The sequence below is a fragment of the Salvia miltiorrhiza genome, unplaced genomic scaffold (genome assembly GCF_028751815.1).
Source record: "Salvia miltiorrhiza cultivar Shanhuang (shh) unplaced genomic scaffold, IMPLAD_Smil_shh fragScaff_scaffold_21, whole genome shotgun sequence".
Taxonomy (NCBI): Eukaryota; Viridiplantae; Streptophyta; class Magnoliopsida; order Lamiales; family Lamiaceae; genus Salvia; species Salvia miltiorrhiza.
In genome coordinates, this window is record NW_026651446.1 from 39,639 (window position 1) to 100,586 (window position 60,948).

The window sequence follows — 60,948 nt, forward strand, 5'->3', positions numbered from 1 at the left end:
ATGAATGAGGAGATGGAGGAGGAGAAGATGAGACAGTGGAGTTGGGAGCTGCATTATCTGAAGCAGAAGAGGATAATGATGGTTGGACTTGAGAAGCAGGAGAATGGACTGGAGACAGATGAGGTGAGTGTGGAGTGTGCGCTGGTGAGAGATCAGGAGATGGGAAAGAAACACTATGAAAGAGAGGAGTGGAGAGAGTAGGAGAGAGAGTGGCTGGAGTAGAGAAAAGAGCTTTATAAGGAAATTCCTTCTCATTGAACCTAACAGTGTCTGCTACATAAATTCTACCCGAAGGGCTTAAACATTTGTACCCTTTATGATTTAGACTATACCCAAGGAAAACGCACTTATCAGATTTAAATTGAAGTTTGTGGTCATTGTAGGGTGTGAGATAAGGATAACAAGCACATCCAAACACTCTTAACTGAGAGTAATTTGGAGACTTGTTAAAAAGAATTTGATATGGAGTTTTCATATGAAGATTTTGAGCAGGAGTTCTATTAATGATGTAGGAGGCTGCTTCAAACGCATGCCACCAATAAGATAGGGGAAGAGAGGTCTGGGCAAGTAATGTGAGACCAACACTGACTATGTGTTGATGCTTCCTCTCTGCCCTTCCATTTTGGGCATGGATATGAGGGCAAGGATGTTGAAAGTGGATACCCTTGGACTTAAAGAAAGGAACTAGGCTCCTGTACTCCCCACCCCAGTCAGATTGGAATGATTGAATGGTGAAGGAGAATTGGGTTTGGATAAGTTGACAGAATTCTTGCACTATTTGAGTAGTATTGGATTTGAGTGTGAGAGGATAGATCCATGTAAATCGACTAAAATCATCCACAAAGTGGATGTAGTACTTATAGCCTTGGATAGAGGGAGTATGAGCTGGACCCCAGAGGTCGGAGTGAACAAGTTGAAAGGGCTTAGTGGTTTTCAAGGGTTGAGAGGTATGAGGAATTTGATGTAGTTTACCTAGGCTGCAGGCATCACAGAAAGAAAGTGTCTTACCTTTGTGGATATGTTGAGTTGTTTTAGTACATGAGAAAGAGTAGAGACATTTGGATGGCCTAATCTTTGGTGCCAATCATTTATTTCAGTAGTAATATGAGACAGATTACAATGAGCAGAAGCAGTACAACTAACTGATGAAGATATATCAGTAGAAGACACAACAGAAATTGAAGGTAAAACAGTAGATGATACAGCAGAAGATACAAGCAAACATGCTTTATCTGATGATGTAAACCCTGAACTAGATTTGGAATCTGAGGAAGAGAGACTGAGTTTGGAGAGGTCAAGCTTGTATAGTCCATTGTGAAGTTGTCCCTTCAGTAGAATTTGATTGGAGTTCTTGTCCTTCACAAGGCAACAGTTAGAGTGAAATTCAAAAACCACATTGTTATCCTTTGTAAACTGAGATATGCTAATGAGGTTTTTTGTGATTTGTGGAACATAGAGAATATGGTTTAGAAGTAGAGATGATGATGAAGAGGAAGGAATAGATTGAAAACCTATGGAGCTAATGGAAACTGACTTACCATTTCCAACGAGTAAAGCTTCAGATCCAGTGTAAGGAGTAGCCATTTGAAGTGTGTTGAGATTGTTGGTGATATGATTTGTTGCTCCACTGTCAATATACAAACACCTTCATCTTCATCATACTCATAATCAGGGGAACTCTGCACATCAATAACATAGGCTTGAGGATTAGTAGCTTGTGACTCAACACCTGTGAAGTTAACATCAAAACGTTTAAAACACTTAAGAGCCACATGACCCGGTTTCTGACACAGCTGGTAGATAACAGATGATTTTGTGGATGGTTTGAATGAGGTATCTCAACCAGTGAAACTACCACGACCTCTAAAAACTTTTCATCCTCGTTGGATGAAGTGAGCTACTGGATCTGTAATGGAGTATGTTGATTGTTGTAGCCGTATCTCATGAGATTGCAGAGCATACTGCATCTCTTGCAAGTTAGGAGGATCATATCTGTGAAGAAGATTGACTACTACTGATTCGTAGTCTGCTCCACATCCAGCCAAGATGAATTCTCCTAGATCCTCATCTGAGATGACATGACATATTGCACACAACTGATCAGCAAATCCCCTCATTTTGAGGAAATATTCATCCACGGTTAGATTTCCTTTCTTTGTGGAATGAAGCATCTTCTTTAGCTGTAGAACACGAGCTCTTGACTGAGAGTGAAATAGTTGATCCAACACACGCCAGATCTCACTTGAAGTAGTGCATCTCACTACATGGCCTAACATAGACTCACTGATGGAAGACAACATCCAGCTCATGAGAAATTGATCGCGGCTCATCCATTGAAGATAAGCAGGATTAGGTAGTGGATTTTGATTTGAAGACGGAAGATGTGGAGATGGCGGTGCAGCTGCTGGAGAGAAGAAATCTTCAAAACCTGTGAGCACGCACGGTAGTAAAGACTTGTAATCGCCAGTAGGAATAGTTGTTACGATCCAATCTGAGGATCATAGGATGGAGATTCGGAAGAAAATTCGCAGAATTTGCGGAAGCCAATGACATTTTGACCAGGATCAAATCGAGAGAATCAATAAAAGTAGAGGAAAGATGAAGAATGAAGAAGCGTATAGATCACGAAAATCGCAGATCTAGCTTCGATTGGAAACTGATACCATATTGAGAGTTAGGCTAAGCTATGAAAAGCTTTGAGAGAAAATGTTTTCTGTATTGATTTCAAACTGAATGAATACAAAGTTACAAGGTTTCTTTTACTTATATTTGCCTATAGCTATAGATACAAATCTGACGTTTAGCTAGGAATAACTACCTAACTAATCTTGCAGCTTAACCATCTAACAGAATTGGTTAAAGTTTTGTTAAGTTAATCAAGCTTAAATAATCTGATATAGTGCAATAAATTTAGCAGCGAATGCATTAACTTTAATGGTTCTCTTATTCTTACGAAATTGTAGTTCCCACTAGTACCACATCCTATATATATATATATATATATATATATAGGGGTGGGCTACCGTAAGAGCACATCTTGAACTAAGAAATAAGAGAAATTTTTAATGTATGAATTTTATGTAGAACACGTATGAATTCGCTGTATAAAGGTATGAATTGTGAAAAATAAATTTTTGCTACCTTTGATGTTCGAACTCAGGACCATAAATCCATTCAATAGGATTACGAATCAACCGTAGATCTTAATGATCTAAGGGTTGAAAATGATTCTTATTTTATATCTTAAGAAATGCTCTTATTTTAGCTATTCCCTATATATTTATATATATAAGAATGCTATCTTTCGCAAGAAATAAAAAAACTGCATAAATCAGTCTATAGTGTTGCATAAGCTTCTATAATGACTGCATAACAAAATTCAATTAATCGATAAAATTTTCGCTTCCTCCAAGATTCGAACCCATGTAAAAATTCGCCTCCTCTAAATAAATATCAGTCATAGGATTTGAAAATCCAACGTTACATATTTATTCTCATTTATCATCACATTTGCCCATTCTTATTCGAGTCATTCCTTCCCCCCTCTAACAAAAATCAATGTAGGCAATGATTACCGTGCGCAGGGGCGGAGATAGGGGTGGAGCATGAGGGTCACTGGGCCCCCTTGGGATTTTAAAAAATAGTAGGGGCATTTTTGTAATTTTAGATTAAAAATAAAAAAAGATTGATTTTATCTTCATCATTATCGTGAGCTATTATATACTGTAATTGATATGTAAGCTTTAGAGTTAAGAAATTTTGAGGAAGTGAACACATAATTAATTTATGCACATTATGTTTGGATTGGATTCTAAAGATTTATTTTTTGAATTTAATATTGAAAGTTACTCTTCCTTACAATGTTTTATGGGACTTTGGCAAATAAAATCACGAACTATTTCAAATTTGTAATTTTAACGTGACTTTTCAGTGTGGTGAATTAAATCGCTATTTTTTTCAATTTTTTTTGCAATTTCATCTCCCAATTAATTTGTTTTCGATCGCCAGAGTGTTGAATTGGAGCTTACATAGGTTAGCAAAGGCAATGTCATTTTTGTGAGGGCTAAACGACGTCGTTTCATACAATTTCAATTAAGAATTTCTCCAAATTAGAAAGGGATTGTACCCTGTATTTGCAACTTAATTTTCAATATTTAGAAATTTTATTGTAAACTACGTATGTTGTAACATGAATATTATGCGGAGAACTAATTCACATAAAGTCCAAGTCAATAATCCGACGATCGGAAAAAACTGGGTGGACGAAATTGCAAAAATTGAAAAAATGGTGATTTAATTCGTCACATTTCAAAAATTATGTTAAAATTGTTAATTCGAAATAATTCATGATTTTATTTGCCAAAACCCAAGTTTTATCAATCTTGATTTTTTGAAGTTGTTTTGTATGAACTTTAAAATCTTTTTGAAATATATTTTTTGTAATTTCAATGGTATTGTAATTGTGTTAATGATTATTATTTATTTTTAATTTAATTATTTTATTTTTTATTTTTTAATATAATTATTAATTTTATTTTTTAAAAAAATTAAACCCCCTGAGTCGAAAGTCTGGCTCCGCCTCTGACCATGCTGGGAGAAAATATTTTTAAAAATAAATTTTATTTTAAAATAATTATTATAATTTATATGTATTGAAATTTTTATACTCTCTCCGTCCACGAAAACATATTCTAATTTGTCATTTTTGTTCGTTCACTTGTCCTCACCCTTTATTAAATAGAGATTATACTCCCTCCGTCCCATTTATAATGGCACACTTTCCTTTTGGGGCTGTCCCATTATTCATGGCACGTTTCTTTTTTTGGAAAAAATAAGGGGTGGATTAAGCATTAAAATACTCCCTAATTACCCTTAAATAAATCATAACTCTATTCTCTCTCTCCTTTTCTCTCTCTCTCTCCTCCCCCTACCAGTCGCCGCCTGCCTCCCTTCTCTCTTCAAACACCACCGCCCGTCGCCTCCACCGCCACCACCGCCCTCGCGCCCCCCCACCACCCGGTCACACCCGCATCACCGAATGAGAGTGGCGCCGTCGACAAGAAGAAGAGACGCGCCGTTCATCTTCTCCTTCATCCCGCGTCGTCCTTCCACGTCGTCCACGTCCGCCGTCCATCTTCTCCTTCCTCCAGCGCGCCGCCCTCCTCTAGGGCTCCGATTTGTGGAGTTATGGATACGAGAAGAAGCCATGGATTTGGGAATATAGGGCTCCGATTTGGGGATTTAATTTTGAAACTTGTTCGGAATTAATTTCGATCTAGTTTCTGAAAAATTTGTTTGGTTTCTTCGATTTGGTTTCTAAAAAATTTGTTTGGTTTCTTCGATTTGATTTCTGCAATTTCTTCAATTTTGGGAAGAATTTTTAATTTTTGTTTGGTTTCTGCCATGGAGAGAGGGAATGGTGAGAGAGGACGGGGGGAACGGAAAGGAGCCGATGAGGCGGCACTCGCCGGCGCCGGCGCCGGCGCCGCCGTGTAGCTGGTGAGGCAGAGAGAGAGGGAGTGTGTGTGACTGTGTGTATGTTTTAATTAAAATAACACTACACATCTAATTCCCTTAATTCTACTCTTCTTAATCTCCGTTCCAAACAGTAACGTCCCATTATAAATGGGACGGAGGGAGTACTAAAAAGAAAAAAGAAAAATCCTAAACCCTTGAGAGCACAGAGGAGCAAACTAAAGGTTGGGCCTCGTTAAAACCTCTTCAAGAAAACCCAACGAGCAAAAACCAAACATGCAAGGAAATAAAAGCAGCACTCCAACTTCCACGCAAGTCCACAGCTGGACTTCAGGGCAGCCAAAAGAACCCGTCTCTCCACGGCCCAAAATCTAGCGCACCAGAATTCTGTAAAAGACCGGAGATCGCTCCTCACCCAAGCTCCAGCCATTGAAACGAAGGCTGTGAGAATAGCCCAACGAACCTCTGCTCGAACGCAAAGTGCTCGAGAAAGGAGTACCTCCAAAATCCTCAAAGATGATGCGATCTGGACAATAAATCAACACCTGGTATGCGCAGCTAGTGCCGCATACCAGCCACTACGCCAATCTGAAACCCAAATTCTGGGCTAACTATGCTCCGTCCAGGTCTGACGGAGGTTGTTCATTTGCCTTGTCGTTGTGCGGTGGATTCTCCATGCAAATAAATTTATACTTTTTCTATGCCCACAGCTAGGTTCCGCTAGCGGTAAGTATAGGGTCGATCCCACGAGGAGTTGGTGTATTCTTCTCTCTTGTCACGGTCACGAACACACACTCGGGGTTATGCCATGATCTGAGCACGGGAAACAATGAACCTGAAATAAAACAAAAGAAATATCAAAAATAAAAGGAACTTGGTTTGGGCATAGTCTCGTCAAGTCTGGGCACAGTCATCGCTCATAGGTTCAAGGATTGTCATTATGCCTTCACGTCATTGGTTATGAACAGATGTCAATAGGTTGGGCCCCCTTGTCACTTGTCACGTGCGTAGCCTACCCCGCCCTCATCCGCGCCCTTCATGTGGTTGCCCACAGGAAGTTTGTCAGACCCAAATGGTCATCAGGCATGTCCGAAGACATACTACCACTCGCCCACAATTGCCGCTTTCGTGGAGCCGGATTTCTCCTAACTTGTGCCCACATACTACTTGTAACTTGGCCATGCCCAGAACAGTACTGGCCGGATAAAGTGCCGAGTTTGTCCAAGTTGTGTTGGAATCAGGCCAATTGCTTTGGGAACGTGATTGAACAAATCTTGTGCCCACATTAGACCTTACGATTTCACTTGCTCATACTTAACTCGATTTTTAGCCCAAACCAAGTAAAACAATTACCTAGACATAATTAAATAAAATAACACAAAATAAATAAACGAAATAAACATACTTGAATTGAAATAGATGTTCAAAAATAATAGCAATCTTTGGGCAACACTAACTTTGCCCAAAGCAAATAAAAACAATACATAAAATAAAAAGGTGCCCAAAGGGCTTGTTTCTTCCTTAGGTAGACTCTCATTGAAAATAGAAATACAAAACAAACTAATCTAAGGTGTGGAATTCGTCCAATTTCCCTTTTGGCCGCAGGAGGACTTGCTTTTTTATATAGAGATTTCAGTGGGCCTTTGGGCCAGGTCCATGTAGATTAGGGCTTCTGGGCGCAGCAGCTAGGGTTTCTGGGCACGACAGCTAGGGTTTCTGGGCGCAGCCATGTTGCTGAGATTTCTTTCCATATTTTCTTTGCCCGCATCAGATATGTATTCCCTAACTTTGGCAAGTAAAATAGCGCAGATCCTCCTATGTATGGTAAGTGGATATCTGCCTTCTTCTTTTCTTATGTTGATTGGTGCGCGTTGTGCCCTTGTACGCCAGGTTGTGCCTCAAAGTCAGCATCACAATTCTGCTTAGTTTTCGTTCAACCTCTGACTTGCGGCTGTGCCCTTGAACACAAACTTTTTCCGATGTGCCCTGGAATGCCAAATTTTGCTCCTGTCTCGCTGCTGTGCCTTTGAATACAACTGGATCCCGCATGGTACTTGGTCTGGGCATAAGAGTACAACTGCTGTGCCCATGAATGATCTCAAATCTGTGCCTCTTTTGCGGAATGCAGTCTGTTATGCCTAAGATCCTATCCACATGTCCTTATGCCCAAAATGTGTCCTCCCAAACACAAAAGACACAAAAATGCACGAAAACAAGACTCGATCTAGACCTAAAAGACACACGAAAATAGCACGAAAAATGGGCTCATCAAGGTCCCAGGCCGTAAGTACCAGCTTCGGAGTGGTGGGACTCCGCCCCGCACGCCATAAGTTACCCCAACACTAAGGTGGCCAACAAATAGACAGACCCCAACTGAAATCCACTGCCAAGTGTTTGAAAAAAAGTCCCAAAGGGGCGGACGAACATAAACATAACTATGCTCAAGCCATGCATACATCGTGCATGAGAGCAACGCCTCAAACCAATTTGAAATACCATCAAAGGCACCGTCCATCAATGACCAATGCCGATGCCTCACAGAACTCAACGCCGACAGTCCCGCACATAGCGGCGCTGTCGCGGAGCAACCAACAAAAGGTGATCCTCTCTTCCCAAGTCCCGAGCGCGCCCAAGAACTGAAAAAGAGATGAGGGACCACCCCGAAAACCACAGCAAAACCGTTAACAACCATCTCAGCAGCCTCGCCCAAGAAGCGGAAACGAGACCCACCGTTGGAGACCAAACGTTTCAGTAAGAAAACCACCAGAATCAGATGTGTGAGAGAAAGCCCAAGAGACCAAGAAAAGTTCATGTTATTCGAATATGACTATGTGTGGCCATGTCCATGCGAACCGCGGTTTTAATAGCTTCTACCTCATGCGGCCACTAGCCATCGGACCTGTCCGGGCTCGCCATGAGATCCGGTGACTTATTACCTTCCCGATATATGTGTGAAACACGAAGATTAAAATTACCAAGCAGCCCAAGGACGTGTTTCCAGGAAGTAAAAAATCTCCAAGGCACCGAGAGAGAACGACTCTCCAAGATGCGAACTACATATGTGAGTCCGCCATAAATTAAGCCAACCCCTCGAATGCGAGATTTGAATTGCCAAAATAACAGCCAACAGTTCGGCTTCAAATCCATAACTGATGCCTGCCTTATAGTGGAAGCACCCTCTTACGCATGCCCAATGATATCTAAAGACGCCCCCTGCTGCAATGTTGCCCGGAGCACCCATCGCGGACCCATCAGTATTGACTTTCATCCAAGGAAAGGTTGGCGGCCACCAGTGTGCAGATATGTACGAAGAGGTGGAGACGCTCTAGTCTTGACCCCAATATTGCGCAGAACCATGTAATTGGACCAAGTATTATTCATACGTCCCAGATTACTAAAATTATCCATTTCTTTGAAGGCGACCTTGACAAAATGCAGCAAACGTGTCCGATTGAAGGCTTTGTCATTAAAGGTACAATCGTTTCTTAAGGACCATATAGCCCATAGAAGCGTTATTATGCTCGTCTTCCAATATGAGTAGATCTGAGAGCTGAAGTTTACTTTCCAAGCGGTAGCCATAAAATTATGGATGCCATATATGTGATCAAAGGGTCCGAAGTTAAACCAATCCAAAAATTCAAGCCAAACTGGGCGAATTTGCTGACATTTCCAGAAGAGATGATCCAACGTCTCTCCATCTTGATGACACAGAGCACAACGATTCGGCGAGATGAGACCATGCCTAATGAGTCTATCATAGGTGAGTAGTCTATTGTGAAGAATCCGCCAACTCACAAGAGAGCGACGAACAGGGACATAATTCTCCCACAACCAAGAACCCCAACTGTCACGCGGAAAATGATGACAGCTATTGACGAAAGCAAGAGCAGACGTAACCTTCCCATGGACAGAGTGTTTCTAGAACCAAGTGTCGGTATTCGACCCAATAGGCAGTAAGAGGATATCGCATATAATTTCTGAAAATTCATTAACGAAATCTTGAGTAAAATGCCAAACTCCCACATAAAAATAATCCGACACCGAGTACGTGAGAGAGTCATGCAGAAAGTAATGGAACACCACACTTGTCCGCGATCTTGTATCCCAACTAATCATCCGTCCAAAAATTAGTGTGTGAGCCATCTCCAATGTAACTGTAAGAGTCCTTCACAAGCTTCAGAATTTCCTGCTGGATACCCGACCAAATAGTAGAAGAAGCATTAATTCGGCCGTGGCAGAAATTATTCAAATATTTTTCTTTGAGCAAAGTAAAACTAAACTCCGTCCCTTAAATAAGATTCCATGCAAGCTTCATAAGGAAGCATTTATTCAATAAAGTGAAGGAACGTAATCCAAGGCCGCCTTCCTCCTTTAGTGAACAAACTATATCCCAACTAACATTGCAGTTGCCATGTTTTCGAATATCACCAGGCCATAGAAAATTCCGGCAACATCTGTTGATAACACTCATGTTTCCATGGTTTTTAGTGTTCATATGATGTCAATTTTATAGAGATTTGAGTGTTGGATGATTGTTTTGTGCTTAATTTGCTTTATCTTGTGAAACATGATTCTTACTCGAACTTTGAAGGAAATTGTAGGTTTATTGAGTTCGAAGATCGTCTCGATACGAGTTCGTGAGTGTAAACGGATCATAAATCAGACTTCGAAAGATAAAGTTATGACCAACACAAGAAAGTCGCGCGCAGTAGAGAAGACAGCGGCGACCGCCGCCTGTAGAAGGATTTTTGTGAAGGAGCCGGCGACCGGGCGGCGACCGCCGGGCCGCCCGCCGAGTTTTCAGCGCCAGCGGCGACCGCGCGGTGAGCGCCGTCCGATCGCGGCGCCACCGTAATTTTACGTTTTTTATGCATTTTTCAAGTTCTTTTCGAGCTCAAACTCTGTATTTTACCCCGGTACTATAAATAGGTCTTCTTTTGACCTATTTTGGGTTCCCAACTTTATTTTTCAGTTCCCAGACTTAATTTTTCAATTTTATAGCTTTAGAATTTTATTGCTTTCTAGTTTTCAAGGCTTGGATCAGGATTGAAGATTCAAGCCGCTACAATTGTTCTTATTCGATTTTTATATAATTCAGTTTTTCTAATTGCGTTCTTATTAATTATGTTTATGTTTTATTTCATTATGTCTGGCTAGTTTCGTTTGGCTGATTCTAGGGTTTGTAAATAGTTGATTGAATTTATGTGATTTATTTGTTAATACCTTTGTGCCTTCCAGTGTATGATTCATAATTCCTGGTGCTTGTTTTCTTGTGAATTATCTGATCAATAGTTTGCATGTTTAGCTATTCGGTTTGAGACCTAGCGGAGATAACTGTTTAGCGGATTCAGGAATGTATGATATGATCTTAACCTTGAGACCTAGCGGAGATAGGTGGATCATAGGGAGCTATTGAGAGTTAGTAGATTTTCTTGAGACCTAACGGAGATAGAGAATTTACTAATCTACGATCGTTGTTGCTCTAGCGAGAGTGATTGATTAATTAAGTGATCTCTCATCATAACTGGATTAAACTGGTACATAGGATTAATAGATTTATTGCGTAGATTTAATTAATGAATTTACTACCTTAGGATCAGTTGTCTTTAATATTTGCTTTTTCTACGTGCTTTTATTTGTTGCTATTTGAGTTTAGTGTTAATCAATCCTTCTTATTTTCATTTGCCTGTCTACTAGTATTTTAGTTTGTTTAGGAGATAGCTAGAGTGATTTCAATTTTTCAGTCCCTGTGGATACGATACTCGATTACTTGTTGCTTACTACAATTACCTGTGTTAGTTGCAGTCGTTATTGTTGCTAAGAAATTAGTGATCATTTGTCAAGGTTATCAATAAGGGATCTCGGCCAACGGTACACAAGCATCGAGAGAGTGACCGAGCTTTGGATCACCGAGCGGATAAGGCATAATCTCCCTGCTATAGATAGATGCAAGCCCTTCCACCTGCTAAATTTCGAGATTATACGATCATGTATTGGCATAAGATAAGATGCACGGATACGGCCAAAAAAATGGGGACCCCCAAGTAATTAAATGGCATACGACCTACAGTGAAGCCCAACTGACGATTAATGCGACACCGGAGAACGTGACCCACTTTATCAGTGTAAAAGATGTGCGATTTGGCCGAAAACACACATTGACCATAGATCGAGCCATAGAAGTCCAAGATCTTCTTCAAAGTGATCGCATTCTCTTTCGTAGCCCTGTAGAAGACCAAAATATCATCGCCATATAGCAAGTGGGTAGGAAAAGCCTTGTTTCTTATGAGCTTCATGGGTGTTAGGTGACCCGAGGCAACAAAATTTTTAAAGAGAGTGCTCAAGACGTCCTCCGCAATTCCAAAAAGTATGGGTGAGAGCGGGTCCCCTTGTCTAACACCCTTGGAATAGCCAAAGTATCCACAGACTTGCCCGTTATAAAGAATGGACAGCTTAGCAGATCCTAGGATAACCTCGATCCATCTTATGAACTTCTCATCATACCCACCCACTATGAGTACATCTAGCAGAAAATCCCATCTCAGGGTACATGTCTATTTTGCACGCCATATTTGACCAGTCCCCGAGCGATTCATACAATTTGCTCCCTCTGATCCAGCATAATACAATCATATATGGATAACCCTGCCACTTATGAAACCGAATTGATTCAGCGAGACACATTTACCAGCCACCACATTCAATCGTTTAGCAAGGATTTTCGAAATAATCTTAAAGAAGAAATTCGAGAGAACAATAGGTCTGAGATCTGTAATTGACGTAATGTTCTCTTTCTTGGGAATAAGAATAAGTGTATTGAAGTTACACCCACTAGGCAGATAAGAACAAAGAAAGAAAGTGTGTGTCGCATGCCAAATATCTTGCTTAATAATGGTCCAACAAAATTGAAAAAAAAATTCGGTGAACCTGTCCGAGCCCGCGGCATTGTTCGCATCCATATCAAAAACTGTAGAGGTAATTACATTATCGTCCGTAATTTTGATAAGCATATCATTGAGGCTGGCTGGAACCATATGGTCGATCACCCTAGTTTATATATACTAATAAATTATACTCTCTTCGTCCCATTATTCATGTCTCGTATTCCATTTTGAGTCATCCCATATAACTTGTCTCCTTTCGCTTTTTAGCTATAATTAGGGATGAATTAGTAGCTTAACTATTTATACTATAAAAGACAAAAAATTATCCCTAAATTCACCTCTCTCCCCAATTATTTTCACCTCTTTGAACCGACGTCCCCCTCCACCCATCTTCTTTCTGCCGCCTCGCCTCCACCATTGTTCCTCTCCACCACCAACGACCTCCCCCTCTTCTTGTCGCCTCCCCCTCCTCCACTATCTCTCTTGTCGCCGTCTCCCCCTCCACACCCATCTTCTTTTTGCCGCCTCGCCTCCAACGCCATTCTTCTCCACCACCAATGACCTTCCCCTCTTCTCGCCGCCTCTCCCTTCTCCACTATCTCTCTTGTCGTCGCCTCCCCCTCCACCCATCTTCTTTGTGCTGCCTCGCCTCCACCACCGTTCCTCTCCACCACCAACGACCTCCCCCTCTTCTCGCCGCCTCCCCCTCCTCTATAGTAGGCGGATTCGCGGCGGTGGCTGGCTAGAAAAGGGAAGGGTTAGCAAGGTCGCCCCTTTCCCCCCAATCCCTAGATCCCTCAAATCGCGGCCCCTGGCGTCGATTCCGGCGAAGACAACTCATTTTCAACCATTTGAAACCCGTACACTATAATGTTCTTCTATCTTAAGCTTCGACCATATTTAAAAAAAAAAAATTATCGTTATTGGTATCGCACTACTTAGATCTACAAAATTTGTGGTTTGGTGTTTGTGAGCGGATTTAGTTGAAGGATTAAGGAGTTGGCAGGCCGTTACAATCAGAACTCATTTGAGGTTAGGTGGCAGTGTGCGGTGGTTTACAAGTGGAGCCCATTCGAGGTGAGGTGGCAGGGTGTGGCGGTTTACAGGCGGAGCAGTGGGGATTTACAGGCGGTGGTTCGATGGTAGGAGTTTAATGGGAGGGAGAGATAGAACCAGCATCCATTAATTAAATTAACACTAACTTAACTTAAGCACATGGGATGCACAATTTAACTCTTAATTTTAATCTCCTAAATACACGTGCCCAAAAGAAATGAGACATGAATATTGTGACGGAGGGAGTAGTATATACAATAATAGTTTTCTAATTACTAAATTATAGTGCTACGATTATGTTATAGTAGTAATAAATATGATGAGATTAATATTGATATACAATTTATAGTGATTTGGTTAATCTCAGATGTTTATAATTTTGATGAACGTTATAATTGATTAGATTCTTGAAAATTTATTTATTATTTGATTATTTTTTTGCAACATGGGATATTTTAAACATATGATTATTTATTGTTTTGACTATTTTTTACAATTTGGTAGTATTTAAAACATATGACCTATACACATTTTTTTTCTTTCTAATATTAAAAGAGAGATTAAATCAACACTTACAGTAAATTTTTGATATAGTGAATAAAAGCATCTGATAATTGGACCTCTTATTTATATATAAGTTAAATTACTGAGCTAATTTACTTATTCCTAATAATTATTAATAATATTTTGTTCTATTGTCTCACTAGAATTGTAAGTTAAATTAAAATGAGATTATGGTAGCTAGCCATTGTGATTTTATCAAACAATGGTTGTAATTTATATAGAGTAATGAATTATAATAATATACAATATATACTTCAGTAAATTATACTAGTATTATCATTTATAATCAATTTAAGGAGATTATTATTAATATACAATGTATTATATGATGATTAGATTCTAATAAATACTCTCTCCGTCCTGCGAGGTTTAATCAATGTATTTCTTTTTGGATTGTCCCACGAAGCTTGATCACTTTCCTTATTTGGCAAAAGATTTTTCCTTTATTCACATTTTCACTTTTTCATCTACCACACTTAATACACTAAATATTACTCCCTCTGTCCCATTAAAAACGGTCACTTTATTTTAGGCACGGAGATTAAGAAGGGGATTATTATGTTCTAATTAAATGTGTTCCACCATAATTAATGAATTAATTAAAACAACCTATCTTGTTCTTCTTTTTATCTCTGCTCTTTACCGTCTTTCCCCCCTTTCTTCGGCGAACGACGTCGGTTCTCGCTGCGTCCGGCGCCGCGAGGCCGGCATCTCTTCTTCTTCCCTGTTTCCTTTTTTTCTTCTCTTTACCCTAAATCAAGACTAGATCTATCTAGGGTTTCTAATTTTCCCCTAAATCTCTCAACATTACCCTATCAATCCTTTTATCTCTCCCTCTGACTCTCTATCCTTTGCTCGATCTATTCCCTCTCTCTACTCTATTCGCGGCGGTCCTTGCGAGCCACAGCGGCGCATGCAGCGCCGGCAGTCGCTGCCGCCTTTGCCCATCCCTCTGTCCTTTTACTAATTTATGGTGGTTATTTATTTAATTCCTTAAAGAATTAAATAATAATATGATTACTCTATTTTTTTATAATAGCAGTATTTTTATTATCTCAAAACCAATTTCTGGTGAGTGGGAAATGATAAACTAAAATTGTGCACTACACGTGAGACCTTTGAGCTATCATAACTGCCAAAACCTTTGGTCTCTCAGCTGCTGTAACCACCAAAGGTTAATGGCTAGTCATGATGAGCCATGATGGCATCATGAAAGCTTAGCCCTTTCGCCTCCCATGGTGTGGCTATACATAGCCTCATTTGTTGATGGAGTAGAACGCACCAAGTTCTTCTCTTTTCTCCATCTCACATCATCATCCTAGCTGCATTCGTAGGAGCATAAGGCTCAATTCTTGTCTCATCTAGTTCGCTGAAGCCTTCTTAGTTCGCGGTGCTGCTACTTTGAAGGACGAAGTCGTTTCATCTTTGGGGACAACACGTCTTACGGTGAGAACTATCGGGGCGTATCTCAGCTTGTGGAGAGAGGACTCCTCGACTCGGCTTTGAGTTTGTTGTAGTTTTTATTTTAGTGCATTTCTAGTTTTTTGTTGTAATCTTTCTTTTTGTTTTAAGTTGTATTGTGCTTCACGGGTGTACTATCCAACAATAGCAAGACGAGATAGTACTTATTGTTGTTCTAATTGGAAATGTCGACTACTCCTGCCAACACCTCCGACTCTACTGCTACTGTCGCCGCATCTGCTACTATCTCCGTCACTACTGCCGCTGCTGTCAACTCAACTGTTGTTGCATCCACCAATGCTACTGCTTCCGCTACTTCTGGCGGGTCTGTTGGACCGACTCTGTCGGGGTTCACGTTTGGTTCTTTCCAAACTGGTGGTTTTGGGAGTGGAACTGTTTCAGCGCCGCTACAGTCTTCATGGATGTTTCCGCCAACCGAAAAGCCACCTAAGTTTGGTGGGTCACACTTCAAGATGTGGCAACAAAAGATGATATTCTACATCATGATGTTGGGCTTTGTCAATTTCTTGAGGGAAGACGAGCCTCATGTGGCGGCGGAGAACGAGACCAACTTTGTGGTGCGCGCCGGATATGACAGTTGGTGCAATGGCGAATACATTTGTAAGAATTTCCTTTTGGGGGGCTTAGAGGATAACTTATATAATGTATATGCCAATGTAAAGACCTCCAAACAAATTTGGGAGGCACTAGAAAAGAAGTACTGTAGTGATGATGCGGGGACAAAGAAATTTGTAATAGCGAAGTATTTAGACTTCAAGATGGTTGACAGTCGATCGATCATTAACCAAGTGCAAGAGTTTCAACTTATTCTACACGAGCTGGCGTCCGAATGGATGAACTTGCCCAAAGCTTTCACCTCCGGGTCAGTCATCGAGAAGCTCCCGCCAAGTTGGGTTGACTTCAAGAGTTATCTCAAGCACAAGCGAGAGGAAATGAGTCTCGAAGATCTCATTGTCAAGCCGCGCGTTCAATCCGACGTGAGGGAACGTGATAACAAGTCCAACAATCCATTTCACGCCAAAGCCAACTTGTTGGAGAAAGGCGGTCCCTCCAGCAACAAGCGTGCTCGCCCAAACGCCAAAGACAAGGGCAAAGCAAATATGAATGACCCATAATTCAACAGGGATTGCTACAATTGTGGCAACGCGGGCCACATGGCGAAGGACTGCCGCAAGTCAAAGAAGAAGAAGAAGGCAAATGAGGCCAACATTGTTGATAAAGACTTTAACAAGTGGGACGAGGATGATCTAGCAGCTGTGGTCACGGACGAGGTCAACGTGGTTGAGAACCATGGTGGTTGGTTCATAGACACTGGTGCGACAGTGCATGTGTGCTCCGACAAGAAAAGGTTCTCTATCTATACACTGATTGAGGGGAGGAAGCTCAACATGGGGAAGAAAGCCTCGTCAGAAGTTGTCGGTGTTGGTGTGGTGGTGCTTAAGCTGACATCTGGTCAAGAGCTAACTTTGAAGGATGTGCTGCATGTCCCAGACATCTGCAAGAATTTGGTTTCAGGCTCCCTACTAGTTAGCAAAAGTTTAGACTAGTTTTTGAGTCTGGCAAGATGATATTGTCTAAGTTTGGGAAGTTCCTCGGGAAGGGTTTTCTTACCGATGGACTTTTCAAACTTAATGTAATCAACGTGCGTCGTGCCCCTAAAAATGCTATGAATGAAAACCCTACTACTTCCTCTTACTTGATTGAGTGCTCCGATTTATGGCATTCTAGATTAGGACATGTGAATCTAAATGCTATAAAATGATTTGCTAAAAGTAAAAGACTTTAACACTTCAAACAAATGTGAAGTTTATGTTGAAGCAAAAATGGCAAAACAACCATTCCACACTATTAAAAGGATCACAGAACTTTTAGATTTGATTTATACTGATGTATGTGATTTGAAATTTGCTCAAACAAGAGGTGGTAAGAAGTATTTCATTAGTTTTATTGACAATTGCACAAGATATTGCTATGTTTATTTTTTAAGAAGTAAAGATGAGGCCATTGAAGCGTTCAAGAACTTCAAAGCTGAAGCAGAGAATCAATTAGGTTGTAAAATTAAGCAAGTTCGTAGTGATAATGGGGGAGAATATGTAGCCCCATTTGAGGAGTTATGTAGCGCAAGTGGTATAATTCATCAAACTATGGCTCCATATTCGCCTCAGTCTAATGGCGTTGGTGAACGAAAGAATCAAATGCTTACGAAAATGATGAATGCACTATTGATAAGTTTTGGGTTGCCCCAGAACATGTGGAGGGAGGTTGTCTTAACAGCCAACTACATTTTGAACAAGATTACCCCGAGGGGTAGGGACGCAACTCCTTACGAACTATGGAAGGGCAGGAAGCCTTCATACAAATACCTTAAAGTGTGGGGGTGTTTGGCGAATGTGGAAGTCCCTTCTCTCAAGCAAGTCACAATTGGACCCAAAAATAGTTGATTGTGCCTTTATTGGGTATGCTTTGATGTCACACCCCAATTCTTGAAGGAATAAATATAATCGAGGTGTGAATAATTCATAGAAATAAACAAGGAACAACCTTGTTAAAACCCGAATAATAAGATAATGAGTCGGGCTATGCCCCTTTGGATCATAAGTTTTGTTTCATATTTCTGACAACCGACGTTCATTAACATAAAACTAGAAATTTTAAATTGACATGAAGTCATCTTAAGTTGAGAAAACAAAAGGTGTATAAGAGTGATTACTACAGCGGAAGTCTATATAGAATTTGAACCCTAGCCTCAGCTCAGTCCTGTCAGCACCGTCCAGCCAACCTGAAAACATTTGAAATTATTTTTGGGCTAAGTACTAATGTACTCAGTGGGCATGCATTTTCATAAACATTTCATATTTTTGTAAAGACAGTTTATCCAATCATACTTGACATGACTTAGAAGATTTTAAATTGAAATAACTTCTAAGCATGTTAAAATAATTTCTTTCATTTGTACGCACATGTCACACTCCCTTTCTGTTACTCGCTGTGATCCCGGACCTTTTAGCCACCGAAGGATCCATTTCTCCCATTGCACTTGCCCTGAGGACGTAACTCAGACAAGTTGAATTGACCTCGGGACGCTACCCAGGCAGGACCTTACATTACATGCTTCGGAACACATCCAGCAAGCACCCTTATAACGCCTCTTAGTTAGTGCCCGATGGAGATCAACCCACCGAGTCAGCTAACGAGTGTACACAATTCTCAAATAACGTGTTAGGCCATAAGAGAACCTCAATTGATTCGTTGTGGCGAGCCTTAAACAGAGCAGAGTGCACATAAACATTTTATTGGATAAACAGTTTGCATTTCATGAAACATTTAGAGCTTATAACTCAATTATACTTCATACATTTGGAAAGTAAGCCCACCTGGTTAGGCAAAGCCTGAAGGTCATAATCACATAAATTCATCTCGGAGAAGCAACGCTAATCCCCTTGGTTCACAAAACCTACAAAAAATTCTACTCTTAATAGGTCTCGTGAAACTAATCTTACTTCTTAGTGAGTGTACTAAACATTCTATGATCCATCACGCCGGGTTTCCAAAAATTTAATGAATAAATAATTGAAAACTAAATTTTTTTGAGTTAAGGACACCAACAATATCCTTACTCGTTTTTCTTTATTAATTGGATAACCAATTAAATCATAAATACTTTTATTGCATACTGCAAGTGCAATACATGTCATGTTTTAAACATATAATAAGTAATCACTTAAAATATGCACATAATAATAATATAATATTATTATGTAAATTATTCTTTAAAATAATTAATCAAACTAAATAGGTCTAATTAATTAAAAATAAACTGCACATCCCATTTTAATAAAGGCAACCCAAACAATTAAATAATAGGGCCCAATTTAATAGAAATCGGCCCATTTTCTTTTTTTGAAAAAAAAAGACTTGCAGCCCACTTTGGGCCCAACCCTAATTTCTTCTTCATTTAAACACTCACACACACACAACACACACAAAACAAACACACGCACACAGCACACAGCAGCTGCGCTGCAAGGCACCCCCCTCCCCTTCTTCCCTTATCCGGCAGCGGTAGGCGTCGCCGGCCACGCAGCCGCCCCCGACAATCCTCTCCCTCTCCTCTGCTCTCCTATCTTCCTCAATCAAGCGCACATCACCTCTCTCTCTCTCTCTCTTCACGTCGGAAGTCCGCCGCCGCGGAGACTCGCTGGGAAAGCAGCGGCGACAAGCCGCGCCACCCTCGGCACTCCCTTCACTCTCTCGAATTCCGCCCCCATCGCTCACCCTCTATCTCACCGAACCCAGAACTCCCTCCGACGACTGCACCAGACCAGCCGCCGCCGCCTGAACTCCCTCCCTCCTCACTCAAATCGGCCGACAGCAGCAGAAGAAGCGGACTGCCGCCCCACCCTTCACCTCCCTCGTCTCTCTCTCAACCCTCCTTTGTTCACAGATCCAGCGGCCGCAGCAGCAGGAGCTAACCACCGCCGCCCTTTCTCACCCTCTCACTCTCTGCGCACTTTGGTCAACAGTGGCGCGGAACCATCGCCGGCCGCCGCCTGCCCTCCCCCCTGATTTCGACTCACACACAGCAAGCACACATACTCAACAACATAAACCTCTTCACCCTTCTATTTCGATTCTCTTCATTGTAAATAAAAACATTAAAGTTTTGGAATGAAAAAGTTTGCATCTTTACAGCTTTTGAAGTTCAAAACTCCTGCAATTGTTGGTTTACTATGGATTGAAAGTATGAATGCAATTTACAGCATTTTAACATTTTTGAAAGAGATAAGTAGCTACTGATTCTTGAAACAACAAGACAGAGTCTCAGTGAGTAAGGTGATTAAAGGTATAACCTCGAAGTATGGAGTGCCTGTATGGTTTCGATTGAAGCTTGTTGATGAGAAAAGCTTGTTGATGAGAAGAGCTTGCTGTTTAGAGTTGTGGATGAGAAGAGCTCGAGAAGAGCTTGCTGTTTTGAAGGTGAAAATCAAGTGGGGGTGGTTTCTTTTCAAGGAAGAAATAAACAGTGCAAGCTACGTGGCTTAGCCCTCTCCACAATCCCCTAATCACCATTAATAAAATATCTACATGTTTAATGAAGAAATTCAGCTCAATGAATTGATTGGGTTTAAAAGGCTCCATCTTCACTACTCAATAATAAAAAAAAAAAAACTTAAGGCCCAAATATAAAATCAAAGCCCAGCACACATAAATAATTAAAGTCTAACATAGACTTTAATTTAAATCTTGTAAAAATTCATACAATTTTATGCAAAATATTTTAGATATTCACATACTCATATTTAAATTAATATGCAATGCACAAAAATTTAAATAACTAAAAAATTTACAAGAGCTTTTGTAAATCAGTTTTGTTGGAATTAAAGATATATTCATTTTCTTTTATTCGGCGTGAATCATCTTGACTTCTAAGTTCTAAATTTATTCTAAACTTAGTAGGAAAAGAACGGGGTATTACATTTGAATAGCAACGCACACCGATTATTGATCATCAAGTCTGATTTTCTTGATATGCATGTGGGCACAACGATTGAGTCAAGGAATGTTGTTTATTTCCAAAACATATATCCTCAACGATTGAGTCAAGGAATGCTGCTTATTTCAAAAACATATATCCTTGTAAGAACAAGGATAAGAGTGAAGCTAGTTCCAGTACCAGTGCTATTAATGAGACCACTAATTCTAATCCTTCGTAGAGAAAACCAAAGTCGCGCAAGCGTCCTAATTCTAAACCCGAGGACTCAGAACCAAGACGTGGTAAGAGAGCCAGGACGACAAAAACATTTGGCCTGGATTACATTGTTTACATGTTAGACGAGGAACCAACAACGATAAAGGTAGCATTCTCTCATCCAGATGCTCCATTTTGGAGAGAGGCTGTTCAAAATGAGATTGATTCCATTATAGCAAATCACACTTGGGTGTTAGTGGATTTGCTTAAAGGTTGCAAGCCTTTAGGGTGCAAGTGGATCCTTAAAAGGAAATACAAAGCAGATGGGTCAATTGATAAGTACAAAGCCCGGTTGGTAGTCAAAGGGTTTAAACAAAGGGAAGGGTACGATTACTTCGATAGCCTTTCACCAGTTACACGAATCATGTTTATTCGCGTGCTTCTCGCAATTGCTGTCTTGCACAATCTAGAAATTCACCAAATGGACGTTAAGACTGCGTTTTTGAACGGAGATTTAGAAGATGAAATCTACATGGAGCACCCGAAGGGTTTGTTGTACTTGGTCAAGAGAAGAAGGTGTGCAAACTTGTGAAGTCTCTGTATGGATTGAAACAAGCATCATTGTTATAGCACTTGAAATTTGATAATGTGATGTTATCAATTGGGTTTACGATCAACGAGTGTGATAAGTGTGTCTATGTCAAGAGCGCTAATAATGGTAATGTCATTGTGTGTCTTTATGTAGATGACATGTTAATTATGGGAAGAAACATCCAAATAACCAATGATACCAAGAGCATGTTGAAAAAGAATTGTGACATGAAAGATATGGGGATAGCTGATGTGATTCTTGGAATGAAAATTGTAAGGACTTCCGAGGGAATTATTTTGTCACAAGCTCACTATGTTGAGAAAGTGCTCAAGAGGTTTAATGCTCATGATAGTCGTCCAGCAAAGACCCCTATAGAACTTGATGTTCACTTGAAAAAGAACACAGGCGAGCCTGTTGCACAAGAAGAATATGCTAAAGCGATTGGATGTTTGATGTATATCACAAACTGTACTCTCCCCAACTTAGCATGTCTGGTGAACAGGTTAAGCCGTTATACGAGCAACCCGGGCAAGGATCATTGGAAGGCTCTAATAAGGGTTCTGAGGTATTTAAAGTATACTTTGAACTTTGGGATACACTTCTCGAGATACCCTCGGTACTTGAAGGGTACTGTGATGCGAATTGGATATCCGACACTAAGGATTCACTTTTGATTAGTGGGTATATGTTTACTATTGGGGGTGGAGTTGTATCGTGGCAATCCACAAAGCATACGTGTATTGCTCGTTCCACCATGGAATCAGCATTTATGGCTTTGGATAAAGCTGGTGAAGAAGCCGAATGGCTAAAGAATTTCTTAGAAGCTATTCCATGTTGGAAGAAGCCGGTGCCACCGGTGATGATACACTGTGATGGCCAAGCTACTATCGGGAGAGCTAAGAGTGGTCTATATAATGGTAAGTCTAGGCATATCCGCCGAAGACATAATACCGTGAGACTTTTGATCACAAGTGGAATTATTTCTTGAATACGTGAAGTCAATAGATAATTTAGTCGATCCATTGACAAAAGGTTTACATCGTGATCAAATGTATAAGTTGCTAACGGGAATGGGTTTAAAATCCACATCCTAGGACATTTATAGTGGAAACTCAACCATGTTGATTGGAGATCCCAAAAACTTGGTTCAATGGGAGAACTAAGCTATAAAAGTCCATGAGTGCATCTCATTTACATATATTTCCATGGAAGAGCAATAGTGAGCGTGCGTTTAAGGGTACCAAGTGGTGAGGATAAGTCTTCAACTTTTAATGGTTCCTAAGTAGCTCGAGGAGGTCGAGCATGGTAGGATGCTCGGGAAAGAACCACCTACGTAAGTGAGAAGTGGGGATGCTTCGTTTTAATCACTTATGAATCCAAAGAGGTTGTCCATGACCTACAACGGACACAAACGTGAGAACGGATGAGATCGGGTCATCATCGCGTTGATTTCATTGTCTAGGTATATACGTTGGAGGAATAGTTCAAAGGCACCGCGTCCTTCTAATCCGCCAGTATATCCGATGGAATCCTAATGCTTTGATGTCTCTTGAAGATTGAGCTATGAGTCTGCATCTATGCATATGGCATTTCCACTCATGTGGTGGATTATTGGAAATTAGTTGTGTGTATATTTATACTTAACTTATTTGTGGTGGTTGTTTATCTAATTCCTTAAAGAATTAAATATAATATGATTAGTCTATATCTTTTAATAGATAATAATAGTATTTTCATTGTCTCAAAACCAATTTCTGATGAGTGGAAAATTATAAACTAAAATTGTGTACTACATGTGAGACCTTTGAGCTGTTGTATTTGCCAAAACCTCTGGCCTTTCGGTTGTTGTAACCACCAAAGGTTAATGGCTAACCATGATGAGACATGATGGCATCATGAAAGCTTAGCCCTTTCGCCTCCCATGGTGTGGCAATATATAGTCTCATTTGTTGATGGAGTAGAACACACCAATACAAGTTCTTCTCTTCTCTCCATCTCACATCATCATCCTAGCTGCATTCGTAGGAGCATAAAGCCCAATTCTCGTCTCATTTAGTTCGTTGGAGCCTTTTTAGTTCACAATGCTGCTACTTTGAAGGACGAAACCATTTCATCTTTGGGACGACACGCCTTACCGTGAGCACTACCGGGGCATATCTCGTCTTGCGGAGAGAGGACTCATCGACTCGACTTTGAGTTTGTTCTAGTTTCTGTCTTAGTGCATTTTCAATTTTTTCATTGTTATCTTTCTTTTTGTTTTAAGTTATATTGTGCCTCAGGGGTGTACTATCCAACCATTACAATTTTGTCTTTTTACCAACCATCGTCGTTGATCTATTAAATAATGCAACTTAACTTAGGTTATAATAAAGGGCAAATTGCATGAAAATACCCCACTTTATACCAAAATCTGGTTTTTTGACAATCTTTCAATTGTAGCCAACACTTGAACTACCTTCCAATTTGTTGCAATTGACTTTCGAAGTAATTTTCCGGCCAAATAAAATCTGAGTTGGCAGCTGGAATGCCAACGTGGCATCATAAATGCCAAATCACACCCCCATCCCCCTCCCACGTCACCCTCTCTCTCTCTCTCTTCCCCCCTCCTCCTCCCACGTCATCTTCTCTCTCTCTCTTCCCCATCCCCCTTCCCAGTTCCCTCTCTCCCTGTCGGCTCTCACCCTCTCTCTCACTTCCTCCACCGCTGCCACAACCGCCGCTACAACCGCCGTCGGACGCTTTCCCTTCCCCCCATCTCCCACCGCCGCCGCCTCCCCCCCCCTCTCTCTCCCCTCCACTCGATTCCCGGTGTCGATTTTCTGGAGATGGCGGACGAGCGAGCTCCACCATTGTGGCGGCAGATCTGGGGTGGATCATCGACGGATCTGGCTGTGCTGTCGTCGGGGATTGAAGAGAGATTTAAGGGATATGTCTAGATTTAGGGCTTAGGGTTTCTGACGGCGTCGTGCTGTGGTGTTGCTGAGTGTTGTGTCTTGTTGTGTTGGCTTGTGTTGTGGTGTTGGTGAGGAAGTGTCAGCCGATGAAGAGAGGTGAGAGTCGGGAGTCAAGGCGGCGACGACGGTGGCTATGAGCTACTGCTTGTTGTCTGGCGTTTAGAGAGAAGAGAGGCGATGCGAGTGCATCCTTTTCAGAGTCGAACAAGAGAGAGAGAGCTCGGGCTGTCACTGGAATTGTAGAGGGAGGCGGCGCCGCCCCGTGCTGCGTCTGTGTGTGTGTTCTGTTTTGGGGGAAGCGGCGTCGGACTCGAGATTCTGGGCGGTTGTGGCGGCGGTGGAGGAAGTGAGAGAGAGGGTGAGAGCCGATGGGGGAGAGAGAGAAGGGGAGGGGGGAAGAGAGAGAGAGAGAGAGAGAGAGAGAGAGACAGAGAGAGAGGTTGACGTGGGAGGGGGAGGGGGGTGTGATTTGGCATTTCTGATGCCACGTTGGCATTCCGGCTGCCAACTCAGATTTAATTTGGCCGGAAAATTACTCCGGAAGTCAATTGCAACAAATTGAAAGGTAGTTCAAGTATTGGCTACAATTGAAAAGATTGTCAAAAAACCAAATTTTTGTATAAAGTGGGGTATTTTCATGCAATTTGCCCTATAATAAACATATGAGGGGTCAGTTTACGTGTGAACCCAATATATGTTATCGAATGACCCAGTAAAGTTTGAATATTGTAGAATGTACGTATAAGTTTTTGTCCAACAACTAAATGAATAAAGTTTATTACGAGAATGTATTCAATACATAATCATAATGAACTGTATAAGCTACTATTTTCCACAAACTAAAAGAATGAAGTTGACTTGGGGGCGATGGTTAGGCCGGAGCTCCTGAAATGCTTCCTCCCTGCGCTCTCTTTCTTTTTATTTTGTTCGTTTGGCTCTCTCTTAGACGAGTACTCTTTTTCCTTGTGATGGTTTTTCCCATTGGATTTTCCATAACAAGGTTTTAATGAGGCTCGACCCTGAGTTTGCTTATGTGTGCTTTCAAGGGTTCTTTTAGGTTCTTTTTCCTTTTTTTTCGTCGTCAATAAAATCGTATATTAATAAAAGAATGAAGTTGACTACGAGAATCACATTCAATACATATCAATTTAATAATAACGGAACTATATTTATAAGTTATTGTCCAAAACTAAAAGAATAAAATTGACAACGACAATCTTAGTCGATGCATATCAATTGAATAATACGAATTCGTTTTTACTATTCATTTTTGTTTTTTTGGAAAAAGAAATGTTGAAGCAGTAACCAATAGAATTTTGGTGGTACGTCCCAAGTGTCAATTTATGATTTTGTGTGATGATATTCCTGTACATAGATCCACCCAACTGCAGTCCTGAAAATCCATATTTCTATATTGTTCAATTCTGCTTCCAATTTTTCTCTCCATAACATATTTTTTTCTAGTCTATCATGGAGACAATACTTTTGGCTTCTTTTTTATCAAGTAACAAATAATTTTAAAGATCGTATGACGGTAGAAAAACATAGACGAAGTATAATAATTGTAGTGTAACTTGTCAACAAGGTAAATAATATATTAGTATCTGTTTGTTAAATTACAATACAGTATCAAAATGCAGAGGCCTAGACCAGCTGCAGTTCAAAAAGGGAAAATAAAATAGTCTACATCATGAGAAAATAAACCTTCAAGCAAGCAAAGGATTTAGGAAGCATAGAGTGTGTCCATTGTTTCCAGAAATGAGACGATTGCCACATTAAGTTACACGGCATTGGGCTCGTGAAGCTCTCAGCAGCTGCTTGGGCAAGGTTAAGCTAGGCGCTCTCAAAGCCAAATATTCGAAAAACACCTGTACATTACAACATCAATGTGATGTTTCATAGAAAGGGGACTTCATTCACATTTACCTTTCCTTGTAAAGAAAAGTACCTTCATCGGTCTGGTATTTGTTCTTGTCGTCTCCAGCATATGCAAGTAAGTTGTACTTGGGATTCCACTCCACGCTGTTCATGGCTGCTCGACAAGGAATTTGGTGGACTGGTCGGCCTGTGTGAACATTGGACTGTGGAAACTTTAGCATAATAATACGAAATTCCAGGCTATTGCATCATGATTTCAATTGTGGGGTTTTTGCCTAAGGTTTTATGTTACATTTTTGCATAACATTTGATGTTATATAATAACCAAATTCCATGACATATAATCTAATGCCACTCTATTTGATGACATCATATATTTTCCTATATATATATATATATATTGAAATGGTTTTTGATTAGAAAAAGTATGTTGTGACATGGAAAACAAAAGTCCCATATGGAAGCTGGAGAAAACAAGTCCTGGGGATACTCACAATATCGATGAACAAGTCCTCGCTTGCAGAAGCAATATATTCTCCAGTGTGATTGAAACTAATAGTCCGAACAGGCCACCTAGCAAGTTTAAAGAAAAGGTTTAAATATTCAGTACTTGATGAGATTCGCATGGTATTAGGATCCTAATATCCAATAACAAAATAATGTTTCGTCTCTCTTAGAGGAGAAGCCATGCGGAAGGGGTGCAGAAGACAGAAGGAGAAAACAATTTACTCGAGTTTTGTGAATGTACGGACACAAAGCATCTCCTTTATATCCCACAGGCTGACTAAAGAGTCGGCACTTCCCACAGCAAAATACCTATACAAGGAGAAAAAGGAGTTTCAGCAACATCACGAAAATACTTAGCAATCATTTTACTTAGAGATCAACCCCCTTGTATTAGATAAGGTCTTCACAGTTGCGCGCCCTGGATAAGTATAATGACCAGTCTATTTTAGAGAAAAGGTAGGAAGATGTTGATCTGATACGCACCTTCCCGCTGGGTCAATCGCAATACAATAGCATCCTGCTGTATGAGCCATGAGGGTACCAACTGCTTTGAGCGATGGATACGCAAGCACTTCAACAGTACCTACGATGGACCAGAATCAGAGGGGGGGGGGGGATACATGGTCAAGCATAAAACGGAAAACTCAAGGCAAGCCAACAACAACATGATTTTTTCCTGTTCTCACCGTTCCCAGTAGTTAAAAAGAACATATCACCCGTCATGTTCCATGCTATCTCATTCACCTGATACGAAACGAAAAGGGAATGTTAGTATTGAAAATCTTTCCCCTCTCATTTCAGTGTCTTGCACCATTTTGATATTAAATGGGTGGAGCATGGAAGTAAGTGTAGCAACATATGCTGCTTTAAATTGGTAAACCAATAGCAGGGAATTTAGATGAGTAAAACTTTTGTCCGACCGCTGGAAGACTCAAGTGAAAGAGACATGATCCTTGTAAGAGAAAGAGATTGATATTGTATAACTTGTAAAATGGGAAATTGGGAAGAATTGGAACACGAATTTCTACAACCAAGAATCAACAACAATTGAAGATAGGGGAACACCCGGAGGAAAAGGTCAAACTTTATCTAGTTGCTATGAAAGATAATAACTGACTATATTAAGACTAAGGATGATAGAGTAAAGGTGGAGATGACGCAAAATAAATGACTATTATTGAAAGAAAAAGAACTCCGTAGAGGCCTACAGCAATGCGCTGTAAAAAACTCAATTGATAAAAAAAAAAAGAAAAAAAAAAAAAACGTGACGTACTACCCCTACTCAAAGACCAACTATAAATAAACCAAGAAGAAACCCTAATCTAATACGTCCAAGCACGCAGAACGTATAGGCTTTTTGTTCCAAACTAAAAATAACTGACCGAACAAGAAACACTAAAAATAAATAGTTAAAGACTCAAGAAAAATCGTCCACAGCACGTGGTCCTCTCGCATACGTGTGCCATGGCCGCACAATATTAATAGCCTCCCCCAGCGGAACAGCCTTTTCCTCAAGGCTGAAACGAGGAAACTGCCCTTTGATATCCGCCACGTCCATTTAAGTTGCGTCTTCTACCGCGAGACACTTCCCATTTAACCAACACCTTATCCACCAACTGACTGTCATGAATTATAGAACGCTGCTGCAAAATGGACTCGGGCATAAAAGGAGGATCAACATATAAAAGATCCCGCGGCAAGCTAGGAATGGATTGAGCCGTACCGATGGCCGTCTTTAATAGGGAAACATGAAACACTAGGTGAACCCGGGATTATGGCGGCAACTTCAAACGGTAGGCAACCAGTCCAACCAAACCTCAACTTCAAAGGGTTCGAAAAATCTGGGTGCCAACTTCCTGTTAGCTTCGCGGAGTATAAGGTTGACTGCCGATAAGGATGAAACTTCAAATATACCATGTCACCCACAGCAAAATCCACTGCACGGCGGTGTTTTTTGGCCTCGCAAATCATACGTTGCTGAGCACGTTGCAAATGATACAATCAATATGAAAGAACTTCTTCATGGTCGAGCAGAGTTTCAGCCAAGGCTTGGAAGCAAACCTATCCTGATAGAAAACGTCATATAGTGGGCGGTGGTCTCCTATAAACCACCTCAAATGTAGTTCCTGCTGCGGACTGTAATATTGTAATATAGCGAAATTTGGCCCACGATAACCACTTACTCCAATTCTTGGGATGTTCACAAGAAAAACAGCGCAAGTAAGTCTCTAAGCATCGATTAAGGACCTTTGTCTGACCATCCGTCTCGGGATGGTAGGCCGAGCTCATTCGCAAAGTGGTACCTGTCATTTTGAGGAGCTCACGCCAAAACGAGCTGATGAATATGGGATCTCTACCCGACAAGGTTCAATCCCAGAATACCAAGAAGCCAGACAACCTCCTTTGGGAAAAGATCAGCAACAATCTTAGTCGTAAAAGGATGACGCATAGGAAGGAAATGTCCATATTTGGAAAATCAATTAACCACTACAACTATACAACCAATGCCTCCCGAACGACGTAACCCAGTAATAAAGTCGAAGGTAATGTCTTCCTGTGTTACTCGGACACGGCACTTTGGGCAAAGGTGTCCGTGTCGACACGACACGACACTTAGTAGGACACTGGATCCTTGTCCGACTCGTAACTTGCATTTCGGACACGGGAGTTTTGGCATTAGGTTTCTTGCAGTTTTTTAACAACCACAATTTGCATTTATAGCCGCAACTTTTGACTATTTGACTTCACTAACTTAATTAAAGTAATAGCTGCTATGTAGTAACAGCCACATACTAACAGCCGCAATATTCCCGTAATAACTTGATGGTTTTTGGACTTTTAAATTATGAATGCACTTTATAATTTATAATATATATATTTCTATTTGCCGTATCCCCGTACCCGTGTCCAAAGTTAGGACGGTGTCCCCGTATCTAAAATTTTCAAAAATTAAGTATCGGACTCTCGGATCCGCACCCGAGTCCGATACCCGTACCCGTGTCTGTCTTCCCGTACCACAGTGGAGTTGGTAACGGGTTGAGGAGGCCAGCAGGGGACTTAGTCTCATACTTACTGCATTTGCAGACCTCGCAAACAGCAACAAACTGTGTAAAACGGCACATCATTCCGGGCAGTAAACATTGGTTGCTAACCGTCGGTACGTCCATAGGCCCCTAAATGACTTCTTGAAGGGGTGGTGGAGTGGAACTCAATCAGTAACTTGGGAATCCAAACGGATCCCGGGGATAGTGGCAGTCGTCCCTTATAAAACAGCACTCCCCGAACAAACATATAATGCTTTGGGGGCCTAGTCGCCAATTTTCCAGCTATGTGACTATCTTAGACATAGATGAATCAACCTTAAGCTGTGCTTCCAATCCTGACCAATCAATCCAACGTGGTAAGGATATGGCCGCCAACTCGCCCTGCTCGTCTGGGCAAGATAAAGCATCCACAGCACGGTTTAGATAGCCTTCCTTGTACGCAATCAAAATATCATAGCTTCAGAGTTTTGCAGCCGAGTTATGTTGCATAGGCATGGTCAGTCCGATTGCGTTGATCGGTGCATACCATAAAAGGGCGTCCTAATAAATAGGGTCACCAATGTTGAACGGCGAATACAAGAGCCATCAATTCCTTTTCATAAGCAGGTTTGGAGTAAGAGCCTTCCCGACAAACTTTTGCTATAATAGGGCGATGGGTTGTTTATTGTGCATTAAAGCAGCATCGAGGCCTCTACCGAAGGCATCACACTCCACCACAAAGTCTTGTGAGAAATCCGGCATTCGCAAAAGGGGTGTTGTTGTGAGGGCAGACTTGAGTGTCTATCAGCTTCCGCTGGCCACTGAAATCAACTATGGCTATCTTTTTTTAGTGTCGTGAGTGGAGCTGCTATCATGCCGTAATCCCGAATAGAACGAATGTAAAGGTGGTGGAGATGACGCAATATAAATTACTAATATTGATAGAAAAAGAACTCCTCCATAGAGGCCTACAGCAACGTGCTGTAACAAACTCAATTGATTAAAAAAAAAAAAAACATGACCTACTCCTAGTCAAAGACCAACTATAAATAAACCAAGAAGAAACCCTATTCTAATAAGCCCATGCATGCAGAATGTACTGGCTTTTTGTTCCAAACTAAAAATAACTGACCTAACAAGAAACACTAAAAATAAATAATTAAAGACTCAAGAAAAATCGACCAAAACTGATGGTCCTCTCGCATACGTGCGGCACGGCCACACGCTATCAAAGGAGGTGCTTGGTATGATGGAATGGAGGAGGAAATGGAATGGTCATTCCTAGCTCCATTCCATTCATTTGCTTGGTAAAAAACTTTCTTATGAACCACCATTCCATTTGTAATCAGCCATTGCCACTAGATTAGAAATAGTCATTCCTTCCTCAACCCATGGCGTTAACCATTCCTACCATATTAAACCTTGAGTTTTTCTTTGTTGGTGTAGTTACGAAATTCAAGATTTAGCAATCATAGGAATGGAATCAATCGAAGAATCATGATTCCATTCCTTTTGTATACCTTGTGCCTAACAAGCATAAGAATCATCCAAGGTTTTTCATTTCTTTCCTACCTCCATTCCACTCCCCCCTCCCTCATTCCATTTCATCTTACCAAGCACCTCCTAAATGTTTTAAAAATTGAACATTTCTGAAAACAGATTAAAGGATAACATATCAGAATGAGCCAGTTGAAGACTTTACTTCATAGTTGAACTTGCGCTTATGTATGGGCTTAAACTTGCGTACATCCAGTATTGTTAGCTCGTCATCCTGAAGCACATAGAAAAAACAAGTGAGACCACAGAATACTGACAGTAACAAATGTTATTATTCAATGACATCAAAGACTTGACTTAGAAATAGTTTTTACCCTATTACCAACAGCGATGTGAGTTCCATCAGGTTTATAAGTGATATTAATGTTTTCCCCACTAAGTTCTGCTTGCTGCGAGCATTTTCCACCTGGAAGTCACAGGAAAACACCATTGAAGAATCTTTTAACACCAACCAAGCAATTTATGGAGGAGAGGCAAATGAGATGGCGGGCCATGCAACTTGCACAATATCCAACTCCAAGAAGTTCCTTGTAGGCAGGCACATTTTCATTATGTAAGAAAATATTAAAAAAAATTATCAGTCTTCATCAACGGATTGTTAATAGTTAAAATCTTAAATCAAAACGGGAGGAAAGCAGGGACTAGCAAATAGAAATGGAATTTTTTACTGAACTTGAATTTTAAGGGTCTCCTGATAAACACAGAAATTAATGGTTTAACTTAAAAACCAAAATAAAATGACAGGCCATCAATATAGACACATAACTGAAGTTTCTAACTCTCATAATTGTTTAAGTTAGGGCACCATAACTTACTACGAGCATCCCACAAACGAACAGTCTTGTCACCCGATGCTGTTGCAATCAAATCTGCATGTTTCGGATCCCAGCATAGCTGATCTACACTATCAGAATGCCCCTTTAGCTCAATATCTTTAACCTTACCCTGCATACTCAGATAACATATCGATCAAAATCCAAAAAAACAGAGCTTGCATAATCACAATCATCACAGAAGGAAGCCCTAAAACTTGTGAGATAAGAAATGACAAAACTGAAAATTAGGAGATGCGTCTATTGCACTCACTTTCAGAAACCGAAGGCCTATCAACCTCGAATCAAGATTATGAACACAAAGGTACTTCTTGAGCAAATGCAACACACATTTCACACTAACTGATCAAAACACAGGGTGGAAGCTCCTATACTAAGTTTCATCCCAGTTGCATTAGAACTCGTTTCTACATCAGCCAGTTTACCATCTATTCTGCTTTTATCAATATGCTCCGCAAGAAAAAAGATGAATAAACTAAACATGCCAGCTCTAAATACCTTCTCTAAATGTTCCTCAGAATCCTTAAAAGTTCTTCAAATCCTTTCAAGCTTGAGGAACCACAAGTCAGAGACAAAAACCCCCAAAAGACATTACCCTTTGTACTTGATCAAAATGTCCCAAATTAGATAAAAACAGTTTAGACAAAAGCAAGATAGTTCATTGTAGTCCAAACTCTCGTTTCGTAACACTCTCACCCAAAAATTGAGGGAAAATAAAGAGCCGGAAGATGTGAATGAAGTCTTCAATGTTCTTGTACCACAGACACCAGCTTGGGACCAATCAAGCATGTGAAAAATGCATTTGTAGTGCATCACGAGTGAGCAGCTTATCAGAAACCATGAAAAGGATAAAAACTTTCTAGGTGCAGGAACCATCCAAACGGATCAGATATTTGCTCTTAACTCCACTATAAAATTACTGCATCTTCACTTTCTGAAGCTTTTCTTTCCATAGCTTTTTACTTTATATAATTTATATAGGCTCCATCTGCATTAATGGATTTGGAGCAATATATTGTGAAAACAATATATACACAAGTTCACTATATAATGGATTTTGAATCCTTGACTTCCGTTTAAGCTATAAGTGACTTCCATTTTGGTGAATTAGGTATTCACAAACAGTCAGTTGAACAAATCCTTCCCCTAAATTCTCTGCTCAATTCCAGTCCTCCAATTGATACTTAGTCCCTAAGCTTCTTGATATAAAAATTAATATAGTAAAACCTAAATAGGATGGCCCTAAAGATCTCTTGTATACCACAATGGATACAAAATGCAAAGGAATTATACGGCACGTGCAAGAAATTCAGCAAATTTGAACAAGTTTCATCTCAATTTTGATGCAAACTAATTACTCCCTCCGTCCCCAAAATAAGTTCCTCTTTGGGGACGGCACGAGTTTTAAGAAAAAATGATAAAGTGTATTGATAGTGGAGAAAAATATGTTATAATTAGTATTAAGAGTTGTGAAAATGTGAAAAAGTGTTATAATTAGTATTGGGAGTGGTGAAAAAGTGAAAAGTAAGAATAAATAAAGTATTATTAGTGGTGGGGTCAATGTCCAAAAATGGAAAGAAAGAAAGAGGAACTTATTTGGGGGACGTCCCAAAAAGGAAAAAGAGGAACTTATTTCAGGGACAGAGGGAGTACTTATTTACTTTATACCAGAACAGTTCCCAATATGCAGCAAGATTTGTTGTGAGCTTAAACAATAATATAACGGCAACAAGCAACAGAAATTAGAGCTTAATGCAAACCAAATTCGAAGCAAGACTGGATCTTTACATGGCCATGAGGTTCAATGTGCCAAACTCGGGCTGTCTGATCAACAGAACCGGAGGCCAGTTTCGTGCCTGCACAATTCCATGCCACCGAATGCACCTATAATCAATCAGATAAATGCAGAAATAGATTTAATTGAAATCCCTAAATTAAGAAATTAAGAGTGTTTTGCTATGGTTTACAACGGGCTGCACCTTTTTCTTATGGCCTTGGTACTCTCTACTATGGAGTGTGTTGAAGGGTATGGTATCTTCCATTAGCCCTCCTTCCAGCTCTGCAATTGTGTGCCGCCAAATTCTACAACTCTTGATTCTAACTGTATCGAAGAAAATGAAAAAATAAATATAAAAAACATGTTATTATGCTCAACGCAACTAAACCACGAACAGCATTTATTTGCAGTGAATATACACAAGGTGCAGCATTTGATTAGTAATATCTGAAAATTGAACAGTAAAATAAGCAAAGAAATTGGAGTGAAGGATTACCGAAGGATTTTGAGTTTTGGAGAAGACGTTGAACAAACAGAAAATTTGGCGAGTGCAGCAACTGCGGCAATCACTGGGTAGTGTGGGAAGAAAACAGTACATACGTACTGTGCGCCGGAAACAACGAGGGTTCAGGTTCAGCCTTTTCCATTTTTATGCAGTTACTTATTTTTGATATTTTGGTTTTTATTCCTTATTAGTTTTGAGAGTAGTATTTTTTTTATAAAAAAAATGTTACTATTTCAAATTACTTTTATATTTATAGTTCAATTATTGTGAATATTAAAAAAAGAGGTAATATATGGAACTAGCAATTTTCCTATAATAAATTTAAAAATTAGTCTATAGGATAAAACTTTAAAAATTGGCCACTTTTTTCATAAAAAGTCGAAAATATCCCTATTTCACAATTTGAAAAAACACGCCTCTTAAAGCTTCAGAGTTTCGAAGCTTTCTTCTTCAAATCTTCAAGCTACCATCTTCATCGTCGTTTCATCGTCTACGGTGGTGCCCCGCTTCAAGTCGTCATCTCTGGTGTTGTGCCTGTAGGCAATTAAATTTATAGCCTATTAAATCCTGCCATGTGGAAATTATAAATTAAATATGAAATTATATATTTTATTTTATATTTTGGAATTAAATTAAATATTATTCCAAGATTAAATAAATATATAATTAATATTTGATTATATGGATTAATTGACCAATCAGAAATTGACATGTGGAAAATCTACATAAAATATTAAATATTTTATGTAGATAAATACAAATATTGAGCAGCCAATCAAATCGCGCCACCTCAGCCCTAAAAGCCCAAAATGACAGGCCAAAGCCCACAGCCCACTCCATTCTTCACCTATAAATATGGGTCATTTGTGGAGTCAAAGACACAGAAATCATTTGAGAGCTCAAGCATTGAAAGAGTAATTCTCTACGACGAAGTCATCTCCAACGATCAAGGCGTTCTTCAAAGAAGATCAAAGAGTTCTTCATCAAATTCATCCAAGTCAACGTTTGATTCAGAAATAAGGTGGAAGCCCTCTGGATTGGCGTTATCAAATCAAATTCAAGTCAACATTCAAGTTCAAGGAGATCAAGAAATTATATTTCCCTCCAAGGATTTGAAGAAGTTTGAAGAGGATAATCAGAGGATCAAATAGAGAATCGCAACCCGCAACAAATTCATCTCAATCCACATATTTTGGATTTGTACACATTTTTGTATTTCATTTATTGAATACAATAAAATTTGTGTTTACAAATTTTGGCACGCCCAGTGGGACTTCTCTACCTCTCATCTCTCCTCTTCACCAACAACAACTCAAGCAAATTCAAATGGAGAACAAAGCTTCAAGTGCTGCTCTAAACATCACTTTGGAGAACATTGGTGTTATCACTCGAGGCAAAGCTAAGCTATTGGAGGAGATTTCCAAGTCTGCTTCAGCAAGGGAGGAGTATTCAGCCGCTAGCTACTCTCTTGAAGCTCCCGTCATGGTGACAAATGCTTCTACTCTGGAAGAACAAATTGCTGGCCTAGCTAAGCTTGTTGAAAACATGAACAAGCATATATTGGAGCAAGACGCCAAGATCTCAAAGCTCATTTTAGAGAAAGGAGAAGGAAGTCGAGTGAATGATGAGAAAGATGAAGAAAGCGATGATTCAGAGTCATCTGAGAAACACCACGAAGAAAAGACGTCTTCAAAGAACATCCAAGTCTCTTCCGATGGTTTCATTCAAATCGACCAACTCAAAGAATTCATCGAAGGAACTATGAAGGCTAGTGGTAGCTCCAAGTCATCTATGATCTACTCCAAACCTTATACTAAAAGAATTGATCAATTAAAGATGCCTCTTGGCTATCAACCTCCCAAGTTTCAACAATTCGATGGAAAGGGCAATCCTAGACAACATGTGGCTCATTTTGTGGAAACGTGCAATAATGCTGGCACCTATGGAGATCATTTGGTCAAGCAATTTGTTCGCTCACTCAAGGGAAATGCTTTTGATTGGTATACAGACTTAGAGTCAAGCTCGATTGATAGTTGGGAACAACTGGAGCACGAATTCCTCAACCGCTTTTACAGCACTAGAAGAACTGTCAGCATGGTGGAACTTACCAGTTCTCGTCAATTCAAAGAAGAGCCGGTGATTGACTACATCAATAGGTGGAGAAACCTTTGCCTCAACTGCAAGGATCGATTATCAGAATCGTCTGCCATTGAAATGTGCATTCAAGGGATGCATTGGGGGTTACAATACATCTTGCGAGGAATTCAGCCCAGAACATTCGAAGAGTTAGCCACTAGAGCTCATGACATGGAATTGAGTATGGCGGCAAGCGGAATCGAAGGACCGCCGCTCCAAGAATCTCGTAAATTCAAGGAGAAGCAGGAATTCAAGAAGGGAGCTAAGTCTTTTGATAAGACCCAGAAGAAAGAGTCTATGGCAGTAAAAGCAACCTCCGTCAAATTCTTGAGAAAGGATGACAGCAAGGGCGACAAGCAGAAAACTCCTCAAGACGCGGGGTACAGAAAGCTTACTTTGAAAGAAATGCAGCAAAAGCAATATCCTTTCTTAGACTCTGACGTCTCCGGGATATTTGATGATCTACTTAGAGAAGGACTTATCGAATTGCCAGAGATGAAAAGGCCAAATGAAGCTGGACAAACTGATGATCCAAAGTACTGCAAATATCATCGACTGGTCGGACATCCCTATACATGATTGCTTCATCTTCAAGGATAAAGTTATGCAATTAGAACAACAGGGGAAGATATCACTTGAAGAGGATAAGTCCACCGCCAATCTTGTCACTATTGAGTCCAACAATATGGTGGAGGGTGTTGAAATCTTGCATGACTCAGTTCGCCAAGAAGAAGATAGAGTTGAATCAAATGTTGTTGAAGAGAATGTCTTCGCGATAACATTCTCCGATGAAGATTTGGAACTTGGTGCCGAACCTCACAATAGGCCATTATTTGTAAGTTGTTACACTCATGAGCAAAAGGTGAACAGGATACTCATCGATGGAGGGTCTGCGGTCAATATCTTGCCCTTAAGAACACTTAATGAGTTGGGAATTCAAGTGGGTGAGCTTTCAAGTAGTCGGTTGATGATCCAAGGATTCAACCACGAAGGACAAAGAGCCCTTGGCAGCATAAGGTTAGACTTATTGATTGAAGATATGAACTCAACCGCACTGTTCCAAGTAATTGATGCCAAGACGTCTTACAACATGCTCCTTGGTCGACCATGGTTGCACGAAAATGGTGTAATCCCTTCAACACTGCATCAATGTTTCAAGTATTGTCGAGACGGCGTGGTAAAGAAAATAATTGGAGATCATAAGCCCTTTACAGAAGCTGAATCATACTTGGCCGATGCAAAGTACTATATGAAAAAAGCAAAAGTTGTGAATGATGTCCAAATTGAAAGTTTGAAAAGGCCAGAAGATAGTCATGAGAACAAGCCAGAACTATCCATCACTAAATCTTTAGAAGGACTTACCATGCCTTTGACCAAGATTGATATTGGAAAGCCAATGCCTCCACCGCTTGAAGGATTTGTTCGACCAAAGCAAAGCGCTGCAATTGAGCATGGAGAACTATCTGATTGTGAAATCACAAAGTGTTTCGGTCCAAAAGCATATGGACTCCTTGTTAAAGCTGGATATGACCCACAGAAATGTTCCAAGTCAGAATCTCCTACAAAAACCACAAGTAAGAAAGAGCACGATGGTAACACTAGCGAAAGGATGTTGAAAAAGAATGTTCCAATTGGCCAAAACACGAAGATGGGATTGGGATTCACTCATCAAAACCCCATTCGCATTGCCATCAAAAGAGCAACTACAAACCATATTGTCGAGGGGGAAGTGCCAATTCAGCGAGTATCTGCCTTCAAGAGGCTTCACTATGAAGAGGTCCCGCGAACATCGGTTTTCAAGAGGCTAGGCAAGAAGATGAAGCATGGTGCACCAAAAGGAAATGATGAGTTGCAAATGACCCGAAAGTTACGAAGTCTTGTGCCTTCTCGTATGAAAAGATGCACCACATTGTCGGTTTCTTGTGGAAGGGAATTGAAAGCCAAGATAAAAACTGTTGTCTTTACAAAGACAATCAAAGATGACGAAGATAGAGAGAGTGTGGACTCTTCCAAAACAAGGACTCTTGAGGATGATAGAGAGAGTGTGGACTCTTCCAAAACAAGGACTCTTGAGGATGATAGAGAGAGTGTGGACTCTTCCAAAACAAGGACTCTTGAGGATGATAGGGAAAGTGTGGCATCATCCTATTACATTACCAACATTGCTTCTCTCATGGTTCAAGACCAATCAATCAGGGATGGCGTAATTAGATCAAGTGACGTGAAGGGCATAATTCATGTGAAACGAAGGAATGAAACGATGAAGACATGCATAGCCTTTGAAGACCCCGAGCAAAGAAGTGAAGTCGTCTCATCAAATCATATCACCCTAAGTGAAGAGGTGAACATGGAAGAAGAAGACGCTGAGATGGCTCCTCAGCAGTTTGAAGAAGGCGTTAAGTCCACCATTGATGAGCTAAAAGAGATTAACTTGGGTACCATTGATGAGCCACGACCCACTTTCATTAGTGCATTATTGACAAAAGATGAGGAATGTGCATATGTTGAATTGCTTAAAGAATATAAAGACATATTTGCATGGTCATACAAAGAAATGCCAGGGTTAAGTCCAAAGGTAGCTGTACATCATTTGGCTGTCAAAAGGGATTCACGTCCCGTCAAGCAAACTCAACGACGATTTCGACCCGAGTTGGTGCCGATGATTGAAGCCGAAGTGAACAAGCTCATTACTGCCGGATTTATCAGAGAAGTCAAGTACCCAACATGGATCTCTAGTATTGTACCAGTACGAAAGAAGAATGGACAGATTAGAGTGTGTGTCGACTTTAGAGATCTAAATGAAGCATGCCCTAAAGATGATTTTCCTCTACCAATTGCTGAGTTAATGATTGATGCAACCACGGGACATGAGGCACTATCTTTTATGGATGGATCATCAGGCTATAACCAAATTCGCATGTCGTCAAAAGATGAAGAGTTAACGGCATTTCGTACTCCTAAAGGAATTTATTGCTACAAAGTAATGCCATTCGGATTGAAAAATGCTGGTGCTACATATCAAAGAGCCATGCAGAAAATCTTTGATGATATTCTTCATAAGAATATTGAGTGTTATGTGGATGACGTGGTGGTGAAGTCTAGAAGACGAAGCGACCATTTACAAGATTTGAGGATGATCTTCGAGAGATTGAGAAAGTACCAGTTGAAAATGAATCCATTAAAGTGCGCTTTTGGAGTAAAGTCTGGCAAATTTCTTGGGTTCATCGTCCGCCACCAAGGCATAGAGATTGAGCAGGCGAAGATAGATGCAATATTGAAGATGCCAGAACCACGAAACATCCATGATTTGAAAAGTCTTCAAGGAAAGTTAGCATATTTGCGAAGGTTCATCTCGAATCTAGCCGGGCGATGCCAACCATTTAGCCGAATCATGAAGAAGGGCATACCTTTTGAATGGGATGAGTCATGTAGCAATGCTTTTAAAAGCATCAAAGCCTATTTGATGAAACCCCCGGTTTTGGCTGCACCTGTAGCAGGCCGTCCTTTGATTCTGTATATTGCTGCTCAAGAACGTTCGATGGGAGCATTACTTGCACAAGATAACGAAAATGGGAAAGAGAATGCTCTATACTATTTGAGCAGGACAATGACGCCAAATGAGTTGAAGTATTCTCCAATTGAAAAGTTGTGTCTGGCTTTGATATTTTCCATCCAAAAACTCAAACATTATTTTCAAGCTCATTCGGTGCGTCTTATCTCTAAGGCAAATCCATTGAAGTATGTCATGTCAAGACCGGTTTTATCCGACAGACTTGCACGATGGTACCTCCAGTTGCAACAATTTGAAATCACATATGTTCCTCAAAAGGCCGTGAAAGGACAAGTGTTGGCAGACTTCTTAGCAGATCATCCTATCCCCGCCGAATGGGAATTAACTGACGATCTCCCAGATGAAGACGCACTTGCAATTGAAATCTCCCCACCTTGGACAATGTATTTTGATGGAGCATCTCATCAGGATGGAGCCGGTGCAGGAGTTGTGTTCGTGTCACCAGAAAGACAAGTGTTGCCATATTCTTTCACCTTGACCGAAAATTGTTCAAACAATGTAGCAGAGTATCAAGCGCTCATTCTTGGTTTGGAAATGGCAATGGATGCAAAGCAGCTACACTTGAAGGTTTATGGAGACTCCAAATTGGTAGTGAATCAAATCATCGGATTATATGAAGTCAAGAAACCGGATCTGCTCCCATATGTCAAATATGCCCAAAAACTCATTGGACAATTGGGGGACGTCGAACTTAAGCATGTCCCGAGAAGTGAGAATAAACAAGCTGACGCATTGGCGAAACTTGCCTCTACAATAGCCATGGTTGGAGGAGAAGTTGCTATACCAGTTTGCGAAAGTTGGGTCATACCACCTGTCTTCGAAGATGAGGATTGTGAAGAGAATGAAACCAACGCTGTTGAAGTCTTCGAGATAGAAGAAGAAGAAGATTGGCGCCAATTGTTGGTAGATTACCTGAAATACGACAAGTTGCCAAGTGATCCACGTAGAAAAGTTGATATTCGGCGACGCGCCACTCGTTTCATATTCTTTAAAGGAACACTTTATAGGAGGTCTTTTGATGGAGTCTTCCTAAGGTGCTTAAGCAATGAAGAAGCTATCAAAGCTATGGAAGAAGCGCATTCTGGTGTCTGTGGCGCTCACCAATCGGGACCTAAGCTACACTTTCGAATCAAAAGAATGGGTTACTATTGGCCAACTATGGTAAAGGATTGCTTGGATTTTGCACAGAGATGTCAAGCTTGTCAATTCCATGCAAACCTTATTCATCAGCCGCCTGAGCCACTACATCCCACAGTCGCGTCTTGGCCATTTGATGCTTGGGGCATGGATGTTGTTGGCCCGTTGACGAAATCATCAGGGGGACACTTATACATTTTAGCTGCGACTGATTACTTCTCTAAGTGGGCAGAAGCACTACCCTTAAAAGAAGTAAAGAAAGAAACTGTTGCTGATTTCATCAAGACCCACATCATCTACCGCTATGGAGTTCCCCGATATATCATTACCGATAATGGAACACCTTTCAGCAATGCGTTGATAAATAAACTTTGTGAGAAATTTGGGTTCAAGCAGCGAAAGTCATCCATGTATAATGCGCCTGCTAATGGATTGGCGGAAGCTTTCAACAAAACCTTGTGCAATTTGTTGAAGAAGGTGGTTGCGAAGACAAAGCGTGATTGGCACGAAAGGATTGGAGAAGCATTATGGGCGTACAGAACAACTCATAGGACTCCAACACAAGCTACTCCTTATTCATTAGTCTATGGTGTAGAAGCTGTTATTCCCCTCGAGCAGCAGATCCCCTCGCTAAGGATTGCCATACAAGAAGGCTTGACCGAAGAAGAAAATGCTCGTCTGCGCTTGGAAGAGTTAGAAGCATTGGATGAGAAGAGACTGGAAGCTCAACAAAGATTGGAGTGCTATCAAGCTCGATTGTCAAAGGCTTTCAACAAGAAGGTACGACCGCGCTCTTTCCAAGTTGGAGATTTGGTGCTTGCAGTGAGAAGACCGATTATCACCACTCATCGTGTTGGAAACAAGTTTGTATCAAGATGGGATGGCCCATATGTCGTCAAAGAAGTCTACACCAATGGGGCATATAAGCTGCTTTCGGAAGACAATGTGAGAGTTGGACCCATAAATGGGAAGTTCTTGAAGCGCTACTATCCCTAAAAAAAAAAAAAAAGAAAAAAAAAAAGAAAAAAAAAATGAAGACAGCTCCGTGACGCACGAGCCTAAACTGCATGTTACTCCTGGCCCATATGAGTATAAACTATGCACGGCACCCACCAAAGAAAGTGTATGTGGTTAAACTGCTAAACTTCTCCCACCAAAAGGTAAACTATGTGGCTAAACTATTATATGCCCCACTTTGTCTATATAGTGGTAAAATAAATAGTCACTCCTGGCCCGCAAGAGTATAAACTGTGTACGGCCCCCCCTCCAATCAAAATTCAAGTTGATCTTTGAACTACGTTTTGACTTGATCCCTTTCAAAAGGGTACGTAGGCAGCTTAGATATTTCTAAGTTCAGTCATGATTTGGAGTTGTCTTTTCAAGTGGATTGTTATCATTCAAGCTTAGATTCAATGATTATGATTAATTATTTGGATCAATGAAATGATACAAGAAGAAATATGCATAAACTTTGAGAAGATCATGAAGAAAGCAAATGTGGCAAATACTTTATTGCATAAGTGTTTACTACGACAAAACAACCAAATGAAAGTGCAAAAAATAAAGAGAAGTAGCAATAAACCAAACAAAGCTAAGCAAAGAGGTCTTGATCTTCCAATGATTTTTGAGCAACCATCAAGAGACGCTCTGAATCCTTCTCTTTCTTCACTATCTCATCATCAATAAGAGGAGAATTCTTGTACTTTTCGATTGCTCCATTGAGTCCCGTGATCTCATCTCGAGTTGTTTGAAGCACTTCACTATGATCCCTCAAAGATTTGATCAACGCATCTTTCCGCTCCTCTAACTCGGCAAGCTCCTTCTTAATATCTTTGACTTGAGCAATCTTTTCCTTTTCTTTAACTCGAGCATCATGAAGGCGAGCCTTGTTGTTGCGAAATTGTTGCCCCGAACTTGCCCCAAACTCATGAGATGCCGACCTTGCCTTGTCATATGTAGCAGCTCGGATAAAAAGTGTGTCGATACTAGCTTCAAGATGAGAAAGATCAAAGTCTTGTGACAACCCCTTCATACGAGAAATGCCAACTCGTACTTCCTCCTCGATAGATGATAGATGTTGTGCTGGCGTCCTTACTATCTTGTCACGGAGAACACCCCAAATATTTTTGAGGCATAATCTGATTTGAGTATCAAAAATACTTGTGCTGTTGAATTCAGAGATAGCTCCAACCTTAGCTCCAACCTTGGCTCCAACTTTAGTCGTGGGTGCAGCACTTGCTTTCTCATTGAGAACAGGAATTGCATTCAAATGATCACCCTCAATAGACTCAAAGTTATCCTGCGAACTTTCCTCGGCATCAACATCAAAAGCCTCTTCACGTGCCTGAAAAAATATATGTTTATGTCAATCCAAAGAGGGAACAACAAAAAATGAACGTCAACATGTGAGCAAGGAAATGATGGATAAATACCTCATCTACAACAAAAGAAGGGTTGTGATGATCGCCTTGGACTTGCTCTTCGACCTCAAGAACCTCCTCGTGCGTCTAAAAGTGGAATGTGTAAAAAAAAAAAAGAGGATTGCTAACATATGAATAAATAGATGGTCAAGAAATACCTTTGTCACAGTCTCGCTCGAATCATGATGTTCACTTTGAGAATGTTCATCAACAAATTCCACGGGCTCGACACGTTTCCTTTTCCAATGACGCTCACCGCTGCTACTATTGACGCCACCCAAGGGAGCCGCATCCACTTTACGTTTTTCCTTGGGAGGAACAAGTTGGTCGGCCTTATTTCGATCCTTCGAAACACCATTTGTTTTTGGCGGAGCTTGTACCACGTTTTCTTCAAATGAGCGTTTATACACTTGACTCCACCAATCTTTGTAATCCGCACTCAAAAGCTTTTTTACGGTCGAAGGTACGCAAGGGAGAAGAGCTTTGGACGCAGACTTACGCAGCACAGTTGCATCCCAATACTTAAGACCCTCTTCCAAAGAAGCTTTTCGGAAATTGTGAGAAAGAACACCCGGCCTCACTTGGTAGAACCCAAATTGGCGACTAAAGCGATGTGGACTATAAGGTTCAACAACAAAACCATCTTCTAATCTCCGAGTTAAATAGTTGGAACGGACAGCCATGAAGTAGCAAAAGTCGGACTCCTTTGCATTCTCATCATCGATGAAAGAGATGTCTTTGTCCCAAGTATACATCGTGCAACTCCATGCAATTTGATCGCCTTTACGAATTTGCTTGCGAGCTTTCACATCGTCATAAAATCTCGCACCTCCTTCTCCCGAGTATTGAACCATCTTGGGAGTGCAAGAGTCTCGTTCAAGTGGAAAATGGGTCTTGAAGTAATAAGCCATCCATGCGTAGACAAAGTGGGCGGGAAAAGCTGCTCGAAGTCGAAAAGGCTCCACGGAATCCGAAATTTTGTTTAAACCTCGAAAGATACTAGCCAAGACTGGAACAGTGAGAACCACCTTTTGTTGAGACGCCATGATGCACGCCATTTTAAATGTGCTCGGCCTAATCAATGTGGCGTCACCTTCAGGAAGAACGAAAGAGCACAACCAACAAGCAAGATACTCCGCCAAGTAAGTCTCGTCCCAATAACTCTCGTCAATCTTAAGCTTCACAAATAAACCCTTCTCGACAGACGACCACGGTTCATGAGCTCGAAGCTCGCCGGTAGGATTGTGTGTAGCTTTAGACCGCACCGACTTCTTCTCCTTGCGTGGTGGAGGTGGTTGATACCTTGACTTCTTCTTGGACCAAAACTTGATCCACTCCTCAATTGTGACCGAGCATCTTGGAGCCTTCCCATTGTCATTACCGATAGCATGATAGGCGTGGAGAAGATACTTGCAGCTCACGGGAACAAATCGATTCCCATCCTGAGTAACGCCAAGAAGCTCCTTCGTGCAAGGCACCACCTCGTCATAAAGTCTGCCAATGGCGGGAAGGCCGGACAAGAATTGTAGATCCCACAAAGAGATGGACAGCTCGCCGCTCAAAGTTAACAATGTGTTGGTTGTCGGACACCAAGCTTCACAAAATGCCTTCATCACTTCGGTGTTGCGATCATAGGTGAAGAGAGAAGCGTACACAGGGTCATAAATCCCGGCAGTTCGAAGCTCGCTTGCAAATCGGCTAAGGACATCTTCACTCCACTCCCAATATCCTTTGATGTAGCGAAACTCCCCAAAAAATTGCATGTCATTCCTCCACTTAGCGTTCCCTTCGGCAATCCGTCGACCTAAAGTCAATAAGGGAGTCACCTCGTAAGTTGGTTGATGATGAGCCGCCTCCAAAGTCCAAGCCGTGGTTGTTTTGGTTAGCCTAGCCTCCCGAGTCCACATAGCTTTGTGTAAAGGATTTGTAAATCTGGGCCATCTTCTAGCATAATGACCAATCAATGGTTTGTGTACTTTGAGTCGCGTTCCTTTGTCAGTTAATTGCTCTTTGTTGTCCAAAACAATCAAATAATCTTGATTGGAGACACAAACATCCGTGAAGAAAACCATGATGAAGCTCCAAAAACTCCAAGCAAAGCTCCGCAAAGCCTCCAAAAGCTCCAAAGCTCCAAAGCTCCAAGTAAAGCTCCGCAAAGCCTCCAAAAACTCCAAAACTCCAAAGCTCCAAAGCTCCAAGAAAAGCTCCTTGATTGATGGGTGCGAAAGCCTCCAAAAGCTCCAAGCAAAGCTCCGCAAAGCCTCCAAAAACTCCAAAGCTCCAAAGCTCCAAGTAAAGCTCCGCAAAGCCTCCAAAAACTCCAAAACTCCAAAGCTCCAAAGCTCCAAGAAAAGCTCCTTGATTGATGGGTGCGAAAGCCTCCAAAAGCTCCAAGCAAAGCTCCGCAAAGCCTCCAAAAACTCCAAAGCTCCAAAGCTCCAAGTAAAGCTCCACAAAGCCTCCAAAAACTCCAAAGCTCCAAAGCTCCAAGCAAAGCTCCGCAAAGCCTCCAAAAGCTCCAAAGCTCCAAAGCTCCAAGTAAAGCTCCACAAAGCCTCCAAAAACTCCAAAACTCCAAAGCTCCAAAGCTCCAAGAAAAGCTCCTTGATTGATGGGTGCGAAAGCCTCCAAAAGCTCCAAAAGCTCCAAGCAAAGCCTCCAAAAACTCCAAAGCTCCAAAGCTCCAAGCAAAGCTCCGCAAAGCCTCCAAAAACTCCAAAAACTCCAAAAACTCCAAGAAAAGCTCCTTGATCGATGGGTGCAAAGCTCCAAAACTCCAAGCAAAGCTCCGTGATTGATGGGTACAAACTCTCCAAATCCTACAAAGAAGAAACACATCAAAATCTATCATTTGTCCAAATTAGGGCAATAATGATTGAGGAAAGCTCCGTTGCAAAAGAGTTGACAAATTTCATTAATTCATTGCTACTGTTTTAAAATTGAGATGTTCTAAACTAGTGATGAAAACAAGAGACTCTTCAAATCAAAGAGAAAATCGTGGCTCGTCAAATAATAATAATAATAATAATAATAATAAGATTATTATTATTAATGACAAATATTTGATTAATTGGTCGAAATATGATTGGGATGTGATATTTCAATATTAATCCCTAATTTGATCAACTAATCACTGTCAAAAGAAAGCCAATCAAATATATATATATATATATATATATATATATATATATATATATATATATATATATATATAAAAGGAGGAAGCTTTGATCAATTCTTGGGGCAACAAATTAAGCTTTTACAACTGTCTTGATCAAGCAAAAATACAGCAAGATGTTTTACACAAAGAGGGAAATTAATAAAGAAATTACAAAGCTTATGTATTCGGGACAACACAAAAGTAAAGATTGATCACAAGCTCCTATCCCTACAAAACAAAAAAAATTCAGCTTGGTTAAAAGCTTGATAACAAAACGCAGCAAAAAAAAAATTAAGAAACAAGCTTGAAGATGAGAAATTTTGTCTCTCAAAGAATCTGTCGAACACTTGGAGGGCAGAATGCAGAATCATATTTCTCACAGCAATAGAAAGAAGAGCTTACCAAGAATTCAACACCAAAGAAAGAAAACATGAAGAATAATGATGATGCAAATTTCGTTTCAGCTGATGGAAAAATCTGAACTATAGAAGCCCTTTTATAGTGAAAGATTAATTAGTTTCCTATCATAAGCGAAAGTCTTTGCTCAAATAGAGTTCTTGAAGAAGAAGGAATCTGCATCTACTTGTTCAAAGCAATCCGCTAGTTTCGGATCAGATTATTCAACAAAAAATTTGCTTTCTATGTGTTGAAATCAAGAGTCCGAAGCAGAGACGAATTCTACTGCGAAAGGAGTTCTCTTGCTGCCATGGTATCTGGAACCTTCGAAGAGGAGAGGTAAAACTTCCGTAGCTTGTGAAGTCCGAATTAGGTACACGCATGAGAGCATCCACATGCTCACCCATAGTGGTCATACATGGTCCCACCTATTGCACCCATCCACAAGGTTTGCATCATATGGGTAATAGATTTATTTTATTTTGAATTAGTTTATTCTAGTTTCCAGTTACAATAATTAAGAAATAAAATTCATGAATAAAATTCAATCCTAATGTTAGAATAAAAGAAATACAGAAATTAAATCTAATTACTTAATTAAAACAAATAAATAAAAATCCAAAATCTACGGAGTTGTGTCGTTGCTTGATCTCCGCACTTGCACATGTGAAACGCCAATCGTCGGATTCATTGAAGGGTCCCGGTCATAACTGCTATCGCGAGGTCACGTAACTTGGGAATGTCCATTGCATTCACCATATTCGCCATGTACCCGAGAGCTTTTTGGTTATCCTCCGACGTTTCTTCGGCCTTTTTCTTGCCTTTGCGCTTGTCTCGCTTGGCCGCCTTTTGGCCTTGGGGCCGGGTGGAGATAGAGGCGTCACTAGAAGTCGTTGTGGGAAGACCGTCGGACCCCTTTGATCGTTTGTCCGAATGGACATCGGAGTGAACATCCCCGCCGAGACTTGAAAATTTCTTCGACTCGCGCAAGATCTTCCATGCATGCGAATACCGGAACGGAACACGGTACTCGGCTAGCCACATTGCCTCTGCTTGCTCCAGGATTTGAATATCACTCATGCCTGATTTCCATTGATCATGGCATTTTTTGTGCATGGCCTCAAACCTCTTCGTATCCTTCGACACCCGTTGAAAGTGAGATTTGATTTGCGTGACGTCGCGTGAAATAGATCCTTCGGGCCTTTTAGTGTTGTACTCGGCGCAGATGGAGCCCCAAAACTTCGCCCCTTTTTGATCGGCACCAACCACAGAGTCGTGGGTGTGCTCGCAATACAAACGGCAAATTAGCACCGTTTCTGCCGGATAATAGTTGCTACGTTTGGATGCCGCCGGCATAGAAGCAATCTCCTCCACGTCGGGCTCGGCAACGGCGGCAAACCGGGGGTTCAAATTGGTGCCCGCCGCTTCAAAGGCATTGGATTCTTGCGTGAACGGCGAGAATCCTTGCCTGGAAGCATTTGATTCGCCGGGGGATGGATTTTGAGGATGTTCACGCCAATAGTTGCTCCAATCGCCTTCCATTGTTATTTGTTGAAATAATTTAGAAGATGAGGGGAATGGATGAATGAGGAGAATGGATGAATGATAGATGATGAAGAAGAGAATGAGGTTGTATATGTATATATAGAGGGAGTATAGAAATTAAAAAAAAAAAAAAAAAAAGAAAATCAGCAACGGAAAAAAAAAACGGTCCAAAAAACGGCTAGTTTTTAATTTTTTTTTTTTTTTTTTTTCGGCCGAAAAGGGGCGCGTGTTTTACACGCCCCCTCCATCGCACCCGAAATCGGCGAGTGCGTAGCTTCGCCTCCCTCCTTCGCCCCCTCCTTCGCACCCGGGTGCGGCATCGCTGGTGGGTGCGATAGGCCGGGTTCGATCCGGCCATCGCACCCACCATTGTGGATGCTCTGAAGGTGAAGAAAGAATTGACATTCAAATGGGCCACACTCTGCTCAAATGTAATTTATTAGTTTACGCCAAAATGGGCTTTATTCATAAAATAATTTTACATGAATAGGCCCTATATATTATTTGGCTATTTGGCCTTCGTGGTTTTTGTATAAATCAAGCTGGCTAAAGTTGGCTATAGTTTGACAGTTGGCCTAAAGCAAAGTTTAAAAAAAAAAAAAAAAAAAAAAATTGACATTCGAAAATGATTAGTAGAAATAAGGGAATTCCTTTAATCATTTTGGAGCATAATTCGATGATATGAAGTGGGACTATCTAAATCAAATAGTCATATTGTGGATTAAATTTGAATTTACAAATTCAAATTCAAAAACTCCTAAATACGAGTATAAACTATTTACAAATTCAAATTCAAGAACTCCTAAATATGAGTATAAACTATTTACAAAGTCAAATTCAAATTCAAGAACTCCTAAATACGAGTATAAACTATTTACAAATTCAAATTCAAGAACTCCTTAATATGAGTTTAAACTATTAAATCAGTTCGAGACTCGTCCATTTCCAAAGACAAGATGTCTATGAACAAGTCTCGATGGGGCAATTTGTAGGCAATTAAATTTATAGCCTATTAAATCCTGCCATGTGGAAATTATAAATTAAATATGAAATTATATATTTTATTTTATATTTTGAAATTAAATTAAATATTATTCCAAGATTAAATAAATATATAATTAATATTTGATTATATGGATTAATTGACCAATCAGAAATTGACATGTGGAAAATCTACATAAAATATTAAATATTTTATGTAGATAAATACAAATATTGAGCAGCCAATCAAATCGCGCCACCTCAGCCCTAAAAGCCCAAAATGACAGGCCAAAGCCCACAGCCCACTCCATTCTTCACCTATAAATATGGGTCATTTGTGGAGTCAAAGACACAGAAATCATTTGAGAGCTCAAGCATTGAAAGAGTAATTCTCTACGACGAAGTCATCTCCAACGATCAAGGCGTTCTTCAAAGAAGATCAAAGAGTTCTTCATCAAATTCATCCAAGTCAACGTTTGATTCAGAAATAAGGTGGAAGCCCTCTGGATTGGCGTTATCAAATCAAATTCAAGTCAACATTCAAGTTCAAGGAGATCAAGAAATTATATTTCCCTCCAAGGATTTGAAGAAGTTTGAAGAGGATAATCAGAGGATCAAATAGAGAATCGCAACCCGCAACAAATTCATCTCAATCCACATATTTTGGATTTGTACACATTTTTGTATTTCATTTATTGAATACAATAAAATTTGTGTTTACAGTGCCGCTTCAATTCGTCAACGGTGAGCTTCTGCGAGTCGTCTTCTCCGATTTTAAAGTTTCAAACTTTACTTTTTTCGACAATCTTCAATTGTTCTTTGGTTGTATTTGCTAGCTTTTCGCGGTTCGCCGCCGGTGATAGGTGTGGTTCTGAGCTTTTCTGTCGTCAATTATATCGCCGACGAGTTTCTAGAGTAGAGGTTAGAGCTTTGGTGTTTGTAGTTATTATGAATGTTCTCCAATTTTCAACTAATTCGATGAATTTTAAACTAATTATATGAATTCACAACGGTTTTATTGTTTAGCTTCGTTTATATGGATTCTCGACTACGGCTGGTTGTGAATTATAGGTTTAGATCTTTAATTAACAATTATAATAACTAGTGTACCTCCCGCGCTATGCGCGGCGAATATAATTTTAGACTCGCGCAATGTTGAGTTGGTTATTAGATTCAACTGCAAATTTATGAAAAAGTGAAGAAAATCGAGTTAAGCGCTAAGAACAAAGAAATTGAGTGTGCAAAAAATATAGAAAAGAAGATAGCATTTGTTTATTTGATTTCCTCTTATGGAATGACTTGTTTACATTTAATTTTAGGGGGTCTATTTATGGTCTATTATTGAGATACAATACTAAGGCCCATTTAGTCTCGTTTCGATACCCTAATAATAATATTTGATAAGTGCAAATCGTTGGTTGCCCACGTGTTTAAAATCAGCATTTCTGTAGTCAAAATATAAATATTTCGTTTCCCACTTTTATTCTGATTCCCCTTTAGCCTCAGATTTGGAGCTTTATCTTCATGTTTCGTATTTTCGCTGAAGTTGGATCTTAATATATTTAAGTGCTCAATTTCATCACGATCACGTAAGTTGTGCATATATATGCTTTATAATATTAATATAAACTAATAAAATTAAAATTTTATATCACGTTTATTATTTGCAAAGTGATATAATATTTTAATATTAAATTTTATATCAATTTTATTATTTGCAAAGTGATCTAATATTTTAATATAACCTAAGTAATTCATATAAAAAATATAACATGAGCAGAAAAAAATAACTAAAAAATAATTTACTACATTAAAATTTCAAATTGTCATAACCTTAAATTCACATCCATTTTCTATATATTATATATGAAATTAAACATATTCTTATGTTTGAGATGCATACTGCATATATTATTATTAAATTAGATTTTATTAAAAAAGAAAAAACCTAAAAACCCCTTGAGAGTACAGAAAAGCTGACTAAAGGGGCGGACCTCATTAAAACCTTGCTAAGGAAAACCCAGTGGGAAAAACCAAAAGCAAGGAAAAAGAGTATCCGTCTAAAAAGAAAAGACAAACAAAGAAAACCACCGGCAGACATTGAGGGGACGCATCTTCAAGAACTCCGGCCTGACCATCGTCCCTAAGAGCGACCGGAACCCAATGTCGCCAAACACAAAACCAGAAAAGAGAAACCGGGTTGCGCAACCCACCATCAAATCTACAATGACAGATCAAAAGATGGCTAAAAAAACCAAGGCCGAAGGCATGAACCAACGCCAAGCAACCAACGGGGATCAACTTACCCGACCCCAGGCCCGAGCGCACCCGGAACCTGAAAAAAAGGCCGAGTGTTGCCCCAACACAACCACCTATCTCCTCCCCTGCATCCGGCACAACCTCACAGCCGTCGAGCGCCAAGCCAGAATCAACGGCAGTCCTAAACTGATTCCCCCTCCACGCACACCAAGTGCTTGAAAAAAGCCCAGCACGAAAATCACACAAAATAGTAAAAATTGTATTTTGTGTAAATAATAAAAAGGGTATAAATTTAAAAATTTACGAATTTCACGTCTTTAAAAAATTTCATTTTGCCAATAAATTTCCTATCGATATTTTTTAATTAAAATAAACAAAAATACACAATTGAAAATTAAAATATTAGAATTAGGAAAAGAGAAAAATATAAAAAGTCTGAAATACAAATTTTAGTTTTTTTAAAAAATATCATTACTTAAAAATATAAATAATTTAATATATTAAACTTTAAATTATTTAATATAACAAAATTAGTGCAATGGAAGATGTCAATTATTTAATGTTTATAATTATTTAATTATTTATAAGGCAATCATTTAATATTGTTATTTATTTCATTTTGATTAGAGATGGAGAACAATTCTTGGCGGTTTATTAATTTATGGGGCAATCATTCAATATTGTTAATTAATTCTTCGCAATTTATTAATTCTTAGAGATGGATAATAGTTCTTGGCAATTTATTAATTCTTAGAGTTGGAGTAATTGATTTTGTTTAGAAATAGTGGTTTTGCAGCAAACTAATTGTCGGTTAATTTATAGGAGATTGTGATTACAATTTTTTACTTCATTTTTAATTATATCCTTCTGATTGAATTTAATTATATTTACTCCTCCTTTTATATATATTTATATATAGATATAGATGACATAATATGCTATTAATGATGTTTTGATATAAATAAAATAAATATTATATAGTTTTTATAATTTTAAAAAATTAAAATACGGTTCTAATTAAGTATAATTAATATAATTACTTTTTGAAGGAAACTATTATTGATTATACATATAAATTAATTTATGTATTACAATTTTAAATCATCATAACTTACTTATTTCAAATCTATTTTTCACATATTTTATGTCAAATTAAAGGTCATTTCATGAGCTTTCACTTAAGATGTACATTACATATTTTATCTAACACATAATTACTTGAAAATTTAACAAATTAATTCTATCTATAAAATAAAAAACTAAATAAATAAAATATTTAACTAATATATTCAACAACAAAGAATATGGGAGTTTGTTTTCCTTAACTAGTTACCAGCAGTTTTTCTATTTAAGTGGAGCGGATTTTGTGAACTGATTTTTATCCTTTAATTTAACTATTCATTTTTTCCAATTTCAATTATACCCTTCTAATTGAATTTATTTATATTTACTTTGCTTTTTATATATACTAGTGTATCTCCCGCGCGATGCGCGGTGGTTATAATTCTGAACTCGCGTGAGCTACACATATAATATACTTTTTAATAAAAAAAGGTCCTACCATTATAAGAAATGAGAGGTTTACATTTATTATTAAATAGAGGTTTTTTATAAAAAGAAAAAGAAAAAAGCCTTTGAAAGCACAGTAATGCAGACTAGAGGCACGAGACTCGGAAAGGAGCTCGTCAAACAGGAAACAAAGCAATAAGCAATTTAAAAACCATTCAAAAAATCATCCACCTCCATTTCGTCCGACCAACGGCCTGTGGCGATATTATTCATAACATGCAAACTAGCACTTCCGCTATGATCAATGACGAAGTCCCTCGGCTTCTGACCCATTTCCTCCGCATTTCTGAGGCGGCTTTTAATGCTATCTTCCTGATTCTGTGGAACGCGCGGACGTTCCATACCTTTTGGAGGACGTCCCCGTCGCTTAGGCGGTGCTTGCTCAACAAGCATTTGCATTCCTTGGCTAACCTGCGCCTCTAACCGACTGATACGACTATCAATATCTTCTGGAGCAGTAGTGTGCGAGTCTTTGCTTTGCCCACCTAAATCACCATCCAGTTTTTTAGCCTGGTGACCAACCAACTCTCCAGCTTGCTCAGAATTGCGAGCTTCATCCAAATCAGCAACAACCGTAACAATCTCAGTTGGATCCCCAGCCGGCGTCTCCATCTCAATTTCCTCGTCCACCTCGTCCTCACTACCAGTCGTCTTATGAAGCTCCTGATCAACCGAAACCAACACCGCTGCCTCCGGCTCGTATAACGCTCTCTCCTCAGAGCCATGATCGTCAACCCTCTTGGAATCCAGAACTGGGTTACTGCCAGCCATCTCATGGCCTTCATTCTGGAAATAATGCTGCTGCACCCCCGTCTCAAATGGCCAAAACTATAAGTGTTCTGTTGTTCCCCCGCTGTTTGCACGATTGGGACAACAACCTTCTTGCCCTGCTCCACAATGTGCCATTGTTTATGAGTCACCACACCAGACTGATTGTTAGGAGCAGCCGTCAGATTTTCACGTCCCCGTCGCTTAGGCGGTGCTTGCTCAACAAGCATTTGCATTCCTTGGCTAACCTGCGCCTCTAACCGACTGATACGACTATCAATATCTTCTGGAGCAGTAGTGTGCGAGTCTTTGCTTTGCCCACCTAAATCACCATCCAGTTTTTTAGCCTGGTGACCAACCAACTCTCCAGCTTGCTCAGAATTGCGAGCTTCATCCAAATCAGCAACAACCGTAACAATCTCAGTTGGATCCCCAGCCGGCGTCTCCATCTCAATTTCCTCGTCCACCTCGTCCTCACTACCAGTCGTCTTATGAAGCTCCTGATCAACCGAAACCAACACCGCTGCCTCCGGCTCGTATAACGCTCTCTCCTCAGAGCCATGATCGTCAACCCTCTTGGAATCCAGAACTGGGTTACTGCCAGCCATCTCATGGCCTTCATTCTGGAAATAATGCTGCTGCACCCCCGTCTCAAATGGCCAAAACTATAAGTGTTCTGTTGTTCCCCCGCTGTTTGCACGATTGGGACAACAACCTTCTTGCCCTGCTCCACAATGTGCCATTGTTTATGAGTCACCACACCAGACTGATTGTTAGGAGCAGCCGTCAGATTTTCCTTAATAGCTACCGGCTCCACACATCGCTTTTTTCGACATGTTTCTTGAGAATGCCCAGTTATTTTGCAACGACGACAGTAAAGAGGCAAATTTTCAAAGACAAATTCAACATGGAATGATGTATCCTCACCATCAATTAAAAGAGTAGAAGGTAGATTTTGCGACATATCGATTTCCACAAGGATTCTAGCGAATTGTCCGAAGTCACGTCGTGCTGACGCTCCATCGATCTTTAAGGGGTGACCCAAATATCTGCCAATTCCAGAAATAACCTGTGGGTTCCAGTATTCTATCGGCAGATAGTGTATGCGAACCCAAACGTCCGCCAAAGGGGAATTCTCTTTGAAAGGATCAAAATTTCGAGTCCATTCACGGAGTCGGATGAGCCCTTTTGAGAGCTCCCAAACTGCCTTTCCCTTTGCTGTAGCCTTATCTTCAGCCGTAGTAAATCGGAGAGTGAAATAACCTTTTCCCAAAGGAATTAGTTGCCAATCAGAGGCTAAACTCCATAATCTCTGAAGCTCCCACTTTAGTTCCATAGTTGATCTCGGTTTGTCTCCTTTCTGAAGAAACAAACGTCCAGTCAAAGCAAATTCAAAGGCCTTAATCTCCTTAAGATATAGATCTTTCGGTATTTTGAGGGAGAACTGATCGCCCTCCTTAGTAGGCCGTAGATCATGAAAAATGTGAGCAGCCAAATCCTGTATTTTCACCGGCTTTTTGCCAGTAGCCTCCGCATAAGAAACTCTATCGTCATTCTTAGGGGTGCTAACGATGTCGGAATAAGTGAGAATCTGGGTGGATTGCTTATCTGTCAGATTTGAAGAATTACCAGAAGATCGCATTCCGACGGTAACCGCGTCGGAATCAGTACCCGACCCCCTGGGATGCAGACGCATACCATGGGAGAGATCAGGTTTAGTTCGAACAGCAAAGTTGGAAGAAACCGGTGGAAGGTTAAGACCCCCCTTGTCTCGACCGATGATCGGCGAACTGGTGGCCATCCGCCGGAAGGGTGAGCCGGAAGGGTGGGGTGGGGCGGCACGGTGCAGATGCAGGCGGCGAGAGTCTTCCTTTGCGGTGGGCAGGTGACGGCTTCGCCGTTGCTGGGTGCGGTGGCCGTGAGATTGAGAGCTGGGAGCCGCGGTGCAGTCGCGCAGCTGAGGGTCGGCGATAGACGAAAGTGCGAGATCTGAGATCTGGGGCAGGCGGCAGCGCGTCTCAGCGGCTGTCACTGGTCCTCCGGCGCGGTACGACCGGTGCAGATCTGGAATCGCCTCTCTCCTCTCTTCTGCTCTCACGCCAGCTGCTGCTCACGGAACGCGTCTGCTGCTCACGGAGGAGGTCGGAACCTGCTGCACCGGAGGTCTGGAGCTCTACCTGGTCGAAGCCACCGAGATGGAGACGGCGTCGGCAACGAAGGCTGTGCCGGTCAACGTGAGTTAAAGTTTGCCGGTCAATGGAGGCTGGGAGGCGCGCTGCTGCTGCCTGCTTTGCTTGTAGGTTGCAGCGCTTGACGCGGAGGTCCGAGGCGGCGAGGCCGTGGCCACGAGCTACCTGAGAAGGCGCGTGTGGCGTCGGCGGCGACGACCGAGAGAAGTCAAGTCTGGCGGCCAGCGTGCAGTTAAGGCATTTGAATTTCTTCTAATGAGAGGTTTACATTAAATTAAGGATGATATTTTTGTAAATAAATGGTATTTGTAAGGGTAAAAGATGTGAGACCGTGTCTTCAAATGGAAAGTGTTATAATTTTTGGGGAAAAGTAACAATTAAACCCCTTACATGACACCCCTATGACGTTTAACTCCCTATATTCGACATTGCATCAATCAAGTCCATGATGTCCAATTTTGGTGCAATTAAACTCCTCCCCCAAACGTACATTAAACGTCTCATGTGCGATCTGCGAAAAATATTATATGTATTGTAAATTTAATATTTTATTAATAAATACAAAGATTTTCAAATATAAAATTTTATTAAATAACAATAAAAATGTGAAAATTTTAAAAATATACATGTATTGCATATAAAAATGGATAATTAATATTTAACTAATTGGATGAGAATCTGAGAAAGTTCGTGTACATATAATTATAATTTATAATTTTAAAAATAATTTAATATTTTGTTAGTTAAATGAGATTATTAAATTAGTGTTCCTTAAAATAAACAATAATACGCTTCTTTTTTGAGGTAATTAAACCGTAGGAATTGCATAATATGCTATTAATCATTTTTTGGTATAAAATAAATAAGATTACATAATTTGATCATTTTGAAAAACTGAGATACAGTTCGAATTTCAAGTAAAATTCTATACTTTTTGAAGGAAAATATTATTGTTTATAAATATAAATTATTTTATGTATTATAACTTTAAATTATCATAACCTGCTTATTTTAAAGTCATTTCTTTTACATTTTATATATCAAATTAAAGGTCATTTCATGAGCTCTTATTGAAGATGTATATTAATATAATACAAAATTACTTGAAAATGAGAAAAACGCATTCTATCTATAAAATAAGAAAGCAAAATAAAATAAAAACTTTAAATAATACACAAGTTGGCGGTTTGAGTATTTTAAGGAGTCGGCAGTTTTATTGTTTTCATTTTTAAGTGAAGTAAATATATTGAATTTGATTTTTATTTTATAACTACTTATTTTTTTCAATTCCAATTATATCCTTCTAATTGAATTTATTTACATTTACTTTTCTTTTTATATATGTAAAGATAAAGATATTGATTCTGAATTTAAACTTCAAAACTCAAATTCTCAACTAGTTGTAGTTATTCAGTTGTGAATTACTCCCTCCGTTCTTTTTTAAGTGTCTCATTTTGTTAGGTCCGGAGGGTCTCGAATAGGTGTATGGGGCGGGGGGGAATACACCTATGGGCTATTTTACTTTCCTCCTCTAAAACAGAGGGATCTCAAGATTGAGATCAAAACGAAACTTTACACGCAAACTATGACACCCGTTAACTGAAAGTAGTTTTGACCAAACAGGGTTGACGACTGATATTGAGAACTCTTCAGTAATGAGTTATCAGTTAAGTTACTGGAACATAACTGATGCACGTAAGGGCTTCAGTCGAGTTTGCTAAAACAGAGATGATAACACTCTTCTTGACTATCAGAAGATAGATCAGTTGATATCATACGCAGCGGAAATAAACTTAGTTTCGTAATAGCCTCGGTTGAGCACGTTGTTAGCCTTATGTTTCTCTTTGCAGTTATTCAGTATTCAGTTTATCAATTGAAACAACACAACTAAGAATGTAAAACTGAAAGTTGTAAATAACACAGAGACTTTTACGTGGTTCGGAAAAACCCTTTCCTACATCCACGGTCGGTTTATCAGACCAACAATTCACTCCGCAAGTGCTTAACAGGTGCACTGCAAACCAAACCGTGTGCTTGCCGGGTGCACACAATCGTACCACTGAAGAAACCACTTCTTCAGTACCCACACTTCACTCGTGTCGGATTTCTCTCGCTTAGCACAACCCGCGCTAAGACTCTCAGAGTCAGAGTACCTTCCTGAACTCCGAATCACTCAAACACTCTACTCTTTCTTTCTGAAATGAGGTTTGAACGGTTGCCAACTATACTGCAAAGAACAAGTTCTTTGGAGCAAGTTTTGACCTGGGCTTCTGGGTAAACAGATATATGCCTAAGGTCTAAGAGAATGTGTGTAATCAGCAGTGACTGATTTTGGCTTTGGAATTCTCTTCTTCGATTCAAGCTTTGGGGAAGTTAAGCTTTAGGCTGAGTAGCGATTTTGGCAGAGCTTCAGCTTATGTTGTTGAATCGGTGAAGATTGAAGTTGATCCTCGACCGCTATTTATTGGAGAGGTCTTGAATAGATCCGTTGGCGGAGAACGTCTTCAAGATTTCTTCCGTTGGAGAGCATTTCGAATTTGGGCTGAGGCTTCAATCTTCGAGGTTCCTTGTTTGGTGGAAACAGCTCTCTTGAAGGACAGGAGATGTGACGTCTCTGATAAAGTAGCCACCAAATAGGAATGACCTCTGCAGAGATAAGGAGATCCTGAGATCTCTGCATTTAATGCGGCTGTACTTTTGTGAGTACGTGGCTTCCTTTGAACGTTGGAAGTTCAGTCCGAGGAAGAATGTTTAACTGATACTTGACTTTAGTATCAGTTCGCTGAGTCCACGGAGCACGCATTAAGTAATCAGTTCCGAACTGATTCTTCAACTGATACTTCAGTTGGTATCTTCAGTCTTCAGTCTTCAGTCCTTCGTCCTTCAGTCTTCAGTCTTCAGAACCGCAAGCTGAACTAGAAACGAACTCTAACACTTGAGTTCAAAACTGTTCTAGTCTATTATAATTAAGACCTATGAATTTTGGTATCATCAAAATAAAAGCTAATATTCCATGGGGTTCCCAACACATTTAGCTCATTTTCTTACTTCTCAATAAGTGTCCTATTTAAAAAATTTAGAACATAACCGTCATCTTATTCCCATTTTATCCATATTCAATATTTCTCAATCATATTTAATAATTCTCGTAGTTTGACTAAAATAATTAAATGTATGCATGTATCAAGTCAAATTCCTTTTGACTTTTTCAACAAAATGGCTTTTTATTTACTTTAACTAAGAAATACGAAATAATATATAATGGATTGATGATTGTTCATGCATTTTGCTTAAAATTTGTTTTTAATTTTCTGAGTACATACCTCTATATATACTGAGCATAAAATCAAACTATAAAATTTGTAATGACTAACAACAAGAAAGATAAACAGAAAGCTGAAGTTCTAACCATCAACAACAGCATTGCAACTCCTACGACAAACTGCACTTTCGAAAAATGCCCGAGGCCATTCCTTGATTTAAATGCTCATCCACAAGAAATTCCAACCATCAACAATAGTGTTGCAACTCCTACAACAAACTACAGCACTTTCGGAAAATGCCCGAGGCCATAGCTTGATTTAAATGCTCACCCACAAGAAGATGGTTATAATTCGCCGACACAAATGTGATCGCAACATTTCAAAAATGCTGAAATATATTTTCCCGAATCTTTCTAATTTGATTTTTTATTTTTCTGCATTCTATCGAATTTTTTGTTGGTGGTACTTTATTACTAGCAACCTGAAACACGAACAACGTTAGAGCCCTTCTTAGAGCACCGGTGGAGTGTCGATGGAAGAGCCTCCGACGCTTGAGTCAGTAAACAATATTAAGTAAAAATCGATTTGAAAGTAATTGAAAGTAAAGGAAAGAGTAAACCGGGTCAATCTGGTCGACGGAGTTGAAGGGCAACTGAGCAATGAGCGAGGGTCGTTGGGTCGTCCCGGTTGATCTGGTCACCGAAAAACCTAAGGCTGAGAGCGCGGAGGCAGCGTAACGCGAATAGGGAGAGAAGATGGAGAGAACGTGTCGGAGTGC

At 40.1% G+C, this 60,948-nt stretch overlaps 3 protein-coding genes and 1 long non-coding RNA gene across 4 annotated transcripts; 1 reads left to right on the forward strand and 3 right to left on the reverse strand.

Annotated features, from left to right (window-relative positions):
- Positions 1 to 26,270: 26,270 nt before the first annotated feature.
- Positions 26,271 to 34,970, reverse strand: LOC131002810 (THO complex subunit 3). The gene is made up of 12 exons (XM_057929277.1): positions 34,768 to 34,970; positions 34,474 to 34,595; positions 34,283 to 34,378; positions 32,477 to 32,606; positions 31,976 to 32,067; positions 31,807 to 31,875; positions 27,768 to 27,825; positions 27,565 to 27,664; positions 27,304 to 27,390; positions 27,069 to 27,147; positions 26,645 to 26,777; positions 26,271 to 26,564 (listed from the first exon to the last, which is right to left on the reverse strand). The coding sequence occupies exons 2-12, from the start codon at positions 34,534 to 34,536 to the stop codon at positions 26,530 to 26,532; spliced, it is 942 nt and encodes a 313-aa protein (XP_057785260.1). The 5' UTR covers positions 34,537 to 34,595; positions 34,768 to 34,970; the 3' UTR covers positions 26,271 to 26,529.
- Positions 34,971 to 37,285: 2,315 nt separating this feature from the next.
- On the forward strand, positions 37,286 to 42,965 carry LOC131002825 (uncharacterized). The gene has a single exon (XM_057929291.1). It carries the CDS (start codon positions 37,421 to 37,423, stop codon positions 42,614 to 42,616), a length of 5,196 nt encoding a protein of 1,731 aa, XP_057785274.1. The 5' UTR covers positions 37,286 to 37,420; the 3' UTR covers positions 42,617 to 42,965.
- Positions 42,966 to 43,105: 140 nt separating this feature from the next.
- Positions 43,106 to 47,057, reverse strand: LOC131002827 (uncharacterized). Its single transcript, XM_057929292.1, has 3 exons — positions 44,199 to 47,057; positions 44,053 to 44,127; positions 43,106 to 43,964 (listed from the first exon to the last, which is right to left on the reverse strand). The coding sequence occupies exons 1-3, from the start codon at positions 46,110 to 46,112 to the stop codon at positions 43,212 to 43,214; spliced, it is 2,742 nt and encodes a 913-aa protein (XP_057785275.1). The 5' UTR covers positions 46,113 to 47,057; the 3' UTR covers positions 43,106 to 43,211.
- A 268-nt stretch (positions 47,058 to 47,325) lies between these two features.
- Positions 47,326 to 47,843, reverse strand: LOC131002828 (uncharacterized). The gene is made up of 2 exons (XR_009094431.1): positions 47,603 to 47,843; positions 47,326 to 47,428 (listed from the first exon to the last, which is right to left on the reverse strand). It is a non-coding gene; the product is annotated as an uncharacterized LOC131002828 (long non-coding RNA).
- Positions 47,844 to 60,948: the final 13,105 nt, after the last annotated feature.

Excerpts from the sequence above, each read along its gene's own strand:
- LOC131002827 (XM_057929292.1), bottom strand. The coding sequence starts at position 46,112 with ATGGTTTTCTTCACGGATGTTTGTGTCTCCAATCAAGATTATTTGATT. Across the intron at positions 44,128-44,198 it reads CGAGCGAGACTGTGACAAAG|ACGCACGAGGAGGTTCTTGA; the intron begins GTATTTCTTGAC and ends TTCCACTTTTAG. Across the intron at positions 43,965-44,052 it reads CTTCTTTTGTTGTAGATGAG|GCACGTGAAGAGGCTTTTGA; the intron begins GTATTTATCCAT and ends ATATTTTTTCAG.
- LOC131002810 (XM_057929277.1), bottom strand. The coding sequence starts at position 34,536 with ATGGAAGATACCATACCCTTCAACACACTCCATAGTAGAGAGTACCAA. Across the intron at positions 32,607-34,282 it reads ACATTGAACCTCATGGCCAT|GGTAAGGTTAAAGATATTGA; the intron begins GTAAAGATCCAG and ends CTGAGTATGCAG. Across the intron at positions 27,391-27,564 it reads GCGATTGACCCAGCGGGAAG|GTATTTTGCTGTGGGAAGTG; the intron begins GTGCGTATCAGA and ends CTCCTTGTATAG.
- LOC131002825 (XM_057929291.1), top strand. The coding sequence starts at position 37,421 with ATGAAGCTGGACAAACTGATGATCCAAAGTACTGCAAATATCATCGAC.